The sequence below is a fragment of the Pseudochaenichthys georgianus genome, chromosome 24, assembly GCF_902827115.2.
Source record: "Pseudochaenichthys georgianus chromosome 24, fPseGeo1.2, whole genome shotgun sequence".
NCBI classification, from domain to species: domain Eukaryota; kingdom Metazoa; phylum Chordata; class Actinopteri; order Perciformes; family Channichthyidae; genus Pseudochaenichthys; species Pseudochaenichthys georgianus.
In genome coordinates this window covers 31,315,037-31,374,354 of record NC_047526.1, presented here as the reverse complement: position 1 = coordinate 31,374,354, position 59,318 = coordinate 31,315,037, and the positions used below count along the sequence as shown (strand labels likewise).

At 40.9% G+C, this 59,318-nt stretch overlaps 4 protein-coding genes across 7 annotated transcripts in view; 3 read left to right on the top strand and 1 right to left on the bottom strand.

The window, feature by feature from the left end:
• The window catches only part of scara5 (scavenger receptor class A, member 5 (putative)), a 99,369-nt gene extending 85,748 nt beyond the window's left edge, over nucleotides 1-13,621 (top strand). For all 3 annotated transcript variants that reach the window (XM_034076297.2, XM_034076296.2, XM_034076295.2), the window contains one exon: nucleotides 7,238-13,621. In XM_034076297.2, coding sequence (XP_033932188.1) covers nucleotides 7,238-7,371 — 134 coding nt within the window. In that variant the 3' untranslated portion in view covers nucleotides 7,372-13,621. The remainder of the gene's footprint in view (nucleotides 1-7,237) is intronic.
• A 6,306-nt stretch (nucleotides 13,622-19,927) lies between these two features.
• Nucleotides 19,928-28,710, top strand: pbk (PDZ binding kinase). Its single transcript, XM_034076103.2, has 7 exons — nucleotides 19,928-20,035; nucleotides 21,000-21,158; nucleotides 23,106-23,245; nucleotides 24,394-24,563; nucleotides 24,750-24,879; nucleotides 27,336-27,536; nucleotides 28,084-28,710. The coding sequence occupies exons 2-7, from the start codon at nucleotides 21,001-21,003 to the stop codon at nucleotides 28,314-28,316; spliced, it is 1,032 nt and encodes a 343-aa protein (XP_033931994.1). The 5' UTR covers nucleotides 19,928-20,035; nucleotide 21,000; the 3' UTR covers nucleotides 28,317-28,710.
• A 5,701-nt stretch (nucleotides 28,711-34,411) lies between these two features.
• Nucleotides 34,412-50,403, bottom strand: esco2 (establishment of sister chromatid cohesion N-acetyltransferase 2). 2 transcript variants are annotated; one of them, XM_071201899.1, is made up of 15 exons: nucleotides 50,037-50,403; nucleotides 46,624-46,722; nucleotides 46,052-46,161; nucleotides 45,213-45,522; nucleotides 42,581-42,872; nucleotides 41,829-41,950; nucleotides 41,573-41,684; nucleotides 41,422-41,491; nucleotides 41,269-41,311; nucleotides 40,920-41,058; nucleotides 40,086-40,217; nucleotides 39,436-39,525; nucleotides 39,125-39,268; nucleotides 37,741-37,925; nucleotides 34,412-35,425 (listed from the first exon to the last, which is right to left on the bottom strand). In XM_071201899.1, exons 2-15 carry the CDS (start codon nucleotides 46,677-46,679, stop codon nucleotides 35,293-35,295), a joined length of 1,938 nt encoding a protein of 645 aa, XP_071058000.1. In that variant the 5' UTR covers nucleotides 46,680-46,722; nucleotides 50,037-50,403; the 3' UTR covers nucleotides 34,412-35,292. The 2 variants fall into 2 exon arrangements, with proteins under 2 accessions (XP_071058000.1, XP_033931980.1); XM_034076089.1 differs by lacking the exon at nucleotides 50,037-50,403 and adding an exon at nucleotides 47,918-48,034.
• On the top strand, nucleotides 48,344-55,776 carry ccdc25 (coiled-coil domain containing 25). Its single transcript, XM_034076002.1, has 9 exons — nucleotides 48,344-48,516; nucleotides 48,694-48,741; nucleotides 49,036-49,075; nucleotides 49,224-49,275; nucleotides 49,426-49,501; nucleotides 53,061-53,164; nucleotides 53,322-53,524; nucleotides 53,879-53,924; nucleotides 55,145-55,776. Exons 1-9 carry the CDS (start codon nucleotides 48,492-48,494, stop codon nucleotides 55,172-55,174), a joined length of 624 nt encoding a protein of 207 aa, XP_033931893.1. The 5' UTR covers nucleotides 48,344-48,491; the 3' UTR covers nucleotides 55,175-55,776.
• The last annotated feature ends 3,542 nt before the right edge of the window (nucleotides 55,777-59,318 follow it).

Sequence of the window (59,318 nt, the reverse complement as noted above, 5' to 3'; positions counted from 1 at the left end):
TCCCGATTCATTTCCTCCTCCTTCACAAACTACACACATATATCTCTGAAATTGCTAGAGGACTTCATACTCTGCAATCCAAGACTTAATTAAATCCACCAAAAACCTGACATGATTGTAACGCGATTATTTTTGAAAACATAAATCCCTGTGTCTCTGAGCCACAGCGACACGGAGTGATTCAGAGTGGGTCCTCCTACTGGTGTTCTTGTGTTGGTGGATAAAGCAGACTGCTCCGTGTTTGTTTGTGCCGCTGTTACGTCTGTTCCCTGATCTCTGCGTCACCGACCGATAGATATTAAAGTGACAGAGAAAAAAAACGTTATAGTAAAGCCGCGGCCGGAAAATCAGGAAGCAACGTTACTACGCTATAATCGATTATCTTCCGTCACTGCATCGATACCGAATCGTCCACGTCCGCATCGCAATGCATCGTAGAAACGATTATTTTCAACACCCCTAATTCCTTGCATTCCCTCCCTGTTTGCATCGATTTCTCCCGTTTTTTCTTCCACTGTTCATATATTGACACACTCTCCGACATGGACCTGAGATTTTTTTTTTAATGTTCAAAAAGCTCTGTATTTTTCTCATACTGCCTGTGCTGAAGCACCTCTTTTCACCCTCTGTCTGAAACCAGAGCCCAGTCTGCTCTGATTGGTTAGCTGGCCGGCTCTGTTGTGATCGCTTAGAGATGCCCCGCCCCCTTAGTCATGATCTGATCTAAGTTGTTGTTGTCTTTATTTACAAGTTTAAAAATGTGTTGTCCTAAAGTGTGACTCCATGTAACCATGTAATCTGTCAGGGTTGAGTGAAGCAGAGGCAGGACCCCAGATGCAGATTTACACAGAAAATACCTTTATTTTTACATGAAACAAAAACAGAACTCCCCGTGAACAACGTCAAGACACCACAAGGATCTCACAAAGACAGACAGAAAAACCAGAACTTGAATACACACAAGACTAATCAAAGAAACAAGAGAAGGTGAGGAGGGAGGAGGAAAACACAGGGCACCAGGTGAACACAATCGGGTAATCAGACAGGAGGGAAACACAGACAGAAAGCAACGGGCAAGGACAGGGGGTGAAGACTCTTCAAAATAAAAACAGGAAACCAAAGACAGAAAAATGACGAGACAAAACACAACACAGACAGATCGTGACATAATCATGATTTTTTTAATGTACTTGCTTGAGGTAATGCTTCTCCTCCTGTTTGACAATGTCTCTTTGATCTGAGACATTTGATCAAATCATAACTTTGCCTCAAGGGTCTTTTCAATCTGCACAGAATACGATACCCTCTCTCTCTGTAGACCCCAAATCTTATAAGAAAAAACCTCCCCAAAAGAGTTTCAATAGCCGCGTTCACACTGCGGTACTTTTCCACAAGGTTCATGCAAACTTAGTTCATGATCGCGTTCACACCAAAACGAGCCGGTACTAAAAGTAGTTCATGCGAACCTTTTACCCCCTCGAAAGTCCCTGCGAGAGAGCAGGGACTTTCGAGCGGCTTCTTTGTGAGAAAAAGAGCTATATTTCTGATTGGCTTGGGCGGATTGCAAACCACGCCCCCGTAAAACTCCCAAAAGTTTTGTGAAGCCGCCATTTTATTATCCTCGCATTAGCATTATTAGCATTAGCATTAGCCCAGCGCAGAAACGCGGAGAGACTAACGTATGGCAACACAAAATAAAACATGGGAGTGGTGGAGATGAGGAGGTGTCGGCGTTCTGGCGATTTACTCGGAAGGCTTCAGTAGAAGCGCTGCGGGACTCCCAGCAGCTTCTACTGAAGCCTTCCCAACTCCGGGGACTTCCGGCCGGGGACTTTGGGTGGCAGTATACGCCGTGAAGTGGTTTGCGGCCCTGCCAGTAAACCCCAAAGCAGAAGAAGAAGAAGATGGAAGTCAGCGGTTAATTTTGCCTAATCCACCCCCAGGGACTTTTTTCCGGTGTGAACGGGATCTGTATTTAGTTCATGCGAACTAAAGTGTTCGCATGACTAAGTTCGCATGAACTTTGTGGGAAAAGTACTGCAGTGTGAACGCAGCTAATGGGGTAAAAGGGAAGGAACTTCAGCCAAAATAATACCCATTACAGTAAAGGATGAGAAAATAATTCAAAGAATGTAAACATGTATGAAGCATATCATCTTTCTCTGTATCGGTAAACAAGGATTTCTATCTCGCATGACTGGAAATAGAGTTTGTCCGACCTTACAATCAGTGAGGAGACGTCAACCCCTGGGAGAGTTCGTCACAGATGTTGGATTCTTTAACACAATTCAGAACTGACTGATTTCTCTAGATACCAATGTTGTTTTTGTCATCACACTCTTTTCAAACAACTTGTTAATTCTGTAAATCACTGTAAAAGTAAGTGAGTCTTTTCTAAATCATCCCTGGGTGTTCATATATAATTCACAGCCTGAATTATACAACATTGTAAACCTAAAAACATGGCGAAAATTGATATTTTAGGGCTGTTGACAGTATTTTCTGATTTATGGAGTGATAAAAAGAGATATCCAATATCCCTTCTGGAAAAGCCTTAGATATTAATATGACTACAAAATGAAACAAGAATTTTGAACCTGGCTTTATCCAAAGTTCAGATTTCGATTCCTGAAATGTGTTAAAATATGCGCATATTTAATGAGATAATGGATCATTTGCATATATAAACATGCTATTTCAAAAAACTTGTAATACAAAAAACAATTGCCTTATTGTAAGTAATTAACTGGAGAAATTTCTAGCTGATACCTTTAAGTTAAAAAAATTACCCTATTCACCTGGGGTGCCTCGCCTTAAATCCCACAGTGTTTTTTGGTGATCCAACACTAATTGTGATAAGTCTCGTAAGTTGGGTCTAACCCCGCCGGCCTGCAAACAGAGCACTACAAAGTGTGTTGAGATCCAGAGGAAACTGTTTAATGGTCCATCAAAGCAACCCTGAGAGAACAGCTGGGGCTGCTGTAATCCCCACTGCATACCTCCTCTCCATCCTGTGTGCACGCTGCACCGAGACACGTGCGCCTGCTGTTTCATGCTGCTTTGAAGATGTTTGAATCTGCAGCCAGTTTCCCTTTTGGTGTTTTACGTCGTGAAGCAAACCATGAATGTTGGAAGCACATGGTCTGACTGAGGTCCTGATTGTATGCAGATATGAGACTTCAGACGCAGCGTTTTATCACCAATTTGCATTGTTTGTAGACACCTGAAATAATTGACATCACCTTGTCGTGAAAAAGGAAGATGTTTCTCCCTTTTGATCGCAACTAAAGTTTATTTTGACTATTTCTTATCCAAATGGACGATACACTGTGCCATGTGTTGATTCTAAAGCATTTTGAAGTCGATTTTTGTCATGGGTTTTTAGCCGTATGTTGATCGAAGTCATCTTGCATTTGATTAGTATCGGTTTCAGTGGAGAGTTTATGTCCACTGATGACTTGAAGTCTTTAAAACTTCATATATTTGAAACTCTAGTTGCTCTGATACATCCCCGATGTGGTTAAAAATACAGGCGAAGTTGGCACTGGACGGAAAAACAAACCAGTTTCCAAAATCTTAGTCATTTTGAAAACATATTGCATACAATAAATCATTCAAACCATGAATTGAATTTGCGTCTGTCCGCGTCTCTGCATTGACTCCGCCCCCAAACATCGCATCACGTCCGTTGTGAACGCAGCATAAGATTTCACTTTTGGTCAGATCTCTAAAAATGTCCCTAATCCTCTTCCGTATGATATATGTATCCTAAATAGATATATGATATATGTATCATTTAAAGATATACAACATAAAATACATTTTCAAATCTTGCATTCATCACCGCAGCTTGTTTCTAACAGTAACGTGAGAAGCACCAACATTTATCTTGGATTCCTTTCGCCATCAGTAACCAACTTGATATACGTTTTGTTATTCCTCGTTAGGTAATGAAGTCAGATATAAATGAAGGCGATTGACTCGTAAATAATAAAAGAATGGGCTGTAAAGTCCGGTTCTACAAATCACCAACAGCATGATTTTTCAGATGGTCCTCATGATGCGATAATTCACTTTTCAGTTGTTTTGATTTTGATCTTTTTACCAGTTATAATAGGAAATAAGATTAAGAGTTATTTCAAAATGTTAAGGTTTTGGCAACATCCACCAGCTGGCCTGAAGCGCCTCTGCTTTTCATTATACTGTTTTTTGTTATTTTCCTCGTCCATGACTTCAACAACAAGATGATTGTTATGTTGTTTGTTCCTATTTTCAATCTTACTTTTTGCTGAGCGGAGCAGTCTGTTCCTCTCTCACACCTCCTTGTTCTGTTATGATTTAAGGGCAGCAGAAATGACATTAACACGCCTCCAGATGTTGCTTTCAGGGCCTCACTGATGACTCAGCCTCTCCTCTCACCTTCAGCGCATAAACCCTTTTAGTCAGAGGTGTCAAACTCAAGGCCGGGGGCCAAATCCGGCCCCGTGACTTCATTCTATGCGGCCCCGCAAGAGCTCTGAAAGAATATAATATGTTCATTATACGATTACATGCCGATCTACAGAAGCATGATGTCCATAAACGACATGTCCCACAATGCATCTCAAATATGCCTTTTATCTCAGAATGCTTTTTTTTTTCGAAATGTTGCTTTTTTTTCAAAATGTCACTTCTTTTTTTTGACATGAGAGAGAGAGAGGGAGGAGAGAGAGACATGCTCACTGAAGAGACTTGCAATTATTTGCCCTAGACTTCTGCTTTCAGACGTAGTTAATGATGAAGTTATTACCCTTTCAGATAATAATCCAATGTAGAGGCAATAATGTAATTACCGTACTTTTCGGACTATAAAGCGCACCTGCATATGAGCCGCAGCAGCTAAATGGTCCGTCTGTCTTGCTCTCGTTCTGTCTCTCGGTTCCACTTTTACTTTGGCGCGCTACCTGTCTCACTCTTTTCCGGCCTCCAGCTTTTCCTGCTGGAGCCCGCCGCTTAGAGGTGGCGGGCGCGGACCGGTCCTAGAGCCCGTAGAGTTAAGGTGGTTAAGTTTACCTGTAAAATCCATAGATCTAGGAGGTTCCCTAGTGGCCGTTAGCTGTACAACAAAAATGGGGGGAAAAGTCGCGGCTTATAGTCTGAAAAGTACGGTACATTATTTTATATATGTTATATTATTTATATATGTATATTTATATAGTCTTAAAGTTACAACCGGCCCTTTGAGTGCAACCATAATGCTGATGTGGCCCGCGATGAAATTGAGTTGGACCGCCCTGCTATAAGTCATGTGTCCTTAAACTGCATCATCAGCGCGTGAGTGCAAACAAATGTTACTCGATCTCGCTGTTATTCCCTCACAGCTGACCGTCCTATAAAAACTGTTGCAAAACTGAAGGGACTTTCTCAAACCTCCAGTGATTCCTGGTTTTACAAACAGGAACTTAAGTTTTATAGCAAAACACACACTGCCGCCAAAAGCTCTGCGAACCAGCTGCGGTGTCTTTTATGGCAGATGCAAAATGATATGATCAACATTTCTGTGAGGAGAACTTGCCGTCTCAATCAGAGCACTCATATTCACACACTGATATAAGAGGACTTGTTGTCTGCGTCTTGCCTTTAAAACCTCTACCCTTTTCAAGTGTTCATTCATAGCTGTTTGGGCCAGAGCAGAGAAATACCTGAATCAATCAATCAATCAATCAATCAATCAATCAATCAATAAATCAATGTTATTTATATAGCCCAATATCACAAATGTTACATTTGTCTCAGTGGTCTTCACAGTGTGTACAGAATATCAGTATGACAATACGACACCCTCTGTCCTTAGACCCTCTGTCCTTAGACCCTCTGTCCTTAGACCCTCACATCGCACAAGGAAAGACTTCCGGAGAAAACCCACAGTTCAAGGGAACATGGGAGAAACCTCAGGGAGAGCCACAGAGGAGGGATCCCTCTCCCAGGACGGACAGACGTGCAATAGATGCCGTGTGTAAATTGAAAAGATAATACATTTATAACATAGGTAGTCCAAATGTTTGGAAATGCATGTGTGTATAATAGGAAGATGAATCCACAAGGATATATTAGTGTGACATAATTCCAGAGCAGTGCAACAAATCCCAGTAACTACAACTTAACATTTGAGAAGAGAAGAAAGCTGCTTTTAGATGCAGATGTGTCCGAGACGTAATCTTCTTCACGTGGGATTAAAATACGACTTAACTCTTTTACCTTGGTGATAATGTGAGGAATATTCTGCCTTTCTTTATGATCACGGTGAGACTCCTTCATCGGATACAGCGCAACCGCACTGGCTGCACTTGCATCATGTTAACTGTGGACATATAGACATTGTATTCATTGGGATAAACCCCTTGAGGTGCACCATCTCGTTTTCAACTTACAGACATACATAAACAAAAAGACAAAAAGCGAAACATGACACACAAGACAAACCACGTACAGTCTGTTAAGTAAAATTCAAGCAATGCATACAAGCATTACAATTTGAGACAGTCAAGCAAATCAGTTTCATCAATATCAGTTTCATTAATAACGAGTGCAGAGCAGTTGAAAGTGAGATGATAATGCATGTTTAAATAAACCCAATGATGCCAGAGATCTAATGGCAGCAGGTCAAGTGGTCCAGTCTGTGGGGGCTTTGAACATGAACGCTCTTCTGCCAAGAGGGGACAGAGAAATAAACCTGAACAGAATGCCTAACTTGATGATTTGGCGAGTAGGGTACGAAATACTGCTTTAAATAAGGGGGATAGTTAAGATACATGCATTTAAATATCAGCTGGAGCCAATGCGTGCGTCTTCTTGCATTTAATGAAGGCCATTTAAGTTGGTTAAACATTGTGCAGTGACGTGTACGAAAAGGACAACCAAGAACACATCTGCATAGTCTGTTGTAGGTTACGTTGAGTGGAGCAAGATGTGACGTATGTGCATTTTGGACGACATCATCACAACACATGAACACGGAGGGATAGTGATGCTGGAACGAGCCATCAGAGAAACAAAGTTAACTTGTGGCGAAATCCAGATGTGTTTTAAGATGGCTCTAAGGATGAAGAGACATGTCTCTTTCCATTAGCTGCATTCCACCTTTGTGCTTTATTCTAATCCATATTATTTCATATTTCGCCGACGTACCTTATTGTATTGAATTGTGAATACTTCCTCCGACATTTAGTGTGTCAATCATGTCTTCCTTTCTGCGCAGGTACCGGTCTGATCTGGATGGATGACGTCGCGTGTGCAGGGACCGAAGCCACCATCCACCAGTGTAAGTTTTCCGGCTGGGGAAAAACCAACTGCGGCCATGTGGAGGATGCCGGAGTGACGTGTGCCGTCTAAAACCTTTGCGATCACTCCCGTAGAGGCAAAGTGACCGCCCCCCAGAAAGTGCCTTAAACTTCGACGGAGCTCCAAGATGCACGACATTACCCGCAGAGTGTGTTACGTGCAAAAGACAATGACCACACCTCTACGTCGAACTACATTTTCTTTTAGAAGTTCACGATGGGATTGTTTTAGCAGGACTGAATCACAAGGGCTAAAGAAAATGCAACACTTTTCAAACTGTCAGCGACCGTGTGAGCGGGAGACGACCGCGTGACGGGACTCTTCGTCAGACTTATTGCAGAGTTCCTCCGTCTTCAATGGAGGCCGAAGGTCAGCTTTAACAGCGTCTATCTGCCCCCAGAGGATCGCAGGGGTCATGTTTGATGTTTTGACTTTAAGTGTGGATTAGAAGCTAATACAACAACGCCATCGCCCCCGAGTCCTCGTTCGTCTCCAAGGTTCGGAGGAGTTGAAACGGCACATAAAGAAACTGACAGGACAGTCGATCACAAACTCACTTTCCATTTACGGGCAGCTGCTCTTCACAGTATTATATGGCTGTCAAGCTATACTAAACACACGGTGTTGCCTTATTATTCATTATATAGCACTTCCTAGGAAGCGATCTTTTGATGGTTTGCAGGTCAAAGCTTAATAACACTTCACCCGAGTGTTACTCACAGAATGCGTTGTGTGTACCCTTTCTACTTCTTCGTAAAACCTTTGCAAAGCAGGTTAAGTGTGAGCATTTTTAATCATGCTTCGTCAACATCCAGGTTTTATGGAGCGGGCTTCTTCTTCCTTGGCTTTGTTGGCAAAATGCTATATTTTGCGCTTTACCGCCAATAACTGATCAGATTAACAGTGTCCAACAGCTGTGACTCAAATCAGACGCCACTTGTAAAACATTCGGGTTACTAGTGGTAAAATACCCACAGTGCACCTCTTTCTAACCTACATGTTATACACAGAAGTATTACCTACAGTAAATCTGTAGATCTGCAAGCTCATTGTTTTGGTGTTTCTCTCTCACCAGCATTATTTCCATCTGGAACAGGACTTTTCTTTCTTGTCATGAAAGCTCTTATTAACCCACTTTTTGTTTCTTTTCCAGCACACATGGAAAGGCCCCAAAAAGTTAGCGAATAGCTCGTAACGTGAGTGGAACCTTTAGAACAGGGGTTCTCAAAGTGTTGATGAGTGAGGGCCAATGTAGGTACCCAATATTGGATTGAGGGCCGCCGAAGAAAAAACGGAACACAAAATAATTCCAAAACAAATCCTTTCTTTATTGTACTAACCAATCACCGCAACTCGCGAGATGCCTAGTTGCCATGCAACCAGTAGTCTAGCAAACTTTCCACAAGCTGTCATTCATAATTTAGGAATGACAACCCAGGGGGCGCAGTTTTACCATTCTTAAATTCCATTCTAATTCTTACTAGATACAACCATGGAGGATTAAACTACAACGCATGCATTTCAGCGTGTCGTATTAACTATCGCGGGCCGCCAGAAACATTTCCGAGGGCCGCCATTGGCCCGCGGGCCGCACTTTGAGAACCCCTGCTTTAGAAGCTCAAGACCAATTCAGATCCTTTTCTGATAGCACGGTGCAGACCAGAATAGAGCTAACAGGAGAATGAACAATTGGATTCACATCAGTCAGACGTACAAAGTTAATGTTGGTCTTCGTGTTCTGGATGTTGTAATCGCTGGAACAACTTTATAGAATATGTTTTAGGAAGAATTAAAACGGCAAAACAATTATCGCAGCTTTGAAGTGCAGATTTAACCTCAATATCTAGACTTCTCTTGTCTTGCAAATCAGAGAAACAGTGTGTATTGCGTGCTATTGTTTTATTTCTGCGAGCACGAAGACAAAATGCGACTAACATAGGTTTTGGAAAGTGTTATAGGTCACAGCAGTTGACAGATGAAGTGATTATGAAGACGAGAGAACAGCTGATTATAAACAGATGGGTGCCTCGTAGGATTTACAGCTTTCAGCGCTCACTGCCAAAAGATGGGTTGTATCAGCATTAATGCATACTGTATATGCGCACACACACACACACACACACACACACACACACACACACACACACACACACACACACACACACACTAAACCAACCGTAACACACACGCTTTCATGTCTCTGAAGGGATTCATCGTTAAGGCTGCTCTTCAATCCAAAAAGGCTGGTACGCATCCCAAGCATCGTTTCAGTGACTTGAGAGCCGTGTGTGTGATATATTTGAAGGGGGAAATTGTTTTAGTGCACCTCAACATTTGGCGAAGCTCACAGGGCTGTAGTTGAATTCCCTCCGCTCCTATAGTTTGCAGAGAAGTCTGTCTGTGTTAACTCTCCTAGTTTAAATAAATCCTGAGTTGTCTGGCCCACTTTCTTTTTATGAAATTGAATCCGTGCACATGTTGTCAATGTAAGAGGTTGTGTCCATAAGAGGGAAGGAAACAATTTTGGATGTGACTTTTTGAGGCGGCTGAAGCCAGAAATCATACTTTCTCTACCTCGTGCTCAAGTGCCTCGCTGTTTGTCGGGGCTTTCTGTTTTTCAGCATGACTATACCGCAAAAGAAAGACAAATTGAAGAGGGAAAAGAGGGAGAGGGCGTCTGGGGGGAAGGAGGTGAGAAACCACACTTAATAGATGTAACGTGACTCAGAAGACGCTTTAGCAACTCGAAGGGGAATTGGGGGATTTCAAAAGTGTATTGCAAAGCACACACTAGCTTCTACTAACCAAAATCAGCTGTAATATGTAAAGTATTTTCATGATGTCTCAAAGCGTTGACTGCCTATATATCCTAGTTGTACCTTTTGTATTATGAGTGCACTGGTTTGAATACAAATTAGTGCAAAAACGATTAGTTGATTCATCAATTAGAAAATCAACAGAGTCCTATTGAGTCGTTATTCAAACAAAATTATCTTAAGCTTCTCAGATGTGAGTATTTGCTGCTTTTGACTTGCTTATACCGTTTTTAAGTATTTAAAACTATTAGGTCCAACAAAACGAGACATACAGGTGATGGGAATTGTTCACAATTCTTTCACAATGAATAGAGACTGAATGAATCTGTTAATTGGTAAAACAGCTGGCGGATTTATCTATTTCATTAAAGCCTAAAACACATACACATGTTCAATGCATGCATGTCTGAGTGTCTTATAATGGAGACCAGTTCAGTTCATCTAAAAATACATCTGCATGGATCTTAAAGATGCGCTTTAAAGGCGCCGATTATCCGTCCTATCTGAAGTGCAACAGATGAAGTTATATGTCTTTCTTATATTGTCAGATATACGGTAGTGGGAGCACACAGGAAGCAGTTGTAAAAATATGGCATGTGAAATGCAGCAGCTGTCGGTCACCGTTAATACGAATGTCTGGGCTACGAAGTCGTTTAAAGTTAAAATAAAAAGGGAAATACAAAAACATGACATGTCTTTTACTGCACAACATGGCCGCCAAAGTACAGAGGTTGCTCGTACAACACAAATCAAAGGACCTATCGTGCAACATATACTAAAACAGTCATTATACATTACAGTATTAGCAACTGCTTACACTGTAATGTCCAGCAGTATTATTCTTTCTGTACTAGATGAGGTGGCTTTACTTAAAATGAAGTGTATGGAACAAATACCAAGGTTATAGGGTGTTATACTTTCCACACACACACACACACACACACACACACACACACACACACACACACACACACACTTGTACAATATCTGCTTTGTCTTCTGTAGCTGGCGGTAGTCTGAGTGGCAGCCAGGTCTTTACTGTACGTCGTGTCCTGATGACCCTCATTCGTCTTGTCGAGGCGTCAGCACTTTGCCAGCGGAGGACGTATTACTCTAAATCTCTGCCTTTCTGAAACAACAGCCAAAGATAACACCAAAAGATCCTGCAGTATATTTTCACTCTTTCGCTTATTTGTCATCTCCTCTTTTAACCAGAGGAGAAAACAAAATATTATGGATTGGGATTCCTATGCAAAATGTTGTGTTTATGCAGGTTTGAGGGCGTTTGATTCCACAATATTGATCGCAGCAGGCCTTTAATGTTCAGTAAGGCTGAAAAAGCAAGTGCTTTGACAGAAGCAGGAACTCTTGGAGGCCTGTGAAGACGTGGCAGTGCTCCCAACTTTTCTTTTGTTTCTTACCATTTCCTTTTGAATGTAAGCGGTACAAAATAGAAGAAGTAAAGACCAATGTTTAAAAGCAAAAGTATTCTGACTTTTTTTTAATAGCGGTGTGATGTCTACTAGAAGAGTTGTAAGTGTTTGGTCTCCTTATCATCGCATAGCCAATCATAAATCATGTTAAACCTCAGTGAGCGAGTCTTAGTCCAGTATTCGGATCATAAATTTGCTAGCTGTCTAATTTAAGTGGCAAAATAAAATGTAATAATGTCTGTGGCTTCTCTGATCAACGACCTTGACATTTATGGTCTTGAATGGTCTGCGAGGCTAACCACAGCAGCTCAGGCACACATTTAGAAGAAATATGGGAAATTGGGAACGTCTGTGGATAAAAAGCTTCTTATGGTTGATTTCTTTTGACATTGTATGCCACTACATTCTAATCTCTAACTTTCAAATTATACAGTCCCATTTTGGTTAAAGGTGGGGTTTGTAATTTATTTCAGAAAAACTTGTTGTTATATTCCATGGAATGCTCTTACCATCCCGATAGCAATGAATATATTAAGTGCTTTGACAATAAATCCATACCATGGCCTGCCTGCCTGTCAGCCTTCCATCGGGGCACAAACTTATCTCGTGCCCTCATTGGTCATGTGCGCATTCGTGTGTTGGAGGAGGGGCTCTGTGAGGAAGTGGCAGATTTGTTTCAGTTGCGTATTTTCAAATTGTAGCGCACTCGAGCTGGTTTCTCCAAAATTACCTACCCCAGCTTTAAGTGGCAAAATAAAATGTAATAATGTCTGTGGCTTCTCTGATCCACAACCTTGACATTAATGGTCTTGAATGGTCCGTGAGGCGAACCACAGCAGCTTAGGCACACATTTAGAAGAAATAGGGCTAGTTTGAGCGTTAAAAGAGTAAATGTGCTGTACATTTGGGGTCTGTTATAAACATTTATCGTACCCATGACAACATTTTAGCTCCCAAATTACAATTGCACCTATCAAAATGTCAGTGTAAAACGCTTGTGTTTTACTCTCAATGTCAAGAGCTGAAACCAGACCGGATAAAGAATTGATGATACATTTGTAATATCAAGAAATCTGCTGCAACTTCTTTACATATCCCAACAGCTTTACTTACCTAAAGAAGAAGAATCTTTGAGTTAGTGTTTAAATTAGATTAAACTTCATAACAACATTGCTGCTCTTGCGCAGTAGCTATCACATGTTATAGATAGGAAATAATCACGAAGGATACATTGCACTATATTCTACGTTCTAAAACAATGTTGCTTTTCCTCGTTTTTTTCTTACTGACTCTTATTGGTATGTCGGATTCTCTTCTTTAGCATCACCTATACATGTGTTTGTAACGTTCATCTGTCACATGATATTTTCTGGCTCCCTGCTTCAAACTCTTTTAGGTTACATTCCCTAAAAACTGAGAGACATGTTCTGGTTGAAACGGTTTCAGCAGACAGCAATATGTCAAGTTAGTCCAGACCCATCTCATGTTAGACCCTCATGGGCACAATTTAAACAGTGTTGACTTTCTTCTCACATGTATTTTGACGACATGTTGTACCTTCCCGGTGAAGTTGCAGCCTATCAGATATCAGCAGGACAAACTGTTGTGATGTGACTTCCTGATTGGCTAGAAGCTCCTCTGACCTCATGGGGTCAAACAACTCAAACACTTTGATTTTGAAAACAGCCTTACCTTTTTCGAAGTGAGAACACTTTGCAAAGTGCACTTAACCATCTAAATGTGTAATTTTCTAAAATGTATGCTTGGTTTTACAAATACCTTACTCTGCTTTACTTTGGTGCAATGTCTCAGAGCACATATTACACGTGTACATGTATCTGTTTTTATTACATTGTGCTGGTCATAACTCATTTGAAGGGCTGCAGAGTTCATGTGTAAACAAATAAATGCCTAAATCAAACTTGATTATGTCAAGAAAACACTCACTGCAGTGCTTCACTTTCACTTAAAAAAATATACGTTATGTTCCGTTGATTTGTAGGATGTTGTATATGCACTGCTGAAATAATAAAATGTAGGTTTGTTTAAAAAGGTGAACTTTGTTATTCCTGCTTCTGAACATTGAGAGGAGAATTGGAAACAGACACTTTTAGATGTCAACAGGTAAAGAGTGTTGACTTGTGTGTGAGCAGTGTATATACATTTATTCAAGTACTGCACAATGTACTCAGTAGCTTAAACGGGCCCTTTATGCCATGTGACTCCAAATGTGGTGATTTTATATACAAATGTTTCTGAAAATTCTTCTACTTTTAAATCGAAATCGACACTTTTAAAAAGATTCTTGAATGAACTGGAAAAAACAGTATCACTAAAATGAAAACAGGGTTGTTTTTTATAAAAAGTTGAGTTTTAAAGGTCCCATGGCCATTTCTACTGATCATAATTGTTGAGGAATACTAAAATACATTTATATTGTGCAATGTCTGTCCTAAACGGCTTGTTGGAGCTCCTCCTCCCGCCCCCCCTCCCAGTGAGCCCAGTGGCCGCCTGCGAGACAGCGAAACCCATCCTGAAACACACACTGTGTGTGCCCAGGCTGAGTTTCGCTGTCTCGCCGACCCTCGCTGTGTGTGTGTGTGTGTGTGTGTGTGTGTGTGTGTGTGTGTGTGTGTGTGTGTGTGTGTGTGTGTGTGTGTGTGTGTGTGTGTGTGTGTGTGTGTGTGTGTGTGTGTGTGTGTGTGTGTGTGTGTGTGTGTGTGTGTGTGTGTGTGTGTGTGTGTGTGTGTGTGTGTGTGTGTGTGTGTGTGTGTGTGTGTGTGTGTGTGTGTGTGTGTGTGTGTGTGTGTGTGTGTGTGTGTGTGTGTGTGTGTGTGTGTGTGTGTGTGTGTGTGTGTGTGTGTCCGAAATACGTCACTATACCCAAGAAGAAAACAATGGAAAAAGAGAAATCTCCAATGAGGCGTTCAGGGGCAGCACAGACAGGTCTTCTCTGTGTTAGAGCTTTACCCGCTACAGGGTGCACTTTGAGGGTTTGTGACTGCAGACCGTTCACATGCAGAAAAACCTTCATAACACAAGGGGACGGGTGATAACCGGAACAGCATGACACGGGACCTTTAAGAGATACAGGGTTCTCAGAGTACAGTAACTGACCAACACGATTAGATTTGATAGAATATGATGCAGAGCTGTGGAAAAAAACACCCCAAAGTAAGATAAGATACACAGACTATTACTAATCCCAATTTGGGAATTGTTGTTGTTGCAGCACCATGAAACAAAACAAGGCATTGCACATGAAAATAAAAATGCATCAGTAAAATGCAGTAATGCAGCAGTAATATGAATCCAGAAACATCGTATAGCGTATAGAAAACAAGACGGGGAACCCTTTTTTCACACTGTTGCTAAAGGGTTTTAATGCCGGACTTCGACTTGTATTGGAGTATTTTCACAGTGTGGTATAAGTATTTTTACCTAAGTACCACTTTGAGTTGCGAATCCTATCACATGGGCTTAAGCACGTGTGTGTTCAACATGGATGAGCTTTGATTGACAGCTGTGGAGAGTCATTTCAATGTGAAGCGGATGTGGAAAAGATTGAAATAAAAATCCCCTGATGTCTGACACACATGGCCGACAGTCAGAACAAAAACTGTGCATCGTGTTTGACTCAACGTGGTTTCACTTGTCCTCCAGGAAGGTAGGACTTTATAGTTATCCCTTTTTATTTCATGCAGTAAAATATATACTGTATTCTTAAAGTGGAACATATGTAGATAGCTGGAAATATAGATTGATTGTAGACAATTATAACAACTAGACGATTTTGTTTGCTATTGGTTGAGTAATGTAAGAGTTATCTATGTGATGAAATCATCATTAGAAATTGATCTGATAGAATTGGGAGAGATGAAACCCTCTTTAATGGTCACACATGCAGAGCACACACAGGGTGTTTCTCAATCGCGAGTACGCTTGCTTGGTAGCACATGTCTTCCGAGCAAGCGAGGCAAGAATACTTCCTGGCATTCGGAAAACAAAGAGTGGAACAGGCTAGCAAGTGCGTCATATGAGAGGCCCCGCCTTACATTTCCCGCCACAGATTTGGGGAAATTGGTCCGTGCGCAAAGCATTGTGGGGATTTTAACTCTACACATGTGCAGCCTCGAAATTTCTCCAAACGAAGCACGCCGGGCTCGGTAGAATACATTGGAACAGTACTTCGACGGGACTCGATGAGGTAGTATGCTTGAAATAGTGGCTCTGGAGCAGCTTTACTCGCGATTGAGAAACACCCACAGTGAAATTTGTTCTCTGCAATTAACCCGTCCTAGTACTCGGAGTCTAGTACTAGGAGCAGTGGGCAGCTATGGGGGAAGGGGGGTGTCCGGTGCCTTGCTCAAGGGCACCACGGCAGGGCAGGAGGTGAACTGGGACCTGTCCAAGTAGCAGTCCACAATCCATAATTTAGGTCTGGTCGGGGGCTTGAACCGGCGACCCTACAGCTCCGAGTCCAAGCCCCTACTGACTGAGCCACTGCCGGACTACCATTTGCATTTGATTGTTTAAAGAAGGATGTGCCTGCTCTTCTTCTTCTTCTTCTTCTTCTTCTTCTTCTTCTTCTTCTTCTTCTTCTTCTTCTTCTTCTTCTTCTTCTTCTTCTTCTTCTTCTTCTTCTTCTTCCCCTTCTTCTTCTTCTTCCCATCGTTGGGCATTTATGACCCATCCATAACTTGTTTTGCAGTGCCAGGACAGATGATGCATGTTTGCACAACAGCTAAACGCATTTTATTGGCAGCAGTTTTGTGTGATTCCACATGCAAAAAAGAAGCCAAATTCTCACCAGCTAAAACCACAAGCACAGAGAGAAAGAAAGTTGTATCTGTGAATCTTGACACATGGATCCTGGGTGGTCCTGCACTTTGTTGCTCATGACCTTAAAAAGTCTAAACATGTAAGTTGTTTTCTGGTAAATGTTCCTATTTGCTATGCAGGGTTTGATCAGGTTTCCCAGAAGAGCGGAGACTGTTCTCCAAGGATAGAAATGGCCAATAAGATGTTTAACAATCACATGTGGGTGTAATATCCAAGCATCAACAACCCAACGTGTTTGATTCCTTTGAGTTTTACATATCAATGTGGTTGACAACAATTCTGTAAAAGGGAATCTTTTATCCTTTTCTTGTTGTTTATAAATACTCAGGATTTGAGAAAAAAACATCTGGTTGTGTAAACTTAGAATTAACAACTGGATGATTTTAATAAAGTTGCTCCTATAACTGAAAACCTATCCACCAACCTGTTATTAAAATCTTAAATTTCATCTAGAGCGGGCGGGTCAAACTCAAATACACAGTGGGCCAAAATAAAAAAATGTGTACTAGTCGAGGGCCGGACTGGTTCAATGTTTATTGCAGAACTTATTGAAATGAACTTATTGCACATATTAAACCTGGAACTAACAAAGCTTACATTATTGCCTATAAAAACAACATGGAATAATCAGTTGCATTCATTTCTTATGGCTCGATCTGCAGCTAAGAGTCATTTCTTATGAGTATATTTTCCCACAGGCCGACAACAGCTTCAACAAAACTATTTCCCTCAAAGAGAAAACCAAACATGTCCTGCTGTCGTGAAAGAAAGTGCAGAAGGAAACATCCATTAAACTCAGGTTGCTGCTCTGAGATGCTAGCTCAGATACTTGGCATCTCATCTTGGGTGCAAGGTCATCAATGTTTGGGGTCCGGCTCTGAGCGGAGGAGACCCTCAGGATGGAGTGAAGGTGTGCGTGCAATATACCGGCGGGCCAGATCTAATAGTAATTAGAAATTATCCTGCGGGCCGAAATGAAATCCACCACGGGCCTGATATTGCTTTTTTAAACCTCAAATAATCCTGACGATTAGAGAGGAATGAAATCAATACAGAAATAACGAGTTATGAAGGGATGATATACTGCATTTACTCAATGTGAGCATGTAATGTCACTTTGTGCACGCATACAGCGTACATACACATACAGAGAACACTTGCACACCAATATGACATACAATACATATTCAGTTTGATTTTGGGGCAATGCTTTTGGGTATCCACATCCTTTTTGCCATCTGCTGCATGTAAGTCCTGGATGGCTATCAGCAACATATGCATAACTGTGATTCAAAAACAAACTCCAGAGCCTGTTTTAGATATTGTAACTACGCAAGGAACAAAACTTGAAGTTGTTGCCTGTTACAAATACCTTGGTATCTGGCTTGATGATTGTCTCACTTTTAAACTTCATCTCAATAACCTGCTAAAAAAACTGAGGGTTAGGCTAGGTTTCTTTTTCAGAAACAAGTCCTGCTTCTCGCTTGAGGCCAGGAAAAGGCTCTGTGACCTTTGACCTGTGCTGGACTATGGGGATTTGTTGTATATGAATGCACCTGCCAATTACCTGAGCAAATTGGATGCTGCGTATCACAGTGCTCTGAGATTTGTCACAAATTGTAAAGCGCTTACACATCACTGTACACTGTATACCAAGGCAGGTTTACCATCTCTCTCTGTACGGAGGCTCAGTCACTGGTACACTTTTATCTATAAAGCTTTGTTGGGTAAACTCCCGTATTATATCTGCTCGCTGATAACACAGAGAGTTGCAAGCAGCTATTGTCTGAGGTCACATGATGTAGTCTTGTTAGATGTGCCAAGAGCAAGGACGGTCTGAGGTAAGACAGCTTTTATGCGCAGCTCCACTTGCTCGGAACAATCTACAGCAAGAACTGAAACTGAGCAATCTCATTCCTCTGCATGTTTTTAAAGCTAGGGTAAATGAAATGCTTGCCGATACAATGGGCACTTGTAAATGTCTATAACTATGTATCCTGTAAATATAATGTATAATGTCCTTTATTGTTTTATGTTTCATGTGGAACCTATATGCTGCAGGTCTCCCTTGAAAAAGAGATCTATGATCTCAATGGGACCAATCTGGTTAAATAAAGGTTTGAAATGAATGAAATGAAATGAAATCTTGAAATATCATTCTGCTTAATATAAAGTTTAAACACATGCTGCGTTCCATATGTGAGCAAACATCTGGCTGTATCTTATCGTGTTGTATCTTATGATAATGAACCGTCCATATCAGAGAGGCTTTGACACACAATAGCCCTCTTATGTTTGTATATAAATCATGAAAATAGCTGAAGCAATTGTCCGTAATATGATCATGACATAAAGTATCATCCTCTCTTTGTTGGTGACCGTTTCTCCGTGGCCGCAGCAGAGAGTAACCCATCCTTGTTCTATCAAAGTCACCACAACATGTGGCAGCATGAGCCCACAAGCATGAGCTCATATCCCTCCAGGGTAACCAGGATTGGGGTGAAAGCAAGAGTTGCAGTCTTTCTATCAGCGTCCAGTTGTCATCGGACTACATTCCTGCTTCTCTTCCTCATAATGAAGTGGTTATATCCCTCCTCACAATGAGACGAGCGAGATGGGAACATATGCAGCATGTGAAGGAGATGAAGCAATAATGGGATCATGAGAGTCAAGGTCAAGGTCAACCTCAAGTGAGGGAAATTCTTTCAGACAAACCCTGGCATTACATGGAGAACAGACACATGCTGTGAAGATGATTAAACAAATAAAGTACTGTACTGTATACATTCCCCAAAAATTGTATGTGGAAAAAAACTATGAGTCATCGTATGTCGAAAATATCATGCAAGAGTCATAGTAAAGTTTGTCAAGATATAATGTGAAATGTCTTATCCTAGTGTTTCAACGAATATGGTTATAAGGTTTAGAAAAAAAGGTAATAATATGTCAAATGTATCATGAAAAAGTCATAGTATAGTATTTCAAAAAATTATCATGACATTTTCCGTAAAATAATATCCCAAAAGATCAATGCCGAAACATATTAATAAAAAGTAATAGTATACAATGTTGAAAATATCATACAGCAAGTCAAAATATTACTACACATAGGTATAGACTGTGTAATAAGTTAAACATATATATAAAAGGCCATTGTTTAATACGATTGAAGCTCCTATCAGAGTATGTAAAACATCATGTCAAACAAAAGTCCAATGACATTATGTCTAAACAATTTTTTAAAGAAAGTCATCATAGCATAGTGTTGGAAAAAGTCATGGTTGAACAAATATGAAAAGACATACCATCTTATGTCGTGGCTCGTGGCTGACCTCTATTGGTGAAATAATGTATTACAATGGTAACTGCTTTCAGTATTATGTTGAAATACTTTTAATCAAACACTTCATCATCACAGTACTACATATAAACCCCTCTAAACTCTCTAAAAATAACAGGCATGGAGATTAGCTTCTGTCTTTATACCCAGACACAAACGACATGCGTTCAGTTTGTCCCTCTGTGGCCTCCGTACAGCCCGCTGAGACGGAAGCATTGTTTTGAATGTTCGGCGCGTTTTGAGTTTATGCCGCAGATTTGTTGAGACAGTGAAAGTAAACGCAGGTAATGTAACATTTATCCATTAAGGTATTAAGTTAACTGACCCAAAACAGTATAATGGTTTAATTAATTGGTCTGCCACCATATTAAAACCAAAGCTAACATTGCCGTTGCAGTAAATTCGCCATGTTTCGTTGCTATAGTTTTTGCTGTTGGCTAAATGTTGACACAATACTGCTGCATGTCCTTTAACAAGTTATCTATCAATTCATGTCACTTTACAGTACATTACCAGTTGTGCAGATATCGTAATGCCTTTTCTTTTTATGGAGTCACAATGATGTCGTTGTGAATTAACGTAAAATGTTTTAAACGTTATGTCAGTTATGCCAGCCTCCATTCACGATGTAGTTATTTATAGCCTTTTTATGTATTCTTACTAAAGATAACCTTATACACAGTCAGTTCAACACAAGACAGTTTAGATTTTAATTTGGCTTATATTACATGCATCAAAACACAACTTATATACAGTTTAAACGAGACATGTCAAATAGTAAGTCTAACAATGAACCAGATTAGCTTTAACTAGATAGTGTTTCTCAGGATAGTTACACATGATCTGTATGGGTCATTTGCTCTTCTCTCATTCACTATTTTGTTATTCATTGCATTTGATGTAGTCTTACTAAATATGAGACCGTTCAGATATTAATTTGGCTTGTATCACATGCATCAAAACATAATTATATACAGTTTAAGCAAGACCATTGGTGTGTAAAGTAACTAAGTAAATGTACCATGTCATGCTTTTCTGGTTATTACCCGTCCCCTTGTGTGTTATGAAGACACATGTCAAGACAAGACATGTCAAAGTATCTTTACAAGTCTAACCATTAATGAAATGAACCTTAACTAGATAGTGTTTCTCAAGATAGGTACATGTAATCTGTTTGGATCGTTTGCTCCTATCCCCGTATGTATGTTCCCCTGTGGTTTCTTACGTTGTTTGTTTTTCCTATCACAGAATGGCCTCCACATTCATCAATGAGAGTGCGATGAAGACCCCTACAAACGTCCGAGTGAAGAAGTTTGTGAACGGAGGGACCCCCATCACCATCCCGGCCTCACCCTTCATGAAGAAGCTCGGCTGTGGGACTGGGGTCAACGTGTACCTCATGGACAGGTTTGTAGTTTCCTCTGTTTGATAAAAAACAAATGTTTCTGATATATCAACACCGGAGAAACAAGACATGCAGATTCTATGAGCAGTTTCTGTATTGAATAGTCGCATATCTTCAGAGGTGGGAAGTAGTGGAGTACAAATACTTCGTTACTGTACTTAAGTACATTTTTATGGTATCAGTACTTTACTCCACTACTTATTTTTCTGACGACTTTTTACTTTTACTTCTTACATTTTGAACACAAATACCTGTACTTTATACTTCTTACATGTTGAACACAAATACCTGTACTTTCTACTTCTTACATGTTGAACACAAATACCTGTACTTTATACTTCTTACATGTTGAACTCAAATACCTGTACTTTATACTTCTTACATTTTGAATACAAATACCTGTACTTTCTACTTCTTACATTTTGAATACAAATACCTGTACTTTCTACTTCTTACATTTTGAATACAAATACCTGTACTTTCTACTTCTTACATGTTGAACTCAAATACCTGTACTTTCTACTTCTTACATTTTGAATACAAATACCTGTACTTTCTACTTCTTACATTTTGAATACAAATACCTGTACTTTCTACTTCTTACATTTTGAATACAAATACCTGTACTTTCTACTTCTTACATGTTGAACTCAAATACCTGTACTTTCTACTTCTTACATTTTGAATACAAATACCTGTACTTTCTACTTCTTACATTTTGAATACAAATACCTGTACTTTCTACTTCTTACATGTTGAACTCAAATACCTGTACTTTCTACTTCTTACATTTTGAATACAAATACCTGTACTTTCTACTTCTTACATTTTGAATACAAATACCTGTACTTTCTACTTCTTACATGTTGAACTCAAATACCTGTACTTTCTACTTCTTACATTTTGAATTCAAATACCTGTACTTTCTACTTCTTACATTTTGAATACAAATACCTGTACTTTCTACTTCTTACATGTTGAACTCAAATACCTGTACTTTCTACTTCTTACATTTTGAATACAAATACCTGTACTTTCTACTTCTTACATGTTGAACACAAATACCTGTACTTTCTACTTCTTACATTTTGAATACAAATACCTGTACTTTCTACTTCTTACATTTTGAATTCAAATACCTGTACTTTCTACTTCTTACATTTTGAATACAAATACCTGTACTTTCTACTTCTTACATGTTGAACTCAAATACCTGTACTTTCTACTTCTTACATTTTGAATACAAATACCTGTACTTTCTACTTCTTACATGTTGAACTCAAATACCTGTACTTTCTACTTCTCACATGTTGAACTCAAATACCTGTACTTTCTACTTCTTACATGTTGAACTCAAATACCTGTACTTTCTACTTCTTACATGTTGAACTCAAATACCTGTACTTTCTACTTCTCTCATTTCCCAAACAGCTGGTTCCTTTAGTCTGAATGTGTGTTTGGTGCGTGATCATTATTCTTTAGAGTCACTGCGTGCCTATTGGTTGGAACACGATCCGTGTATCCAGCACTTCCTGGTCTTCTCTAAAGAAGAGGGACCAATGGAAATGTTGTCATGTTGCCGTTGATCAGCATGGAAACATTCATTAGCTAACAATGACATTATTGTTCTATTGATATAAAGGGAGGTCAGGTACTCTTTAAAACAGCTGCTAGCTATGGGTACTTTTTACTTAAGTACACTTCAAAGCCTCTTTACTTTTACTTGAGTAAAGAAATGTAGTCAGTACTTCTACTTTTACCAGAGTATTTATAAACACGAGTATCTGTACTTCTACTTGAATAAGGATGTGTGTACTTTTGCCATCTCTGCATATCTTTCCAAAAGATGTCATGTGTCAACATTTCTGTCACCCATTCCTTCTGCATATGAAATGTTTTCTCTCTGTCCATAAATAATATCCATGTGTTGTTTATTTAATAAATCCTAGAATGGGAAAGCTGAACGCGTCTCCCTGGGCTGTGAAGAAGATCAACACCAAGTGTGCATCCAATCAGATGGCGGTGTATCAGAAGCGCCTGAGCGAGGAGGCGAAGGTCCTGAAGGAAATCAACCACCCCAACATCGTTGGTAAGACGTCACTGCAGGAAAATGATTCAGGAGAGAAAACGTAGATGAATAACTTAATGCTTCTTTGGATCTCGATCATCAATTACCTGAGTAATACACGGAAGAGACTTAAGGTACAAACTGCACCATTATTATTGGTGATAAAGGTTTCACAATCTCTACTTCAAATGGACAGCGGTAAAACTCCCATTTTCACAAAGGCCTGGTGAGAAAAATAAGTAAATGCATCTTCAGCTTTGATGTTTTTTTTATCTCAGCTCACTTTAATAGTTCTCATTAAAGATATTAAAGAAGAGAAAAATAAAATCTAAAACACAAAACAATTCAAATATAGGGATAAAATGAACATTTATAAAGTTAATATATATATTTGTGATGAGAATGAACTGTAATGTAAACCGGAAAGTAGAGGATGTACAGGTAATAAGAAGTAAATTCTGGGATGTTATCAGGTAGTAATACAAAGTAGTAAAATGGAAAAGGAAAGGAGGTGAAGGGACAAAATATAAGTAAACATGCTCTTGATCAGGGGTGTCAAACTCAAGGCCCGGGGGCCAAATCCGGCCTGCGACTTCATTTCATGCGGCCCCACAAGAGCTTGCAAAGAATATCATATGTTTATTATACGGTTACAGGCCGCTTTACAGAAGCACATTGCCCATAAACTACATGTCCCACAATGCATCTCAAATTAGACTTTCTTTTTTTTCCAAAATGTCACTTGTTTTTTTCAGAATTTGGCTTTTCTTTTTAAATCATTTGTGACATGCGCACTGAAAGAGACTTGCAATTGTTTGCCCTAGACTTCTGCTTTCAGACTTAGTTAATTATGAAGTTATTACCCTATCCGATAATAATCCAATGCAGAGGCAATCATGTAATATATAATACATTATTTTATATATATTAAATATTTATATATGTATATTTATATCGTCTTAAAGTTACAACCGGCCCTTTGAGTGCAACCATGATGCCAGTATGGCCCGTGATGAAATTGAGTTTGACCCCCCTGCATTCAGGCTGTTTGGACAAATGCTTTAACTGTGCTGTCGGCTTTTCCATACTTACCGTACTTACTTTTAATTTTCAAACCAAACACAACAATCTGGTGTTGATTATGTGTCCCTGTCATCCCAACATCGTAGGGTTTCGTGCCTTCACCGAGGCCAATGACGGATCAAAGTGTCTGGCGATGGAGTACGGAGGAGAGCAGTCGCTCAACGACCTGATCGAGAAGAGGAAGGTGGATGGCCTCAAAGCTTTCCCTGCTGCCAACATCGAGAAAGTAGCGCTGCATGTTGCACGTGGCCTTCAGGTAAACCATGAAGTCACTTCCACCTACATCTTTCTCTGTTGTCTGAAGACACTAGACATGTCAATATTAGTTTATTGTTTATGTCAGCTGCTCTTCCCATTTGAACCCCTTTGAGATCTGAAGTTATAGTGTAGAGTGTAATCGAGCAGCTAATAGAAGTTCTTATTCTTTCCTTTCTCTCCCTAGTATCTGCACAATGAGAAGAAGCTGCTGCACGGCGACATGAAGTCCTGTAACGTCGTCATCAAGGGCGACTTTGAGACGGTGAAGATCTGCGATGTCGGTGTGTCTCTGCAGCTCGACGAGAACATGAGAGGTATGGTGAGAGTTCAGTGAAGAAGATACAAAGGAACGCGGTAGCTTTAATGTGAAAATGCCGACTTGTTACTAATACTCTGCATGATAGTATTCAAGTTCAGGGATATCTCAAAAACTGTGTTCCCCAGCTCCTCAATATATTAAGAATTAAATATAGCGCATTTTCCTACATTTTTATTTATAGCAGGTTACACAATCATTTGGACAAACCTTTTCAAATGGTAAAGAGTCATTCCTTTGTTGTTCAACCTTGAAGCAATTATCTCAAGGTTTTCAAGTGATAACAGTTTTGGAAATTGAGCGATAACAAAGCAGCCGCACTCTTGCAACGTCAACGTACAACCAAGTGTTTTTAGTCAATATGCTCAGACCGTTCAAAGGCCACTACACGTCTCTGACATTATTATGTAACAATGATTTACCTTTTAGCTAAATCCAGTCTGTTTGTAATTACATTTTTGTGTGCGCTTAGTCATCATAATCTCGATTATTTGGGTCAATAATTGTAATTGCGATTATTAAATGCGATTATTCATTGACTTTGAAAACATCCATTTATTGGAGAGAAAAAATGTGAACAGTTTTTTTTAACCGTTGATTACACTGAACTTTAAGTTTAATTACACTGAAAAACCAAAAATATATATATTGCATTTCCAAACATTTGGTCTATATGCTGTAAAATGTAATATCTTTTCAATTTCCACACGGCATCTATTGCAGTCTGTCCGTCCTGGGAGAGGGATCCCTCCTCTGCTGCTCTCCCTGAGGTTTCTCCCATGCTCCCTTTAAACTATGGGTTTTCTCTGGACGTGTTTCCTTGTACGATGTGAGGGTCTAAGGACAGAGGGTCTAAGGACAGAGGGTCTGAGGACAGAGGGTCTGAGGACAGAGGGTCTAAGGACAGAGGGTGTCGTATTGTCATACTGATATTCTGTACACACTGTGAAGACCACTGAGACAAATGTAACATTTGTGATATTGGGCTATAAATAAACATTGATTGATTGATTGATATATTAAAAAAAAAAAAAGTAATAATAATAAACAAATAATCGTTTTATTTCGATTACGTTGTTTTCGTAATCGTTGTAGGCCATAATCGTAATCGCGATTAAAATACGATTAATTAAGCAGCCCTAATTCAGCTTCATATTTAACCATGACATTATAAGTCATTTAGATGACACTAAACACATCCCTGTGCTCCATCACATCAAACAAGACAAGTGATAACCAAAAAATGGGTGATTTGCATTTTATCATCATGGATTAAAGCACAGAGTTGGCAGAAAACATATGAGAGGAAACAACTGTTCAATGTAATGTTTGTGTTCCCGGGCAGAAGTCTTTACTCTCTTTAAATCTTCATCTGCCAGTGGGTGTGTCCTCTGTTATTGAGCATAATGTAAGCTAACTGGAAACTTCTGGATCTCTGCTTTATTATTTCAACTGTAAAACGTCCACGAAGAACATGAGCTCTGTGTCTTTACAGAAAAATGTAATACGGTATTAATTTAATGGTCGGATCAAGTCTGAAATGACACTTGCATCACAGCTGCTCCATGTGTAGCATCAACAGACAGATATCAAACACGATACATGAAAAACAAACATTTAACAGAACGGCACGATCAGTGAGAGAAAACATGCTCAGAGAGCCTTCAGCGAGCATTGATGTGGATTCAGCTCTGGGTTTACTGCAGTGTTTCCGCCAGACCGGGGCGGAGGGGGCGTCCACCCCGAGAGCGGGGGGGGTGACGTCACATGACATGAATTTTGAATTGAGCCGTCCCTTATAGATACTATCTCTTAAGGTATGCACACACACCATTTTGAATTAAGCCGTCCCTTATCCTGTCTCTTAACGTCAGGAACCCCCCCTCCTGGCATGGTCCTTGGAAGATGCGGCGGTGTTTTGTTTTTTTTCCGTCACAGGAGCACGCTTTGCTGGCGGCGAAAAGAATCCCACCAGATTCCTTTGCCCCTCCAACAGAGCGATGTCCTTTTTCCTTTTCGTCATTTCAAGCGATAAAAACTCTCGTTCTTCTCAAAAAAAATTGTTGGGCGCCCTCGGCTCGAGTTCAGGGCGTTCCGAGCTGAATAAGGGAGTCGAATGACGGCAAGACGCCCCCCTGGCGGAAACGCTGATCGACTGGAGCACAAAGGATGCTTCAGTCTGACTTCAGTGAATCTCCATTAGATGGTAGCAGTTCAGAACAGGCTTTGGGTCCCAGGTGATGTTGTCGGACAGCCTCTCGGGTTATTACGGTAAGCCGAGTCATAAAGTCGTTGACAGGGTCGACCAACAAGCTTTGAGCAGATTTTTGACAGGCGGAGCAGTTTTGATTTTAAAGCCGTTGACAAACACTTGTACCGGGTAGTATTGCAGTACTGTGGAATAGACACAATGTCCAACCTGGTTTCATTAATAGTGTTTTCCCTTCTCCTCAGTGTCAGATCCGAAGGCGGAGTACATCGGCACCGAGCCGTGGACACCGAAGGAAGCTCTGGAGGACGGAGAGATCACGGACAAGGCGGACATCTTTGCATACGGGCTGACGCTGTGGGAGATGATGTCGCTGGCCATGCCTCACCTGGAGATGCTGGAGGGTGAGGATGACGAAAAAGAAGTAGATGAGGAGGAAGATGAAGGTGAGACAGACGCTCTGTGGCCTCAGGACGCATGACTTTCACACTTTGTCAGCACAAATTCCTTCAGGAGCCACATTTTAGACTTGTTTTGGTGTTTCCATGCATATTAGATACACATTTGTAGCTTATTGGAAACAAATACTTCATAGCTGTTATTACATATATGAGAATCACATTTGTATGGCATACTACTTAGTATTTCTGTTGGCATAAACTGTGACTGAAAGACAATTGTAGGTTTAGTGGTACAAATCTGTCCTGAGCTGAGCTGCAATAATATCTTCTTTATACTGTGACTTTTTATGTTTTTATTTTGCAACAATACTATGACTTTAAACTGCTTTTGTTATGCAATTATGTGTCTTAGTATGGCATGAAAAGTCACAGTATACTATGTCATTAGTAGTTTCAGAACTTCCAGTCTCTAAAAGATCTTCAAATGAAACACATTTTGGTTAAGGTTATCGAAAATTGGAAACGTTGTGGATAAAACGGTTGATTGTTTTGGACATTTTAGGCCGCTACATTCAGACCGTTTGTGTTTCAGACAAATCGATGGAGGTCAGTTTCGACGAGGACGCGTACTACGATCGGTTGGGCACGCGGCCGGCGGTGGACCTCGAGGCTCTCGGCAGCTCGTACCGGAGGATGGTGGAGCTCTTCTACCTGTGCACTGAGGAAAACCCCAAGAAAAGACCCTCAGCCGCACGGATCCTCCAGGCTTTAGAGAGCAACGGCCCGCTGAATAACACCCCCAGCGAGGTGATCGTCATCGACTAGATCTGCAAGTTATCTAGTTTAGGATCCAGACTATTATTTAAAGACTGGTTTAAGATGTGTTGCGAATTTCTCTTATTTACTATCCAGAAAATGTAAATGTTTCAGATCTGGACTAAATGTAGGAAAACCCCAGGCGCTGAATGGTTGATTTTGGCGTGAATGAGCTTAGAAAAACAAATCTTTATACTGTCCACGCTTTCAGGAGCATCTCTTTGTGTTGTCCTTTTCCATGTATTTCAACTTCTCGAGTGTAAATGTTTCTACTTACTGTTTGTCTTACGTGTTTCTGCACTTCTGTAAACATTCATGTCTCGATTAAACTCTGTGTTTTCTTCTTTGTATGTTGCGCTTATGTATTATCGGCTATAATAGAATTAAAGAAATATAGAATGAAGTTGTTTATGTATTGTTATTTGAGCGAAGCTGCAATACTATGTGCTTGTGTTTTTGGTATTAAAATCATGCTTAGCAATTTATTTCAAATGGGAAGTATTAGGAACTCTAAAGAGAACAGTGGTTATTATTTGATGCTATAACGAGATTATCTTATGAAGTTTTGTTGTATGTTATATTCCAACCCAGTCTCACGGCATTTCGTGTTATAGTCACGAAATTAATCTATTTATTCACCAACACCATTTCCCCATTTTTTTCGTGTCACACAGAACGATTTTAAAAGCAATGTATTTCTATTGGTAGTATGTTTCGTGCCTGTACCAAATAATTAAAAAAAATCTTTTTTAAATACAGATTTCAGTATTCTGAGGCTCTGAGCCCCATTTATTTTCCTCACAGACGGCAAAAAAAGTCCGACATTATAGGATATAAATAAAAACAATAATCGTGGCTTGATATTGAGTAAGAAAATGTTTTTATGAACCACACAGCTTCCGGTCCTCCAAGACCCGATTCGACAAAAGAGGTTTCTCAATACTCTAATTTCCCCTCCTCGACTCCTATCCTCGAGACTTAGTGCCGCCCACAGGAGATGTGAGCAGAGGACTGGGGAGGGGAACAGAGGAAAGAGGAGTGGAAGCAGCAGGCGGTTAGAGAAATGAGAACTCCTCTCTGAGCGGTCATTTGAAAGAGACGTCCATTAATGATGAAAGGAGGCACAGCAGCACTCTGTCTGATGGACAGATGTATTCATGACGACTTATGTTTACTTTTAATTCATTGACAGTGCGGTATAATGAGACAATAACAGGCTACAGATGCGGACATAGACACACACACACACACACATATATTTATATAAATATATACAATTTCAGAATCAAACAAGTATGAGAGCACTCTCATAACGTAACACAATCAGAGACTGGATATACCCCCCCTCCCTCTCTCTGGTCGCTGGAATTGAAATTACGGGCCAAAAGTTGTATTAACAAAAGTAAGCATAGGACACCAAAACAACACACACACACACACACACACACACGGTACCACACACACCTACAGCTCCTAAAGCATAATCAGGCTACACAGCCGTCGTTGTGTATTTTATTATGTGAAACATAATGGTCTTAGAAAAATATCGACTCCTGTTATACTGAGTGATATATATTTTACACACTGCTCTGCTTTCTGCACGGACCTCACAGCTGTTCTCACTGTAAACATCGCGTCGCGATGAAAGCAGTTACTAAAATAATATCCAGGGGATGCATGCAGAGCTGTCATTGGCTGAGATAAGTCCGGCCGTGCGTCACGCCTCCACCGTTCCCGAAAATGCATCTCATCAGTGTCTCCTCGGTTAGAGCTCCAGAGAGCCTCCTCGATGCTCGGTCCTCGATGTGCATTTAGAGATGTCCTTCAACATGGCGCGCTGAAATCCATTTCCGGGTCACTGCCGGAGGAGTCGAGGAGGGGAAATTAGAGTAGGCTATTGAGAAACCTCTAAAAAGACGTGGTGCAGGCACGAAACACACTACCAATAGAAATGCATTCTTTTAAAATCGTTGTGACACGAAAAAAAGGGGGAAATCGTGTTGGTGAACACGAATCAATAGATTAAATTAATTTCGTGACTATAACACGAAATGCCGTGAGACTGGGTTGGTTATTCTAAAGATGTATAGTGTTCATGTTTGCAGTTAATATAAAGCTACAGCAGCTAGCTACTGTAGCACAAAGACTGGAACGAGCTAGATTTGTATTTGTAGTCACACAGATACACTTTTTAAAAGGAAGAATTATATAAAACAGATTTAAGATAACTGTTAACCAGGGTATATGCAGGAATCCTGAAGTCAAATGTAAGACCTTTTAAGACCTTTTTTAAGACCCTTTCCACACATTTTAAGACCTCATCGCCACTTCGAGTTTTAACCGGTTACCTTGGCGACACACTTTACCTCACATTGACTATATACAGTATTGATTGTCCTTCCTCCTTATCTTCCAACCATTTGGACGCAGACTTGCATTTCCCCATAACGATGTTGCTTAACAACCGGCGTAAACGGGCCTTCGCGCGAGGGCCTGTTCAGATGACGTCAAATCCAACGGGATGCCATAAATAAACTCCACAGAATCACACTACACTCCTACGCCATGATTACTGACAACCCTGTGGTTGTCCACCAGGTGGTGCTGCTGTAACCTGTGTGTTTGTTGTAATCAGCAGTGATGGGACCCACCTGTGGCGCTGATTCCAGGATATCAGAGGGCTGCAGAACAGGCTCTCGGCTGCCCTGCTCGGTGCAGCAGGACACCGCTCCTCTGTTCTGTTTTATTGTTGGTTGTAACCACTGTGTTGCATAAAATAAATGATTGTTTTGGGCAACTCCGGTGTGGAACTGTTGTCCTTATGTTACAAGCAGAGCCAGCTTGTAACATATGGGGGCTCGTCCGATCCAAGAACCAGGTGATAGTTGTTTACTTGATTTGTTTGCCTTGATCGTGTAGACGGTTTGTTCCTGGTGTGGGGCATTAAGGAGTAGCTTTGGAATTACCTTTCCTGATAGGCATAAGCAACATCTCCTTCAGGGGAGCTTGTTGGTTTGTTGTTTTTGTGCATAAACATGATTCGACATTTTTTTGTCATGGGTACACGTCCGTGGCTGTCTTGGTGAGTAACAGCTTCGCTGGGGCTTTACCAGGTCATTGGGTAAGTGTTTAAAACACCTGTCGTGGCATGCATGAAGACTAGGGTGAGACAAGATAGCTAGTATTGGGTAGGCAGTTAGCCAGGGGAGAGGTATTCCAGAGTGAAACAAAAAAATATATATATATATATGTGTAGGGGTCTGTGCACCGGGTTCAAGGGAGTTTGCATAATCATGGCTACATTGACAGATGTTGTGAAGTGTCCCAGTGTGGAACTACTAGAAAAATGTACTAAAGACCAACTGTTAAAAATTGCAGCGCATTTTGAGGTAGACGTTCCAAAACAGGGTCGTAAAGACGCCATATAGTGACTATGTTACAGGCCCAGTTGATACTGCAAGAAGTTCTGCGAGCAGGGGCTGTCGATGACGGCTCCGAGGAGGAGTTGGCGAAGGCAGATATAAATCCAGAGCGGCAGAGAAGTGCAGGTTTTTCTTTGTTTGACTTTGGTGAAATGACATTTGAACAGAGAAAGGAAATAATGCTGCTGCAGTACCAACAAGACAGTGAACGTCTCGCTCGTGAGGACCGGGCTAGAGCTCGTGACCAGGAAACTGAGATGGAGCGTTTAAGGTTAACTACAGGGGTGCGGGAAGCTGAATTGCAACAAGAGCGTTACAAGTTGGACCTCATCCAAGAGGGTAAGCTTTCTTCTGGGGTGTCCCCAGCTACTTTTGATGTGGCTTATAACTTGAGGTTGTTACCGAAATTCGAGGAGAAGACTGTAGATTCTTTTTTTGGACTTTTTGAGCGACTTAGCCAAAGACGACAGTGGTCTGATTCAGAGAAAACATTGATGTTACAGTGTGTGTTAACTGGTAGGGCTCAAGAAGCATTTTCTGCATTAAGTATGGCTGACAGTGAAGATTACTTAAGGGTAAAGACTGCAGTGCTAAAAGCTTATGAGTTGGTGCCTGAGGCCTACCGTCAGCAGTTCAGGAAGCTAAGGAAGTCAGAAGGACAGACATATGTGGAACTTGTTCGGGAGCCGACGATGAAATTTAATCGGTGGGTCACGGCTTCCGAAGTAGTACATCTTAATGATTTGAGGGAACTGTTCCTTCTTGAAAAATTAAAAGATATTCTTCCAGAACGTGTTGCTACGTACCTGAATGAGAATAAGGTTACAAATGTAACAGACACCGGGGTGTTAGCTGATGAATACACGTTAACACACAAGATTCATTCAGGGGAGAGATTTGAGTGGGGGAGCAGAAATAACTGGTCTGGTGACCCCAGATGTAAAGTAGATCCAAGTACTTGCTACTTTTGTTTGGGTAAAGGACACCAGAAAAAGGAATGCCCAGTACTCGCAAAAACCAAGGGACTCCAAAATGTTGTTTCCCAGGCCTGTTGCCCTTGCAGCTTCTCCCCACAAGGTTGCTAGGGATGACGCTATAGCTGCGGTTTAAGCAATGATTACTGACAACCCTGTGGTTGTCCACCAGTTGGTGCTGCTGTAACCTGTGTGTTTGTTGTAATCAGCAGTGATGGGACCCACCTGTGGCAATAGTCTGTCTGCAGACCGCAGCAGGGAGGCGTTTCCTATAGGGGCGTTTCCTATAGTGAACGACGGGAGCCGGCTCTCGCCCGCGAACGAGACGTTTTTTGTTTTGTTTTTGCGGAGGGATCTAGATCGGCATGAAGGCACATTATGCAATGTGCAATGTGGACATTATCCCGCTTATTACACATGGCCACATTCTCAACAAAGTAACGACATGACTCCCAATAATAATTGAAATGCTTTTATGGATTTAGAAAAAGATTTTATTGATTTAAAAAATAGTTTTTTGTATCGATTTAAATTGACATGCATCCGCTAAGAAAAGTAGTCCGTTGTTACTGTTTGAACTAACGTAACAACGGCAGGAACGGCTTCGATAGTGTTTTTGAGGAGCTTTTTGATTACAGATTTGAAAACATCGTTGCTTGCTTTAAAAGTAGCACAATTCATTATGTCAAACCTTGAAAGATATCCCTGCCCTAATGCCAAAAGTAACTGGCAACTGAATATATGTCGCCGTAGCTATGATGTCTATGTCTGGACCGCTGAGTTGATCTCAAAGCATGCTCCCCTCTCCTGCAGGGAGAAAAACTATATTTATATACTTTATATAGGTTGATACAGTAGCCCCTTTTTTTAAATAGTTTTTATAGGTGTTGCCATCTGTTTTGTGTAGCGTGGTTCTACAAGCAAGTCAATGCATTAATTGGGTGGTATCAGAGAGTTACACGGGTCTGTAAATGCAATGAAAACAATTGGCCACAGCAAATAATTTATATTAAACATGTAATTTTTACTTTTGAATACTTTAGTACAAAGGATGTCTTGAATAATTTAAGTGATATGTGTACACATATAAATCATTAGTCAAAACAGAGCTACATTTGATTTAATTAAAAGGTATAATATGTGGTAAACTGAAGAGCCCTTTGGGAGCCGAAAGAGCCGGCTCTTCTTGGTGAGCCAAATGATCCGGCTCAGCAAGAAGAGCCGGAATTCCCATCACTAGAACAATGACTTCTTCTGCGAGGATTTATAAAAGCAGCTGGATAAAAAAAGTTAGGAAACGCCCCTATAGGAAACGCCTCCTTGCTGCGGTCTGCAGACAGACCCATCTCACCTGTGGCGCTGATTCCAGGATATAAGAGGGCTGCAGAACAGGCTCTCGCTCCTCTGTTCTGTTTTATTGCTGTTTGTAACCACTGTGTTGCATAAAATAAATGATGTTTTGGGCAACTCCGGTGTGGAACTGTTGTCCTTATGGTACAAGCAGAGCCAGCTTGTAACATTACATTCAGGCAAACTGTAGAATACAACCTCTTTGGACAATTTATATACTTATTGAAAACAAGCTACAACATTTAATACCTTAGAATATGCCTTTTAATAGCCTTAATTTCCACTAAATTGATTTATCAACTTGTAATACTTTTTAAGACCCCGAGGACACCCTGGTTAGTGTATAAAAACAGTCAAACAATTTTAGGCAATGTTTATTAATATATTTACAAAGTAGAATGGCCTCCACATCTCAAACAGGTCTATTAACATGTTCCTTCCTAACATTCAGAAAAACGTCCAACTGGAAGTACCATTAAAAAGGAAAAACGTATAAAAAGGAGGCCTCTTGGTATCTTTGATACAAAAATGGAAAATATTTCCAGTCCCTGCCCATTTCAAGCTGCTCATTAAGCAGAATATAAACATCTGAATACAAAACACTGCCAATATACACATTCAACAGCAGAACATAAATACTGAGCGATAACAGGCGCATCATTAACATACTTCACCCACTAAATGTCCTTTGACTTATTAAAACTCCATGTTTTCCTGAATATTTCAAGCACACTTTGTTCATCTCACATGCCTCCACTGTGGCAAAGTGCTCTAAAATAACCCAGAAAGTATTGATGAAAGTATTAAATGTCATCTGTCTAGCAGCAACACTTATCAGATTTAAAATGACTTTCATATCTAAAAGAGCAATTTAAAAATAGTAACTTTAGGTCCAAATGCGCACACGACTTTATTAAAAAAACCTTTGATTAAACTGCATCGATTTTCTGTACTCAATGTGGAGGTTTTCCAGAAAAGACCTTTCAGATGCAGGGCGACTACAGATGAAGATTTTGTGGGTGAAGTGTTGCTTTAATCCTGAACACAGAACGTATCGTAACTAAACATCTGAAGCTTAAACACTCTTCAATACAATCTAACGCCTCGTCCACATAAGAACCTGAACAAGTATTGCTTTGTCGATGAAAGACAATTTAACGATTGCCGGAAGGTGTATTAATAAGCAATACTCATGAAACGTGAGAGTTCAAACAGTAATGCACCCTCAAGCTTTTTCCTTCATGCGATGAAGTTGTAAACGAGGAAGGTCGGTGTGTTGGAGAAGTTTGTAGCAAACTGTTTGCCGTCAGGTGTCGGGTCGGAGAAGGCGATCTCCTGCTTCGTGAGGTGGCTGCCGTACACGAAGGTGCTCCTTTAAGAAAACAAGGAAAAGGGAAGAACCATGTTTTTAAAGTAGTGTCAGGTTGTCCGTGTAAGGATGGTTTATTAATGACATTTAACATTTCTTTTTGACCCTCAAAACAACAATTGTATCATAACCAGAGCTACACAAATTAAACAAGCAGTTATCAATTAAATGTAATTAATTTAAAAGAGGAGAAATATTAGCGAGCATGTGGTAAACTCCTGACTTTTTGAACAACTCACTTTTACTTGTTAACTGAATTAAAGGTTTTAGAAATGGCTACAAAGACACATTTATAAACAATAGGTTATTTCTCAACATTACAGATTTAAATCATTACCCATTATTAATTAAGAAACAAGACATTAAAGATCCCCTATTATACTGTTTTTCATCAATATATTATAGATCTCAGACAGTATTTAGTCAGCCACCAATTGTGCAAGTTCTCCCACTTCAAAAGATGAGGCCTGTAATGTTCATCCTAGGTACACTTCAACTCTGACAGAATGGGGGGAAAGAATCCAGGAAACCACATTGTAGGATTTCTAATGAATTAATTGGTAAATTCCTCGGTATAATAAGTATTTGGTCACCTACAAACAAACAAGATGTCTGGCTCTCACAGACCTGTAACTTCTTCTTTAAGAGCCTCCTCTGTCCTCCACTCGTTAACTAAGTTCGCATGAACCTTTGTGGGAAAAGTACCGCAGTGTGAATGCGCCTATTGGTGCTCTAGAGGAGATTCAGGTGATAAGGGGGGGGGGGGGGTTACCTTGGTTGGTGATTGGCTAATGGTTACACAAGCCAAAACATCGTTATGACATCATAAAGTGGCCAAAATCTGATCAGGTTTTTATATAAATTAGTGCTGTCAAAATGATCGTGTTAACGGCGTTATTTTTTTTTTTAATTAATTGCGTTAAAATATTTAATGCATTTAACGCATGCGCAGAATGGCCCGCCCCATACATCCCACCAGTGGCAGCGCCACGGTATGGCTGGGGTAGGCTACAGCCATACCAAGAAATGGCTTAGCCCCACCATGAAAAAAGAAGTTAAAGTAAGCAAAATAAAGTCCGCCAACTCGGAGTAAATGGCACAGACAGCCGTTACTAAGATTGAGTTCAGCAGCCACTTGTCTGGAAATACCGAAGACTAGAAACGGTTTTGAAAACTTTTCTCACGTAGTGATTGTCTTCTTAATAGAACATCTTTGATAATGTCTTCTGGCCAATCAGAATCAAGATCACGGCGTGGTGTTGTTGCAGGAAGTCCCCGCGGAGAATACCTTTGCGGTAGCACACCTCTATATACAACATTACGTGTTGATAGAAATCAACACGTAATGAATTAAGACCCCACGGTTTGATGATTGATAGGTGTGTGGGCTGTCTTTCATTTTGACACGCAGAACAATGTTATAATAAACATACATACTGTATGTTAAATGGATATATCCGCCTTCTTTCATTTATCTTTCCATTCCCAACAATATACATAAAGAAATGGCATATTTTGGACATAGTTTGAATGGTGATTAATCATGATTAATTCATTTGTAATCGTTTGACAGCCCTAATATAAATGGATCAGGACAAAAAGAGAGAGAATCTTTGTTCCTGAAACTTTCAGAATCTCTTTACACAGAGGGGACACATATTGCTGAAGAAGAGACATGAAGAAGAGGGGACACATATTGCTGAAGAAGAGACATGAAGAAGAGGGGACACATGTTGATGTAGAAGAGACATGAAGAAGAGGGGACACATGTTGATGTAGAAGAGACATGAAGAAGAGGGGACACATGTTGATGTAGAAGAGACATGGAGAAGAGGGGACACATGTTGATGTAGAAGAGACATGGAGAAGAGGGGACACATGTTGATGTAGAGGAGACATGAAGAAGAGGGGACACACGTTGATGTAGAAGAGACATGAAGAAGAGGGGACACATGTTGATGTAGAAGAGACATGGAGAAGAGGGGACACATGTTGATGTAGAAGAGACATGAAGAAGAGGGGACACATGTTGATGTAGGAGAGACATGAGGAAGAGGGGACACATGTTGATGTAGAAGAGACATGGAGAAGAGGGGACACATGTTGATGTAGAAGAGACATGGAGAAGAGGGGACACATGTTGATGTAGAAGAGACATGAAGAAGAGGGGACACATGTTGATGTAGAAGAGACATGAAGAAGAGGGGACACATGTTGATGTAGAAGAGACATGAAGAAGAGGGGACACATGTTGATGTAGAAGAGACATGAACAAGTGGATTTTGCACAATAGGTGACCTTTGAGACTGGTGTTGTACCTGACGGTGTCCAGCATGCGTGTGGCGATGCCCTGCCGTCGGGCCAGGCTGAAGACCCAGATGCGGCTGATCCCACAGAGAGCCTGCTCGGGGACGGTGGAGCAGCACCAGGCGCGGTGTCGCTCCATGAAGTCGTCCTTCGTCATGTCTTTGTGATGCTCCGGCTGCTCCAGCACTCTGTACGCCTGAGGAGACACACCAAGGAGCAATTAGGCTAACAGTTAACTGCAAAGGGTTGAAAAGTCACTACCCAAAGGGAATTGGAGTGTTCTCAGTGAAAGTATAAAAATGATGCAAAAGGTCATGATTGTCCATAGTTAATCGCACGTTTTTGATCTGTTCTAAATGTACCTTAGAGGGATATTTTTCAAGTTTTTAATACTCTTATCAACATATGAGTGGACAAATATGCTTTATGCTAATGTTTATTATCATTTGAACAATGACACATATTCTCATGAATATTAAACACAACCTCTGAACATTACAAATATTCGCCTCAATTCAACCTGGAACCTCTCATACAATAATACAATACAGTGTGTGTGTGTGTGTGTGTGTGTGTGCGCGCGTGTGCGCGCGCGTGTGCGCACGCACGCACGTAGAGACACTGTGATGGATCGTTGGAGCTATGTGCAACTCAAGGCATATGCTCGAACGGGAGCTGCCTGGACGCTGCAATCATGTTACGTCTATCCGTGCTGAGTGTGCTGACTTCTCCTACAATGTCCCGCTGTCTGCTTCCTGCATCAAGTCAAGTGCTCGGCGCAGTTGTCGGCGAAATGTCGCTCCTCTGTTTTCATTTAAACGGCTCCTTATATCCGTTAGCGCAGCTAGCTAGCACCAGATGCTAACAACAACAATACACGTAAGGTCTCTCCCGGTCCTCCCGATGGCCAGTCGGTGCCTGCCGGTGAGCGTGGAAGTGTGGTCTGCCCCAAGCTGTCAGCATCAGCTTGTAGGCGGTATTTTAAACTCGATGCGCTCTGAAACTACGGGGCGGCCGAGGACACAAATATACATGCGTTAATCGCGTTAAAATAATTAGTGGCGTTAATTTTGTTTCCGTTAACTCGTTATTAACGCGTTAACTTGACAGCCCTAATATATATATATATCCTATATATACACAATCAGACACATTAATACATAAATAAAAGCACAACAATCAATATATACAATACCCTGTTCCAAACTTGTTATACTTAACTCTGCATTATTTGCAAATATGATGGCTGCAAATCAAGGCTTTTACTAAGATATGTTTGTTTGTCTTTCGGCCCGTTTCACACACATGTTCACACACACACACACACACACACACACACGCACACGCACACGCACACGCACACGCACACACACACACACACTCCTGCAGCCCTACCCGTCTGATGGGCTCGGCGACGAGGCAGCCCACCACCATGCGCTCAGAGTTGATGAACAGGTACGTCTTCGCCTGCGTCGGTCTGCTCAGAGTCAGCTGCTGGAAACCCAACTCGCTATCCGCTACATGTCGAACGTCATCCGCCTGAAAACAAACACACGTGGTGAGGAAGAACGAGCGGAGAAACAAGTCCGCACAACAAAAAGGTGAAAACATTCCCACCAGCTTCACGTGTGCCATTCCCAGCAGCCAGATGTCTGACTGATGGGATTTCTCGGACTTAAAGTGGAGAAATAAGTTGAACTCCAAACCTTTTTGATGGCGTATTTGGGATCGCCCGGCATAACCAGGATGATTTTTCCATCCCAGAACTCTGCAACGACGCGCTCCTTCTTCCAGCCCTGAAACACAACCGAGAGAAGAAGCTGTAGTTTTGTTCACGTGAAACAAAGTCAGTCTTGGCAGAAGAAGTGTGTAAAAATAACAAACTACTTAACATAAAAACAAGCTACTATTGCAGTGGCAACAAAAGAGAAAAGACTGAAGGGACAGTAAACGGTTCAAGTAAGATAAGAAAGTAGTCCCTATCAGATCATAGAGCAGTTTAATTAGGACTGCTACAGGTCTATTGCGTTTAAAATAACCACTTGATTGTCCCTCACTATGTCAATTACGCCCCTGTTACGAAACATCCCTTTTGTTATTGTGTAAAGTTTGTGAACATTGTATAAGATGCACATCGGAAAACAGAGGACAATGAGAAGGGGAGGGTTTCAATGTTTACCGTTCCCTTATTGCAAAGGTTTACTCCTCCCTGTAACTGTAACTATATTTCATTGTAACTGGTGAAATGTTCAATGTTCTCAACTGTCTTCTAAATGAAGAATTGTAAAAGAGACAATGTGCCATCAGCGCATAGCGAGGTGTCGAAGTTCAGTCGGAGATTAATGGACATTTTTACCACATATTTGATGGACTCGAGGAAGCGCTGGTGGAACTGGTTGTGTTGGAAGTTGTCCTCCGGGTTGTCCAAGCTGTACACCATCCCACAGGAGCTGCAGGTCGTCGCTCCGAACTGCTTCTGACCTGCGTCCTGAGCGGGGACATGGAGAGAACCATCGAGTGAACACGCAAAAAGAAAAATACACTTAAAGGTCACCTATCATGCTATTTTTAAGTAATAGCATCTCGGTCTCAGATATATAAAAAACATGTCTATGAAGTGTTTTGCTCAAAATACCAAACGGATCACCCATTCTAGCCATGCCTCATATCCCTCTATTCCACTTCCTGTTTCAAAAGTGCTGATTTGGGTATAAAGCTGTAAGAAAAAAAATTGATAAAAAAAAAGGAGGGGTCTGAGCTCACGCGGGACCCGGCAGCTACCGTCTAAACTAAATGCTGCCGTGATGAAACGCCATATCATGGATTATCAAGGATCTGAAACAGTATGGAGCTCAAAGGCTTTCTCTCTTGCCGGTTATACCACAAGGTGAGTTCCTTTCTACTTCCTGCTTCTTCACACACATGCTCTCCAGTGCAGGTTAGCTCTGAGTGTTAGCGATGCTAATGTAAACACCGACCAGATTACGTCCAAAACAGTCATGCTGTTCCGGTTATCACCCGTCCCCTTGTGTTATGAAGGTTTTTCTGCATGTGAACGGTCTGCAGAGTCGCAAACCCTCAAAGTGCACCCTGTAGCGAGTAAAACTCTAACACAGAAAAGCTGCACGCTCTAGCTGCCAGATCCATTTACAAAGTGCCCCTCCTCTTAAAGATGTAAACAGAAACGTACGATGATGAGCTGGTCGTCGTCCTGTTTCTCCTTCCTCCTGCGAACAGGTCGCTCTTTGACTGCAGGAGTACTCAGTAATGCCGTCGGGGCGGAGGGGGTGCTGCAGGACACCGGGGGCCGCAGGGCTGCATTTCTTAACCTGCACGACAACCAATAACAGAAGATGCACTGGAATTGTAGTGGGTCAATGCAACATGCACGGCAAAGGCTGATACATCTATAACATGTGGGAAGAACATCCACCAGAACATCAAAGCTTAACTTTGTTTTATGCTGTGCAAATTTCCCTTCTTCTCACAAAAGTAATCTCTCTTTTTTTCACGACTGACGACTAAACAGACCGTCTCACCTTTTGGAGGCAGAGCCAAAGATGGGATACACCCCCGCAGCATCTGTGGAGAAAACACAATTATATATTTAAAATAAAGCAACATATATCGAACTGTGGTACTTTTAACAACTGTGTGCGTGTGTGTGTGTGTGTGTGTGGGTATGCGTGTACCTTTGGGTGGGCTAGCAGCAGGACTTATATCACTCAGGTCTAACACGGGCTTAGGGCCTCCATCCTGGAACTAGAGTGCAACACAATGAGCTTTTGTTCATGAAAAATAAATGGACAAATCAACATTGAATTTCCAATGTCTCTTCTGTACCTGAACACTGAGGGATGAGGCTGTGGAGGCGGGACTTGCTGTTGGAGTCCTGGACAACACGATCGACAGCTCCTTGGTGATCCCATACGCGTCAAACAGCATTTTAGGAGAGCTGCAGGAGGAAGATGAAGGATGTTGAAGACCTAGAACAATGGTTTTCTACCCACTCCGTAGCCTAGTTACTCATTTGGTCACAGGACACCCAAACATTCGATGATGCACAAATGGTGCGATGTTAGCGTCACGACTAAAGTACCCGAATGGCTCTGGAGTTTCAGGCTCTTCGGAAAAGGAGTCCATCCAGTCTAACGGGTCAAACTTTGGTCTCTGTTTGGCGCTCGGCTCGATGTCTTCTGTCGCGACCGGAGGGACGGCCGTCTGCAGGAAACACGATAAGTTAACAGCAGCCGGAGACAATATATGCTCCTGAAGATGTGTACAAATACCATTGTAAAAACTGATGTACTAATGTTTGTGTCTTAACTAGTACACGCCTCAAGCCCCTAGTTAGTTTTGAATCTCAATAATGATTCATCAACTTTAACAGTAGGTCCACTGAGGACTCAAGGGCTGAGGACTCGAGGGCTTTCTTTTGAGGCTCCTCCAGCAATGGGAAATACACACATATAAGACTATAGAAGGTAATGCAGGAGAATGTTGAAGCAATGCTGTTGATATATTGTGATTATAAGGATGTCCATTATCATCTGGCCGGAGACAACAGCTGGAAATGAGCAATGTCGGCTAAAGCTGCCCCATTTACGGCTTTCTGTGACAGCTGATCAACGGGGACTGTCCACGACACTATGGACAAATAAAAAACTAAACTAAGTGACTAATGTGCAATTAATACAGAAATAAGTAAACGATGTGCACACACGTGAAATGGAATAAGATTACATAACTAGATGTAATTATGTAGAAGTGGACAACAGTGGAATACAATACTGCTTATTGTCATAATGAACAAAGTTGCAAGCTGTGAACAGATCTAGGGTCTGCTCTCACCTCCTCAGGATGTTTCTGTTGCTTCAGCACCGGAGCAGCTGGCTTTGGCTTCTCCGTCGTTGTCTGCAGCGGGACAGCTTTGCTTTTCACCGAAGCTGGCTTGGACCTCGGTGCAGATTTCTTGTACATGGACTTGGGTTTCTTCCCTGTACCGAAGAAAGCAGCTCCAACAAAGATCTTGGGTTTGGGCTTCAGGTTGCTGAAAGTGATGGTGAACGCTTTCCTCAATTCTATTGGCTTAGGGAAGCTGACGGGAGCGCTGGGTGTAGTGGAGGCCGGTTTAGCAGAGAAGCTATTCAAAGAAATGAAGCAGAAACAGAATAAAAAGGGAAATTATAATTAAAACTACACTTGTGATTTCCAACTAACTGGGGATGGGTACCGGGCCCCGGGGCTGAATTATTAAAGACCGTGGTACCGTTAAGCTCCGACGTTATCGGTCTTTTTATCGGCACTGGAGACATGTAAAACATATCTCGTGTATTATTGCTACACAAACATTATATTGCAGTTTTAGTTTCGCCAACTCCGTTTCTAACATGCAAAAAGACAACAAAATGCATCTATAATTATTTTTAGTATTTTCGATCTTTCCAATCCAGACGAGAGATCTCTCTCCCGTCTGTGTGCGAGGGGGCAGGGCCGTTTACACACACGCAGCTGCTACATGCAGCAACACACACACACACACACACACACACACACACACACACACACACACACACACACACACACACACACACACACACACACACACACACACACACACACACACACACACACACACACACACACACACACACACGGCGGAGAGAACTAAGCGCTCCAAGGTGTGGTTAAACTTTACCCGTCTCGATTAGGGCTGCAACAAACGACTCATTTGATAATCGATTAATCTATCGATTCATGAAACGATTAATCGACTATTCGGACTATTACTGTACGCCTTGCACAATTTCTCAAACGCTCTGATTTAGCCGTCAACTTTTAGATTTAGCTTGAGGTTGTTTTAGGCATGTGGAAACTAACAATGAAGACAATAAAGATGAATACTTGATTCAAAAATACATATATTATTAAATTAAAGGTGGGGTAGGTAAGTTTGAGAAACCGGCTCGAGATCGCTAGAATTTGAAAATACACAACCGGAGAAAAGATGACGGATGACATTTTTTTATGGATTTGTTGTCAAAGCACTTCAGATATTCATTGCTATCGGGATGTTAAGAGCATTCCATGGAATATAACAAAAAGTGTATCTCGAGCCGGTTTCTGAAACTTACCTACCCCACCTTTAACTTAAATTGTTTACAAAATTAACATTGCTTTTTATTTAAATTAAATAAATATTATTTCACATCAAAAGAAACAGTGTTTTATTAAATAATCTGATGACAGAACTGTAAACAGAATAGCTGAAACTTTAACTAAATAAATACCTCAGTTACCTCTAATCATTAACCCATGTTTGTATCATGTAGTTAGCTCCGTGTGTTGCTGCTAGCATGCATAACACCTGAGGTGGAAACGTTCCTCGTGGACGGGGCTACAGAGCTGCTAGAAAGACATTCCTCCGTCTGGACGTGGAGCACTTTTGCTAAATGTTTAGACACATTGCTCGTGTTACCGCCCTTACATGCTGAACTGATTGCACTTTGGGCAACGAGCATTGTCCACATCGAGACGGGTAAAGTTTAACAACACCTCGGAGCGCTTCTCTCCGCAGTGTGTTGCTGCATGGAGCAGCCGCGTGTGTGTAAACGGCCCCGCCCCCTCGCACACAGACGGGGAGAGATCTCGTCTGATCGAAAACACATCATAGACGCATTTGTTTGTCTTTTGCATATTAGAAACGAGTTGGCGACACTAAGACTGAGAGATAATGTTTATGTAGCAATAATACATGACATATATATTTTAAATGTCTCCTGTACCGATAAAAAGACCAATAACGTTGGAGCTTAACGGCGCGTAAAACACACGTGATGACGTCACCAACGAATCGACGACTGAATTAGTTGGCAACTAATTTGGTAATCGATTTTAATCGATTAGTTGTTGCACCCAATGCTCGTTACCTAAAGTGCAATAAGAGTTTAGCATGTCAGGGCGGTAACACGAGCAGTTTGTCTAAACATTTATCAAAAGTGCTCCACGTCCAGACGGAGGACTGTCTTTCTAGCAGCTCTGTAGCCCCGTCCACGAGGAACGTTTCCACCTCAGGTGTTATGTATGCTAGCAGCAAGACAGAGTTAACTCCATTATATAAACATGGGTTTATGATTAGAGGAAACTGAGTTATTTAGTTTGTTAAAGTTTCAGCTATTCTGTTTACAGTTCTGTCATCAGATTATTTAATACCATTTGTTAAAACATTGTTGTTTCTTTTGATGTGAAATATTATTTATTTTATTTAAATAATAAGCAATGTTAATTTTGTTCACAATTTGTTAAGTTAATTTACCTTATTATTTTTTCTCTCCAAAAGAACCGATAAGAGTGCCGTTAAAAGACCGGATCGATAAAAGTAGTAGTACCGTTAAAACCTTAACGATCCCCATCCCTACAACTAACTGCACGAGGTGTCAGAAAGCTGCAGCAGGTGTTACTGGACTTTGACTTGGAGACGAACCTGCTGCCGAGTGTGGGAAGTTTGATCTTCCTTGGAGACGTCGTGTAGCCTTTGGTAAACGCCTTCCCAGCATTACTAGATCCTAACACCACTTTTTTCTGCTTGCCGCCTCCTTTAACAATTCTCTTCTTCGGTGGTTTCTTTTTCTCCAGGGAAGGAGAGGAAGGAAGAGGACGAGGAAGCGAAGGCAAGTCTTTTATCACCTTCCTCTCCAGTGGAGTGAGGTAGAGGGGCTTCTTCTGGCCATAGAAGGAGCTCGTAATCATGGAAGGCTTGAACGGAGATTTACGAGGTGATTTGGCAGGAGATCCTAGAAGAGATGATAGATAGGTGAAAAGAGGAGCAACTCAGATCTCCTGCTTGCCTCTATTTTCTAGAATGCCTTAGAGAAAGTCAATTCATCGATTAATATAGAAAATATAGATAAAAAAGTAACACAAAATGTAAGGAAATTGAAAAACGTGACAAATCTCCTGGCAGCCGAACGAGACCGGCGATTGGCTGCTGTTTGGCATCGTCACATTTTGTATTGGTGCAACCCACATACTCAGCTCTGCTGCTCATCCCACAAATGCTTGTTCCTCACAAACGTGGCACCATTAGAAAAGGTAAGAAGACAGGCTTTCCAACGGTATTACATTTATTGCCAAAAAACATTGTTACAACACAGAAATCATCTACCAACCACACATTTCCTTACTTTTTGTGTTAAGTTTATATAGAAAATATACAAGTTGCAGCCCTGGTACTAATTCTACTATTATAACGCCTTGTTTAAGACTTCAACCAGACCCATCTGCTCCCAGGAGATACTAACGAAACAATGCCTTCCCCCTTACCTGCTGCTTTGCGTGGGGATTTCTGTGGAGAGGGACTGACTGGCCTCTTCTTGGTCGGAGACTGAGGGGTCTCGCACACATCCGGCCTCACAGCAGTCTTGGCCGGGTGACTGGAGTTGAGGAAAAAGAAGGTCAGTCTGGGGCCGTTTCTCAATGTCGAGTAAAGCTGCTGCAGAGCCACTATTTCAAATATACTACGTCATCGAGTGGCGCCGAATGCTGGGCATTTAAACAGTCCTTCGGCGCCACTCGATGACGTAGTATAGATAGTGGCTCTGCGGTAGCTTCACTCGACATTGAGAAACGGCCAGAGTCATGGAAGAGAAACAGCAAGGAAGGGCCACATATACAGCAGCTTTCACAAGGCTTCTCTTTAGATTCAAATCAATGCAGCATGTAGTTGGTTATACGAGGAAAATGACAACAAACAATTCAAATATGTGAAACAAATGTATAGAGCACAAAAGGACACCCAGTATATTAATAAATGTTTACGGTTACTTGGGCTGAGTGTTGTTATGATACAAGAGTGTTGGTCCAAATAGCAAACTGCCTAAGCCCAGTGTGTTCACCTGCTGTCAGAGTCCAGGGAGGCGAGCTTCCTCTTCCTCGTGGTCATGGACTTCATCTTCACAAACCTCACCGACACACACAGTGTAAGATTAGCCGATCTAGAGTCAAATAAAATAGCACAACTTTCAGCATCAAAATGTAACGGCTTTCTTTTTATCAACACAACTAGAAAAGGGGTAAACATATTTACCCTGTAACATATTTGTGATATCACGACTAGGGCTGCTCGATTATGGCAAAAATCATAATCTCGATTATTTGGGTCAATAATTGTAATTGCGATTATTAAATGCTTTTATTTATTGACTTTGAAAACATCCATTTATTGGAGAAAAAAAACGTGAACAGTTTGTTTTTAACAGTGGATTACCCTGAACCTTAAGTATAATTCAACTGAAACAAATTACAAATACCAAACTATGCAATATAAGTATTTAATATGTGCGATAACTGTAAATAACCAGTTTGTCTGTTTCTACTTCTACTATCTTGCTTTATACTGATGCCACCTGTTGTTGCATTATCCACTTTGCTGCTGTAAACAATGCACACAACTAGCAGCTGTTCAAATAGATAAACTCTATGGGTTATTTTTGTGTGTTGACGTTAAATTGCCACACGTTAAGCTGAAGTTAAGCGTGACCTTCTCAGTGGCACTGCAAGTGGGAAAATGTCCCATTCACAAGAAGAAATGAACCTAAACCCAACTTTTTACATTTTCACTTCCTATGAAAATAAGAAAGCATGCAAAACCAAATGTGTAATTGATAAATATTTTACTTGAAATGTTACCTTTCGTTTTAATCCCTATTTTCTTTATATTTCTATGTATATGTACCTATGTCCTGAATAAAGGGGGGAAAGCAGTGTGTGGTGCATGTAGGTCGGACAACCCGGTAAACTACACCGAGGTTATTAATAGATTTTGATTACTGATTTGCATTTGACGTGACAACATCATTTCATTGTGTTTGTGCATAAATGTGCATTAAGCTCCACATTAAGGTTAGTTTAGCGTGACATGTTAGTTAAAGTGGAGATGAGTGGATAATTGGCGGGATGACTAGCTTCTACAAAAATGACTGCGTATATACACACAAGCTAACACGACGATGTATACCAAGTTTAACCTGTTTGTTTCCTTGTGAGTTAGAGATTATACATAAATACCGTCAAACTTTAGACAGTTTGATGGTAACAAGCTTACGTCACTTTACGTTTATGCGTCATTTAGAGGAGAAACAAACAACGTATTAAACACAACATACGCTACATAAAACACCAGTTAAATACCTTATCGAAAACGTTTATGTCGCAATAGAGAAAGCAATAAATGTCGGTATAATGTTTGCGTTGCTGCTTCTTCTCCCCGCGTTTCTTCTCTGTGTTTTGAACAGCGCGCCACTCTTAAAAAAACCGTAACCAGATAAACCGGAAACGGAAACACTATGTCTTGTTAGTGAAGTTACCGCAGTAAAAACCTGTCGAAAATTCCGGTCATTGCCTTCAAAGTAAAAGAGACCTGTTTAGAAATGGAGTAGCGTTTTATGATGAAGAAGAGGAACTGAATTTAATTTATGAAAGGCAGCTTTTTTGGAATTTGAATGACTTAGAAGTTCAATAGGTAACTTAAAAATTGCAACATTGGCACATTTAAAGAATGTTCCGCTTTTATTTTGTAAAACCAATTGGATACTTCCTGTCTAGTACTAACAACTTCCCGGGTCAACTTCTGCACGCGAAAAGTGACAGCAGCCACGATCAGTCGGAAAACAGATTGTTTGTGTCCATAATTAGCTGTTTTAGCTTTCAAAATATAAACGCTCACTATTCATATTTAAGTGGCACGTTTTTTAATTTATCTAAGATGGTGTTTTACTTCACAAGTGCCGGTGAGTAAAACCACAGCAGAGCTAGCAGCGATGCTAGCTAGTAGCCTGCTAGCCAACACTTTACAAAGCTTTAATTATCATTTAATGTGACTCTTGTTTGTGCCTTTTATGAGTGTTGTGCTAGCATATATAACAACATTTCATGCAGTAACTATCGGTGTGTTATTTCTCTCTCAGTGGTGAACCCTCAGTACACAATCTACATGGGAAAAGACAAATATGAGAGTAAGTAAATATGATAAGTAAGCTATCGTTAAATCTCTCCTTCACACAAACACACACACACACACACACACACACACACACACACACACACACACACACACACACACACACACACACACACACACACACACACACACACACACACACACACACACACACACACACACACGGTCCCCTTATTGCTACTTAATAGTAACATGTGTCTTATGCTATGCCTGTTTTTGTTGAGCTAGTTATTGCAATGGGTCACAAAGGATCCAGATCACCTCTAACTTGCTGATATGGTTTTTGCAGATGAGGATCTAATAAAGTACGGATGGCCTGAAGACATCTGGTGAGACTTCAGTGTATTTTAAGTGCTTGTTTAACTGTTCTGCAAAAAATGTAATTTAATATCTCATTATAAACCATATTAAAGCACAACCAACAGAAATATCAATAGGAATATTACAAGTTGTTGATTATTGTTTTTCCACCTCCAGGTTTCATGTGGACAAACTGTCTTCGGCTCATGTTTATCTGAGACTGCCACAGGTAAAGATGCAACACAATCAACCTGAAATACTGAATTGTAAGTTAGTCATGGTGATTCTCAACAGGTTTAGCTATCCACCAAATACTATGTCTATGGACACCGATGCCTTTAGTGCACGTATGCACTGCTGATTGCTCTGTCTTTTCTAGGGTCATACGATACACGACATTCCCCCCGAGGTGCTGATAGACTGTGCACAGCTGGTGAAAAACAACAGCATCCAAGGTAAAGATCTGCTTCCCAATGATTTCATTTGATTTGTAAAATGATTGGCTTCAGGTATCAGCCATGAGAAACATCAGAGCTGATCCCTAAAGATCGACTACTTCCTGCTTTCTTACATTGCAGATGCTTTTCTGCTTGCTCTTGCCTCTGTTTACTTTTTTTATGCTGATTTTCCTATTTTTCTTTTCTGATAACTTCGAGCAGCGGCTCCTGGTCATTAACTTATCACTGGGACAGTTACTCTTCGTAAATAGATGGAGGGTTTCAGCCATATTTCAATATTTTTACGACGGCCTCAGTCTTACAGTAGCGTGGCCTAGCAACAGCTAAAGCCTGGTACTGCATGCTATTTAGCTAGTTAGCAGCAACATGCCTCCGTTCTCTACAGATAACTTCCACAAACTTCTACAGAAGATGGCCGTGTTGGAAATGAAAATGCAGCGGTTGGGATTTAACGTGGAAGTGAATGGACTATGTTGGAATGACACCACGTTACCAGTGCTGCAAAAGAATGGAAAAGGGCATGCTAACTCACAGCTAGTTAGCAGCTACAAGGATTCCAAGGAACAGGTGGGCTGTGTACCGGGTAATAAATCTACAAGTGTTAGTCCTCCCTGGAACTCTCTGGGTGCAAAGCCGAAGAGTAAATCATTTCCATGGGATTTGGGAGGACGAACAATAGGCAGAGCCCAGCGCTCTGAAATGTGTGATGCGACCGGCTGGCCTGCATTGTTATCACCCAGGAAGACGCCTCTTCAACCCCTAAACAGCCGTGGACAGCTGCTAAAGGGAGAACTACAAACAATCCTCCCACCGAGTGTGCCAATCCAGAACAGATACGCTCCGCTGACCGAGAGCCGGAGATCTGATGACCTGGATAACCCGTCCTCTTCACACAGCTGGGTAAGGACCAACAGCTGCTCCAAAAGTAAAAGGCTAGAGGGAAAGCTAACGACTGGGCCTGAGACTCTGATTGTGGGTGACTCTACTGTAAGAGATGTAAAAGGTCTGTGTAGTAAGAACAACACCAAAGTACTCTGTTTTCCCAAGGATGCGGTCTCTGACTTGGCTGAGAAGGTCCTGCATATTGGGGCTGAACATCCGACTGTGAAGAATGTGGTTCTGCACATTGGAACAGATGATGTTGTGAAACAAGAGTCAGAAGTGCTGAAAGAAGACTTTAAATGTCTGTTGGAAACTGCCAGCTCTCTAAATGCAGAGGTGTTCATCAGTGGCCCTCTACCGCCAGTCAGAAGAGGAGTGGAGAGATTCAGCAGATTGTTTGCACTGAACACGTGGCTTTCAACTGCCTGTACTGACCATTCTGTGCATTTTATTGACAACTTTAACTTTTTCTGAGACCGCAGACATCTTTTCAAGGCAAATGGAGTTTGCCTGAACAAGTCAGGAGTGAAATAGTTAATCTCTAACATATTCAACTGCCTGCGTCATCAATCTGTTCGCTCTGCCAAGGACAAGCGAGAAGAGGAATCAAAACAAGAGAAAGACACAACACATCGCTCAGAAAACCTTGAAGAAGTATCACTGCACCCGCCTGAGGAATGTTCTGATTATGGGAGACTTATGAGACACATGGAGGAGTCTCCACCCCCCCTATCACCTCTGAGGATGCTCTTCCTTCACCCCACAGCTCTCTCCGCTCACCCTCACCCCCCCTCCTGGAGATCGCTGAACACATGAAGGAGATACAGGATGGCACCAATTCCCGGAGTAATCTGCGGCCGCGAGCCGTTATGTGCCATCATGACACGCATCGTGTTCTTTTTTTATATATTATAATGAAGCTCGAGTCTTCCTGCCCGTCGGCTCTGCTCATGGATGTATAATAAGGCTCTGCTGCTCCGGTATGAGGGTCTAGCTTCAGCAGCTACATTACCTACGGGTGCGTTCGTTAATATTAACTGTGTGGTCCGGAGTCACTGTGGCACAGACTGGACCGCTGGTGAACAGCTGTTAGAACGGGGCGTTCCGGTGTTCAGAGCAGAGCCCCCTGTCAGAGCGGCAGAGCGTGATGTGAACTGAAAAATGTTTCTGTCGCAATATTATCGTTGAGCTAACTAGCTAGCTAGCATACATTGTCACTATCTGCTAACGTTAGCTTTAGCCTTTGTTTTCTAATAGTTTTTTCATAGGCTATAAACGGAGGTGGTATAAGTATAGATCTTGTACTTGAGTAAAAGTAGAATTACTCAGATCTTGTACTTGAGTAAAAGTAGAAGTACCAGAATGTAGGAACAATTCTGCATTCAAAATGTTCCTCAAGTAAAAGTAGAAAAGTATTCTCATCAAAATATAGTGAAAGTTGCGACAGTAAAAGTAGTCATTGTGAAGATTGGTCCACTTCAGAATAATATATATGATATGTTTTATAATGATTGATCATGAAAGTGTCCTCAAAGCTGGTAAAGGAGGCAGCTAGTCTGAAGTACTTTGTAGACTGCAGGGTAGCTGGTGGATTTACTCCAGGTGGAACTACAGTCTGATTTAACACTTGATTATATTTCACATCATTCATCCACATCTGTACAGTAACTAAAGGTATTTAATACATGTAGTGGAGTAGAAGTACACCATGTACCTCTGAACTGTAGTGGAGAAGAAGAACAAAGTAGCAAAACATTGAAATACTTAAATAAAGTACAAGTATCTAAAAATTGTACCCAAGTAGTACTTGTTGAGTTTATGAACTTAGTTACTTTACACCAGTATACAGATAGAAAGACTAAGCCTTGCACAGAGGCATGAAAATACATTTTCAAAATGCTCAACAGTGCTGCCAAAATTATAAACTGACTGCTACACAATTAAAATAAATGCTTTTATATATTTCTATTCGATGTGACTCTTTAGTGTTTCTGTTCTTATTACCTGCTGCTTTAGTTGTTCTGACGGCTAACATCCTGTAATTCCTCATTTTAAAGCCGTTATTCCGTGGGGTCGGGGGGCTCGGGTCCTTGTCACCTTTTCCATACCTGATGACTTTGCATCCCTGTTATGCTTTAACGGAAACTTGGATTGAACAAAATAACAGTGCAGCTGAATCAACCCCTCCCAGGAAGACTTCTTATACTACAAATACTGTGCACGCTTTTTTGATGACTTTACTGAACTGCTGTCGATAGTGTGTATTGACTTTGACCGTCTAGTCATTGTTGGTGATTTTAACATCCATGTTGACAACCCCCAGGACAGAGGGGCTAAAGAACTGTTTTGTGTTCTTGATAGCTATGGACTGACGCAGCATGTCATGGAGCCCACGCACAATAAGGGGCACACTCTGGACTTAATCATCTTTCCCCCGGCAGCCACAGCGCGCCGGGGGAAAAGCTGGTCACATCCTTACGTAAACAAACACGCATGTAAACGGCAATTTATCGAGCTCCGCAAAGTTATCAAGTCCATTTTTATTTATCGTACGATAAGTCAATTTATTGATTATCGCGACAGGCGTAACAACAACCTCACAAATGATCCTGTTATGGCCTGTTATCTACTGTTTTTGGAAGTGACACCTGATTGTGTTTCCACGTATACTTAGGATGTAAGATGAACAACATCAATGTGGTTTACACACCGTGGGCCAACCTGAAGAAAACCGGAGAAATGGACGTTGGACAGATCGGCTTTTTCAGACAGAAAGAGGTCAGTAAACAAAGACTCCATCTTCACATCAAGCTGTTTTTGAGCAAGTATATTTTATTTCTATCGCCCATTACCACGAGGATTCCTTTTCTACATCACAGTCCCTTTCCCCCACGTACAGGCCATGGAAGTGGTTTGATGTTCGGTTGTTTTACAGGTGAAGCTCGTGGCGGTGGAGAAGAAGGTGAATGAGATCGTAAACCGCCTGGAGAGAACTAAAGACGAACGATACCCCGACCTGGCGGCAGAGAAAGAGTCGAGAGACCGAGAGGAGAGGAACGAGAAGAAAGTTCAGATCCAGGAAGAGAGGAAGAAGGAGAAGGATGACGTGAGGAAGAGAAAAGAGATGGACGAACTCAAGTACGTCCACAAAAGAGACTATATCTTAGCATTGTGAAAAGGTTTCTCACTATTATTCAAAAGTGAAAGTGGTTTTTACTGTCCACTATCCAGCTTATATTAATTACATTCTTTAAAAAAAACGTACTTCAATCAGTGCAGGTTAACATTCACTGATGGTCGTTATCCGTGACTTAGGAAACAGGAAGCAGGAAATGACGAGTGATTAAAGGTCCTGGATGTTAACCTTTTGCACACTGTGATCACGCTCACAAAACACTTGTAATTTAAACCTGTACTATTATATACTTTGTAGTCTTTACTTAATTCCATTTATATATTTTTTATTTGTTAAGTGTTGGTTTCTCTCTCCAGGCACTACACTTCGTTGTTGGTGGATGAAAACATGCAGACTAATGAGGTCAGTATATTATATTTAGAGATGAATCGAACACATAAGGAATCTGCTCTAGAATATTCATGACTGGGTCAAAATGTGTTTCATTTCTTCCAGATATATATATGACATCAGTGTCAAGCATGTCAGCCATTATGTGAGGGTGGGACAAGTCCCCCCCACCTTTTAAAATGATTAGTTTAGACCCCCTACTATGTGGAAAGTCCGTGCATCGGTCTCTCCACTGGCCTCTCTGTAGAGCGCTGTGTCAGTGCTTCACCTTCAAATCCATTCCACTTGCTCATTGGGAGAACGCCCAAATCAATGAAACTCCGTCCCATGTTTTCACTGCTACTTTGTACCAGGGCAGATTCTCAGAGCCGTACACACGAGCCGTACACCTGCTGCGTGTTTTGTGTAAAATGATGCACGCCACAGTTTCCACGCTGCGAGGCTCCGGCGCTAACAGTTCACGAGCGCGCTCCACTAGCACCCGGATATAAGGCGCTGTTATTAAAGAGTCCTCTCCTGTCAGACTGAGAGGCTGATAACCACAGCTCAGTGAGGCAAAGGACTCTGAGAGGTGGAGGGAGAGTCCTCTGCTGTCAGACTGAGAGGCTGATAACCACAGCTCAGTGAGGTGAAGGACTCTCTGAGGGGTGGAGGGAGAGTCCTCTGCTGTCAGACTGAGAGGCTGATAACCACAGCTCAGTGAGGTGAAGGACTCTGAGAGGTGGAGGGAGAGTCCTCTGCTGTCAGACTGAGAGGCTGATAACCACAGCTCAGTGAGGTGAAGGACTCTGAGAGGTGGAGGGAGAGTCCTCTCCTGTCAGACTGAGAGGCTGATAACCACAGCTCAGTGAGGTAAAGGACTCTGAGGGGTGGAGGAGAGTCCTCTCCTGTCAGACTGAGAGGCTGATAACCACAGCTCAGTGAGGTGAAGGACTCTGAGAGGTGGAGGAGAGTCCTCTCCTGTCAGACTGAGAGGCTGATAACCACAGCTCACCACCCGCCCTGTCAAATTGCCCCGCCCACATTTAGGATGCTTCCTACGCCCATGGTGTCAAGTGAACAACAGAAATAAAGCCGTTAATATTTAGAATACATGTAAAGAAATAAATGTGTATTTCATTCATGGACACGCTTTGTTTTAAAGAGTTATGAGACCATGTCCAAACATATCTGATTCCAGCTTGTGTCATTTTCACCGCATTAAGTTGTGTTTTCTGCCTTTTGTTTTGCAGGATGGAAATGATTCAGACGACTTCATGTGAGAGGATTAAACGCCGGCAGCAAGCAGACAGATTCCCCCCTCTTCTTCAGTCCTCTCCTGCTGCTTCTGCTTGCTGTTGCTCTGCACTGACATTGAAATATAACAACAAAGACAAACGGATACCCTTTTGCTTGTGGAAAGCAGAACGCAGCCAATGAGAGGACAGTGCCGGGGATTTGTTCCACATGCTGATTGGTTCAGACACTGCTTTCAAAACCAGACCAAGCATCGCGTCTCTTCATGAGAGAGGACGCTGTCGAGGAAACACAGGACAACAAAAATGCTGCGGATCGTTGATGTATGATTAAACTATTGTTCCTATGTTTTAATAACCCTGCAAACCCGTCTGTTCTTTATGTTCATTCATCTTCATGTACTGATTTGTTCAATACAATTCAATGTACTCCACTAACTGCAGAAGCATGGTGTCCTGAAAGATCTTTGTTTATTTTAAACAATGTATACGCAAATGTATGTCTACATCTAATGATTGTTCTTTCCTATATAACGCCGGTCACATTTCCCATGGCCTTGCTCTTCAAAATGATTATTCTGTCAAACTAAATGTCAAAAATCCAAATAAACTACAGTTTACAATCATTACCCATTGTAGAAATGTGTCACTAAAAAAGGTGAAACAATCTAATTTGTCAAATCACTTAACTATTAATGTATATTATTAAAAAAAAGTACTTTCTCAACCTTTGGATCGCAGTCACAGTAAATAAAAAGAAAGTGCATTTCTATTGAACCACTTTAAACACATCTGTAGAAGTCAATGACTTCAGTTAAAAGCAAGTAAACAGACTTTTAGTAAAGATTATTCTTGTTAAATAAGACCAGCAGCACTGAGATGTTAAAGCTCTCATTGTTGACGCAGGGGTGTCCAACTCAAGGCCCGGGGGCCAAATCCGGCCCGCGACTTCATTTTATGTGGCCCCGCAAGAGCTTGCAAAGAATATAATACATTTATTATACGGTTACATGCCACTTTAAACTGGCCCATAAACTCCATGTCCCACAATGCATCTTGTTTTGTGACATGCGCACTGAAGAGACTTGCAATTATTTGCCCTGGACTTCTGCTTTCAGACTTAGTTAATTACTAAGTTATTATCCTATCCGATAATAATCCAATTGAGAGGCAATAATGTAATATATTACATTATTTTATATATATATGTATATTTATTTACAACCGGCCCTTTGAGTGCAACCATAATGCTAATGTGGCCCGCGATGAAATTGTGTTTGACACCCCTGGTTTATTAGACCTACAGACGTATCTTTGCTGTCAGCAGGCATATGAACACATATTCTGTGTTTGCAGTTATTTGCTCTTCCAATCAATCAATGTTTATTTATATAGCCCAATATCACAAATGTTACATTTGTCTCAGTGGTCTTCACAGTGTGTACAGAATATCAGTATGACAATACGACACCCTCTGTCCTTAGACCCTCACATCGTACAAGGAAAAACTTCCAAAGAAAACCCAGTTTAAAGGGGAAAATGGGAGAAACCTCAGGGAGAGCCACAGAGGAGGGATCCCTCTCCCAGGACGGACAGACGTGCAATAGATGCCGTGTGTAAATTGAAAAGATAATATTCCAAGTATTCAACACATACATTCATATAGCCAACAAAATCTAACATCTTAGAGGTGATTAAATTATGCATTGCTAACACAAACAGAAGTTAAATAAAATACTGTTGACCTGCAGGATATACAATTACTGCAGCTATTATTTCCTCTCTCCTGTAGGGGGCACTATCAACACATCTAAGACTCAGACAGGAGAGTCTGAAACGGTGATGTTGATGATGATGCTAACAGTGAATGAGTGAAAAAGTCATTGTGGTGGATCTGCTCTAGTCCAAACGCAAAGAGGCTTTCCCCTTCTTTAAACACTAATCAACCAGACTTCAAAGTCTATGTGTTAACTATAAGATCTAACGTCAGTTTCATAAGTGCATCGTGGGGGATTAGCTCAAATGGTAGAGCGCTCGCTTAGCATGCGAGAAGTAGCGGGATCGATGCCCGCATCCTCCAGATCACCTTTTCTTCAGTCAATAGAATAAATGGGTAAATTATCGAACAAATACAGAAACAAATGAACAAAACCCGAAATATATAATAGATCCATTCCTTTATTGTCACTACACAGAGTACAGCAACATTCCAAGCATTCCTGATGGAGCAATCACACATAACAGAAAGTGTAAGTATAATTTTGACAATACAAGCTAACATTTTTAATATATAAAGTGACTATGAATTGGACCTATGATACATTGAACAGTACGCTTACAAAACAATACAACATTACCATACAAATACAAGAACAATAAGGCAGTACAAATTTAAACGGTATGAGATAGAATATAAGGTGCAGTTGGATGAAAACATTTACTTAGACAAATAATATAGGAGTAAACTAAATAATACCAATATACTTTGTTTAACTGCATAAATAATTTTTAAAGAAATCAAAGTTTATAATACAAATAAAACACAAATTAATACATTTCTTACATTTATATATATATTCTTGTATTTATTTATTCCTATATATATATTTCCACATGTATTTTATATATTCCCGTATTTATTCATGTATTTATGTATTTCATTTCCAGGATAGATATGAAAGAAGGAACATGACATAAGCTGGATAAATACATGTATGAATAAACTGGAAGTACTCTCCAAAGGCCTATGTGTGTTTTTAAAGTTACGTCACTGACTTCAAGGCATCTTGGGGGATTAGCTCAAATGGTAGAGCGCTCGCTTAGCATGCGAGAAGTAGCGGGATCGATGCCCGCATCCTCCAGATCACTTTTCATTTACAGGATGGACCTTATTAGGTATGGAAGAAGGAACATGACATAAGCTGTTTGAATATCCTAATTCTGGGAATTTAAAACAAAAGAGGTTTAAAGTTCAAAGATGGGTTCACGTAACAGTAAAACAGGAAACTGTGTTGTCTGGGGATGCAACATGGATGAAAGAGAAGGATGAAAGGAATATCAAAAGGTTAGGAAACTGTCAAAATAACTATCATTTCACGGGGAGACTAGGGGTAGAGGAATGTGAGAATCTGGTTCGGGATATTGTCAAATATCTGGAACAAACTCCCAGAAACCTGCAGGTCCGCTGCAACTCTGACTACTTTTAAATCCAGGCTGAAGACTTTCTTTTTGAAGCTGCTTTGAATTGAACTATTCACATCTCACACTGCACTGTAACTTTTATTCATGAACCTGTGCTATTCATGTTTTATTATCTTTGCTTTCTAATGTTTCTAAAGTGTTTTATGCTCTTAATGTCTCTCATTTTTGTAAAGCACTTTGAATTGCCTTGTGTTGAAAAGTGCTGTATAAATAAACTTGCCTTGCCTAAGCTGGATAAATAAATATATGAATAAATACAGAAATACATGACTAAATACGGGAGTATATAAAAGAATAAATACATGTGGAAATAAATATAGGAACAAATAAATAGAAGAATATATAAATAAATGTATGAAATGTATTCATCTGTATTTTATTTGTATTATAGACATTTATTTATGCAGTTAATCAAAGCATATTTGTATTATTTGGTTTCCTCCTATGTTTATTAATATGTTTCCGTTTTTTTTTAATTGTTTCTGTTTTTGTTCGAGCATTTATTTATTTACACTCTAAAGTGATTTGGAGGATGGGGGCATCGATCCCGCTACTTCTCGCATGCTAAGCGAGCGCTCTACCATTTGAGCTAATCCCCCTGGATGCCTTTAAATAAGTGATGTAACATTAAAAACACACATACGGAGCATACTTCCAGTTTAATTTACAGGATAGACCTTATTAGATATGGAAGAAGGAACATGACATAAGCTGGATAAATACAATTATGAATCTTCAATGCTAAACTCAAAACCAACATCAGCCGTTAGCTGTTAGCCCTCAGAGCTCACAGCTCCTCATATCTGTTCAGAAACTAGACAGAAGTTAAACAAGTACAAACCACAGACTGTCTGTGTCATGGAGAATACAGTCGCTGCTTTATTTATGTCTGTAGGCCGTTGTTGTGAGTGTGGACGGTCGGAGCATATACAACGTTAGCTTAGCTGATCTCCATTCAGAAAACACGCAT

Excerpts from the sequence above, each read along its gene's own strand:
- pbk (XM_034076103.2), top strand. The coding sequence starts at position 21,001 with ATGGCCTCCACATTCATCAATGAGAGTGCGATGAAGACCCCTACAAAC. Across the intron at positions 21,159-23,105 it reads AACGTGTACCTCATGGACAG|AATGGGAAAGCTGAACGCGT; the intron begins GTTTGTAGTTTC and ends AATAAATCCTAG. Across the intron at positions 27,537-28,083 it reads AGATGAGGAGGAAGATGAAG|ACAAATCGATGGAGGTCAGT; the intron begins GTGAGACAGACG and ends TTTGTGTTTCAG.
- esco2 (XM_071201899.1), bottom strand. The coding sequence starts at position 46,679 with ATGAAGTCCATGACCACGAGGAAGAGGAAGCTCGCCTCCCTGGACTCT. Across the intron at positions 41,059-41,268 it reads TTTGGCTCTGCCTCCAAAAG|GTTAAGAAATGCAGCCCTGC; the intron begins GTGAGACGGTCT and ends GTTGTCGTGCAG. Across the intron at positions 39,526-40,085 it reads TCGAGTCCATCAAATATGTG|GGCTGGAAGAAGGAGCGCGT; the intron begins GTAAAAATGTCC and ends GTTGTGTTTCAG.
- ccdc25 (XM_034076002.1), top strand. The coding sequence starts at position 48,492 with ATGGTGTTTTACTTCACAAGTGCCG. Across the intron at positions 48,742-49,035 it reads GGGAAAAGACAAATATGAGA|ATGAGGATCTAATAAAGTAC; the intron begins GTAAGTAAATAT and ends TGGTTTTTGCAG. Across the intron at positions 53,165-53,321 it reads GCTTTTTCAGACAGAAAGAG|GTGAAGCTCGTGGCGGTGGA; the intron begins GTCAGTAAACAA and ends GTTGTTTTACAG.